Consider the following 70,983-nt stretch of genomic DNA (forward strand, 5'->3'; position numbering starts at 1 on the left):
CTAATGAGTTTGCCGACCACTGGTAGTCAGTCTATATTTACTGATGACCTACTCTGTGTCCAGCTAGATGCTTTGGGGACAGACAACTTAATGGTACACTCAAGAAGCCAGCAGTTTTGTGGAATTCAGGTCTGTGTGAAATGCATTTAGAGCAGGGCTCAAGGGGCAATGGTCAGTCATCGACACCTTGCGTTGTAGATATCTGTGCATTATCCTGGGGAGAGGGTCCCAGCTTGGAACAGGAGTCCCTGGTTGTATTAGCAATCCCCGCTCTGGGCTGGAAGTAGGATCTGAATGTGCTGAGGACCTGCTGCTGCAGGACTGAGGAACTGAGGTCAAGGGTGCTCACACCCTAGCTGGGGTTTCACTGCCCTCCCTCTGTCCCCGCAGTGTGACTAAGCCTTCTCCTCCTCAAACCCCGTTTCCCTCACCTTCTGCTTCTGGGAGCTGGACTGAGAGCTGCCATCAGGGAAAGGTCCCTGCATGCAGATGGCTTCTTTGAACAAATTATTTAGGAGCTGTTGCCAGGAAGCCATAGGGACTCACGGGTCCCACTGATGGGGAGAGAGTGGTTTTCCATCTGTTCACTCAAAAACTCATTTCCGCCCAAATGAGGGTATTTAATCAGATGGCTTTTCCCCTCTGTCTCTGCTGCTTCCAAATCCCAGACCTTCTTCGTCCTAATAGAACTGGAGAAGAGGATCCTGGAAATGGGAAAAAACTCTCTGAGCATAAAACTTTCTCTCCATAGGGCCTAGAGGGTCGGATCACCTGTCCAAGACAAAGGACCCATTCTGTGGCGTATTTGTCTGTTCTCTGGGCCCACGTGGCCTGCTGACTCCTGGGTGCTCTCTCAGTCGGGGAGTCTTCTTAGTCAAAGGGGTCAGAAGACAGCTGGCAGGATCCCCTGGGGACGGCAATGCCCCCAAGTCCACCTTCTGCTTTCCTGCCAGCAACCTGAGGAGAGGGCTAGAGGCAGGCTTCCTCCACCCCACATGCACGAGAGCCCCCAGAAGGACCCCCACAGTGTCTGGGAAGCCTCTCTTCCTTCTCAGAGAGCCGCAGAGGCCTGAGCCCACCTTCTTGAGCGAAGGGGCCATTTGTTCTCTGGAAACCAGGCTCTGGGGTAACACTTTTTGAATATTTACTGTGGGCCAGACCCTGTGCCAGGTGCTGACAGATAGGAGAGGGACAGGATCCCTATATAAGAGCAGCTCACCCCAGAGCTGGGGAAGCACAAAAGGAAGTAGATAATTAATGCATATAAGTTATTAGGGTTATGATGATGGCTGCACAGGGATGGAGGGAGGGGCTTCTAATAGAGGCACAAAGGGTAAGACTGAAAAACTAGATTATTTCCAGTTCTTTGTTTACCTACAGGTTCTCAATCCCTAAAAATGGCATCCACTGTGCATTCAAATCACAGAATCTCTCCTCTCCTTTCTCTCCTTCGCTCTCCAGAAGCAGTCCTCTTGCCTCCCCTGAGAATATTGTGCCAAGGTTCATGGCCAAATCCAATGGGAACACCAATAATGTAACACAGCGGACGCTGCCTTCTTCCTGAAAGGCGTTCCTGCCTTGGCCTCCAGGAATCCACACACAACTTCTCAGGTCCTTCTGCAGGTTTCTCTGCCTCGGCCAGGCCTCTGAGTGCTGGAGCAGCTCAGGGCTCTGTCCCAGGCACTCTTCTTTGTCTACACTCTCTCCCTATGTGGTCTCACCTGGTCACTGTTTTTGAATAATACCTATGTTTGATATCCCCCTAACAACCCATCTCAGGCCTGACCTCTCCCCTGAGCGATAGGCTTGGATATCTAACAGCCTTCTCGACCTCCCGCTTGGAGGTTATATGTTCTGCCTCAACTTCCAATATCCAAAGTAGAATCCTTAGTTTTCTTCTACTGGAAGCTTGACCCATTCTTCTGCATTTTTGAAAAATGGTACCACCTTTTAGCCAGCTGTTCAAGTTAAAAATTTTAGAGTCATCCTTGAACCCTCCCTTTCTCTACTTCTCCATCCCATCTTCAAGTCCTGTCTGTTTTACCTCCAAATATATCTCAAATCCTCCAGGTCCTTCCATTTTTAGTGCTACCACACTGGTCCTCCATCATCTCTCACCTGGATGACTCTAACAGCCTCCTAACTGATTTCCTAGTTTCTAGTAACCTATCCTCCACAGTGAAGCCAAAGCAATCTTTTAAAAACATAGTTGGAACTTAAAAGAGCAATTCCGTTTCTGATAGCATCAAAAAGAATAAAATAATTAGGAATTGACTTAACCAAGATTCTATGCAAGACTTGTACACTGGAAAGTATAAAACATTGTTGGAAGACGTTGAAGAAGACAAATAAAAAAAATTCTGTGTTCATGGATTGGAAGACCTATTAAGATGTCAATACTACATAAAGTGAGATATAATATCAATGTAATGCCTATAAAATCACATGTTTTGTTTTGTTTTTGTAGAAAGAGAAAGTCCATCCTAAAACTCAAGAGATCCAGAATAGCCAAAACAATCTTGCAAAAGGAGAACATGATAGGAAGACTCACACTTCTTGATTTCAAAATTAACTACAAAGCTATAGCAATCAAAACACTGTGGCACTGATATAAAGACTGGCATATATCAGACCAATAGACCAATAGAATAAAGAGCCCTTAAATAAACCCTTGCATATATGGTCAAGTGATTTTCAACAAAAGTGCCAAGATAATCCAATGAGGGAAAGGACAGTCTTTCCAACAAATGATGTTGGGAAAACTGTATGTTGCATCCTTACCTTACACCATATGCAAAAATTAACTCAAAATGGACCAAAGACCTAAGTGTAAGAGCTAAAATTATAGAATGCTTAGAAGAAAACATAGGAGAAAATCTTCATGACAAATTGGATTTGGCAATGATTTCTTACATATGACACCAAAGGGAACAAAAGAAAAAATAGACAAATTGGACTTCATCAAAATTAAAATTTTCTATTCATCAAAGGACACTATCAATAGAGTAAAAAGTCAACCCAGAGAATGCAAGAAACAAGTTGTAAATCATACATTTTATGAGGGATTAGTAGCCAGAATATATAAAGAACTCCTAAAATTCAACAAAAAAGCAAACAAGCCAATACAAAAATGGGCAAAGGATTTGAATATTTATGTATTTATTCAAAGAAGATATATAAATGGCTGATAAGCACATGAAAAGATGCTTAACCTCACTAGTCATTAGGGAACAAAATGAAAGCAAAACCCCAATGAGACATCACTTCAAATAAATGGCTATAATCAAAAACAAAAATAGCAACTGTTGATGAGGATGTGGAGAAATTGGAACGCTTGTACAATGCAGGTAGAAATGTAAATGGTGCAGCCACTCTGAAAAACAGTATGGCAGGTTCCTCAAAAAAATTAAAAATAGAATTACCATGTGATCCAGAAATTCCTCTTCTGGGTATATACCCAAAAGAATTGAAAGCAGGGACTTGAACACCCACATTCATAGTAGCATGATTCACAACAGCTTTGAAGGTGGAAGCAATCCACTGTTTGTTGATAAATAAATGGATAAATGAAATGTAGTATATACACAATGTAATATTAGTCAACCTTAAAAATGAAGAAAATTGTGACACATACTACAACATGGATGAACCTTGAAAGCATTTTAAGTGAAATAAGCCAGAAAATCACAAAAGGACAAACTGTACGATTCCGTTTATATGAAGTACTAGAAGAGTAAAGTTCATGGTGACAGAAAGGCAAACAGTGGTTACCAGGGCTGGGGGAGAGGGAAAATGAAGAGTTGGCATTTAATGGATAGTTTCAGTGTCGAAACGTGCAAAGAATCCTGGAGATTTGTTGCGTAAATGAATGTACTTAATGCCACTGAACTTAAGGCACACTTAAATATTATTAAAATGTATATTTTCACCCATTCCTCTCCGTCAACTAAAACCCTCCAGTAGCTTCTCATTGTTTTAAGAATAATCTAAAATTCTTACCACAACCTACAGGGCCTGGTATTGTCTGGCTCCCAGATGGCTCCCAGAGGAATTTTCTCCACTCTCCACTCTAGTCACACAAATCTCTGTAGCACTTACCCCAAATTCTCTTCCCCAGCCTCGCCATCCTCCAAGTTTCAGTGAGAGCTCCATGGGCTCTCCCACTGATGGCAAACTTGGGGACAAACCAGCTGGCTGGGGTGAACATGAAGCTGTCTTGGACCCTGTGTGGTAGGTCTGTGGAAGAATGAGTGTGTGTGTGTGTGTGTGTGTGTGTGTGTGTGTGTGTGTAGGGGGTTGTCCCACACTCCCACTGACCCACCACTTATTCTCTGAACTACCTGCATCCGGCGCTGGCCAAGGGACCCCATGGGATGAACGTCTTTCCTTTGTCACCAGGCAGGGATGGCCAAGATGGCCCCATATGACTTCATTTGACTTCCCTGGATAAGACATTGGGCCCATCCCTCATTCCATGGCTCGCTCTCTTGGCTTTGGAGAAATTCTGAGCACAATATTCCGGGCAGCGCCTCTCAGAGCATGACATTGAATTACGGTTTCAGGCACAGAGGTATTTTCCTCTGTGTGAGAATCCCTGTCCCTTCTCTTCTTTCCTGACATGGGTGTGGCTGGGTGCCCATGGCTGTTGTGGGCCCCTCTCTTACCCCCCCCCCAGGAGCATGTAAATAAGTTATGGTCTAGGGTTGTGCAAGCAGAGCCCAGGCTGGCTTGGGCTTCTCAGGAGGGGTGGGGTTTTCAAGTCCTTTCTGCCTACCCTGCACTCATGTCCTACTTGCCGGGGGCTGCCTGGGCTCTTCCTCAATGGACCCTGTGTGGTGGGGCAGAAGGGCAGGCAGGGTAAGAGTATAGAGTCCGGGCTCACGTAGGTCTGGACTGCCTTTCAGCTCTTCCTATTCTGTGACTGGGCAAACTGCTTTCTCTCTTTAAGCTTCCATTTCCACAGCAGTAAAATGAAGGTGCTGTAGCACTCAGCCACTTCACAGGACTACTGTCAGGAATAGAAAGGATCATGCATTTAGGTTCATAGCCCGACACAACAGCTGTCCTCTGCTCCCATACTTGAGCTGGCCTGTTGGTTGGCCAAGGAGGCCAGGTGTAGACAGCCCCTGCCTCCTGTGTGGGGAAGGCCCACCCCAGCCTAGAAGATCTGTGGAACCAGTGCTGAGGGTCCTTGCAGTCCTCTCTACTCCCCAGAGGCTGGTAGCTCCAGAGTGACAGCAGAGAGAGAAGGGACCAATCAGAGCCCTTTCTCCTGGTTGGGGCTCAGCAGGCAGGGCTCTGACAGATTGGGGGCTCAGGGCAGGCACACACCTCCCTCCTGCAATTATCCATCCCCAGAAGCAGCCAGTGGCTGACCCCTTAACCCCAGGAATCCATCTCCAGGTGGCAGCACCTAATACTGAGTCTCCAGAGAAAACACGGGGGTGGGGGGTGTGTGCTGTTCAGGACCCCCAAATGAGAACTTGATCCTCTTTGGCCGGGAAAAGGCAGGGCAGTGGCAGTCACGGGAGGTCTCTCCAGGGAGAGCTGAGAGAATAAAGTGTAGCCCTCTTGTTGGGGAGGCTGTGTGGGGCCAGGGCAGAGGTCGAAGCAACAGATGAAGGGGATTTTTAGGGAATCCTGTGATTTTTATTTTAAATGTTATTCCTGGGGTTCTGATGTTTTTATAAAGTCCAGGTGTGTGCATTTTGGAAGCTTAAAGTGAGATAGAGCGGAGCACACTGGCCTGGCCAGGTGAGCAGGCAGAGCTGTGGGAGAGTGAGGGAGCAGGCGCGCTCAGAAGACGGAACCTCACCTCCCAGGACACCCTCTCCTGAGCCCTCCTCCCCCAAGCCCAACCACTTACCGGGTTAGCTCCTTCAGCTCCTCTCATCTCACTCTGGGAGCTCCTGTGTTTCACCCCCCACCCTCACTCCCTCAGACTTATTATCTGCGCAGAGCCACGGCTGTCCCTCTGAGCCCACGTGGATACGCAGGTGGTAGCGCTGTTAGCTGAAGAAGGATTCCCTATCTGTGGAATGAATGGATGCCTTGATTGGATGACAGGTAATGTCTGTAAGGGAGGGTTGTCTGCTCCGCCCTCCTGTTCCCAGCATAGGACTGACCAGCAGAGGCGCTGCGGACAGCACCATCCTTGGGTCGGGGGGTCCATTAAGTGAAATGAGCTCCGCCTGCTGGCCGAGTGAAGTGTAGGCGGGCAGACTGCCTTTTTTTTTTTTTTTTTTTTTTTTTTTAAGAAAGTGGGCTGCCTTTGGGAAAAGACACAAAAAAGGCTGTCAGCCGCCCTGATTCTGAGCAGTCTCAGCACGATGAGAGCAAGGACACCTAAGGCTGTGCCAAGCATGTAAGTATCTTTTTCATCCTCACGATGGACCTATGAAGTAGATGTGACGGTCATTTCCGTTACAGATGAGGAAACAGAGGCACTAAGAGGTGAAGTGATGGACCTCAGGCCACACCAGCCTCTCGGTGCCAGTAACGTTTTAAGATGGACAACACAGCCCTAATCGGTTTGGCTCAGTGGATAGAGCATCAGCCTGAGGACTGAAGGGTCCCAGGTTCGATTCCGGTCAAGGGCATGTACCTTGGTTGTGGGCACATCCCCAGTGGGGGGCATGCAGGAGGCAGCTGATCAATCTCATCGATGTTTCTAACTCTCTATCCCTCTCACTTCCTCTCTGTAAAAAAATCAATAAAATATATTTTAAAGAAAAGATGGACAACACAGAAGGCTCAGGGAAGGGGACTGGAATGTTATTGGCACCGAGTGTCTGACCTGGAAAACCTGATCTTGCTTGCTTGTCTAATGGCGGCCTCAGGGAGTCAGGAGGCTTGGGTTCCAGTCCCCGCTGGACCATTTTCTGTGTTCCCAATGGCCTCCCTCTCCTGAGCCTCAGTCACCTCATCTCCATGCAGGCAACCATTTCACAGGGTCACACCGCTGTCAGGAAACACAGACGCTTCAGGCCAATGAGAGAAGTGCTGGTAAAATGACAGGAAACTCAAGGGCTGGTGGAAACTGATATGAACACAAGTTCAACAGAGACTGAGGTTCAAACCCCAGACCATCCTCGGTTCAGGGCTCCGTGCTGCGATGCTCCTGGGTGCATTGTCGGTGTGAAGGTGCATCACAGCCCCGAGGCACAGAGCCCTCCCGGGTGAACACCCAGCCAGCACAGTCCCCATCCACACAGGCATGTGTCTTTGGTTTTATTATTACAAACACACCCTGGCTCTGCCAAACCTGGGAAATCCTGGGCTCTGCGTGCTCTGCCCACCCTCTCTGATCTACCTGGACGGGGCCACACGGGAGTGTCCAAGCCACATGTAGACTCGAGACATGTTTGACAGAGCAGTTCAACTCATAGCTTATAATGACGCCATTCCTCCAGCTGTGAAAGAGCTTTACAGAAACCGTGCCAGGACTCCCCCTTGAGGCTGGGTTGCTTGATGCATGTTTTGGGAGCTCCACAAACTTCGGGCCCCTTTTCCGGAGCAGTGGGCAAAGGCAGGAAATTCCACGTTTGGGACAGGTCCTTTCTGGGGATGAACGTCAGGCAGTGACATCCAGGTCTCTCCATGTAGCGGGTTAACAGCCATGTGCAGAGAGAACAAAAATTGAAACGACATCTCTCTCCCTCCTCCCCCAACCCACCCAAGGCTCAGATCTCATTATGGTGCGGCCCATGTACATTGAAGTGTGATATTTGGTTTCAAAAACAATCAGTCTCTTTGGCAAACTGAGAGAAATTGGCAAGGAGCTGCATTCTTCCCGTGGTCCTTCGCATTAATGCTTCATCCTCTCTAATAACCGCTGGTAGACAGGGGCTGAAAGAGAGAAGTTTGAAAGGTGAGAAGGATGTGAACTTCCCCATGTCTGTCTAGCAGTGGTTCTCAACCTTCTGGCCCTTTAAATACAGTTCCTCATGTTGTGACCCAACCATAAAATTATTTTTGTTGCTACTTTATTATAACTGTCATGTTGCTACTGTTATGAATCGTAATGTAAATATCTGATATGCAGGATGGTCTTAGGTGACCCCTGTGAAAGGGTAGTTTGACCCCCAAAGGGGTCGCGACCCACAGGTTGAGAAACACTGGTCTAGGGCTTCTGCCATACTCTCCTGCACACAGCAGGTGCTCCGTGGTGTGTGACACCTCCTGTCTTACTGAGGTTCTGAACTGGGATTTTCTACATCTCTCAGCTTGGACCACGTCCTCACCACAGGCTCCTGCCAAGCCCCTGTGCAATATCTCCAGGCTCCTAAAGCCAAACATTTACATCAGCCCTAAAAGGTGGGCATTCTTATTATCTCCATCTTATAGAGAAGGGAATTGAGTGTTCTGTGTCTGACCCCGAGGGCCAGGCTTGCTCTATTGCCCCATAGAAAGCAGATGGTAGGTATGGCCTGCTTGGGGGTAAGGCCCAAGCAAGTCAATGGGATCTCCAAACCCAGACGAGACTTACCTAGTTTCACAGAGGTGTGGGCAGCCTGAAAAAAAACACACAAAAAACACAAGGTGTCAGGGTTTCTAGTGAAGGATATACCTGCACCTGCTCACGGCAGTGGCTTCACTCATTGCCACCCCTGCTCAGAACAAGTGCTGGGGATGAGGACGAGGAAGGGGGACGTGGACTGCGGGGCCCTGGGAGCTCCTCAGTTGGCCTCAGCAGTCCTAAGTGATGTGCAAACTCCTGCCAAGTGGAGCCTGAGGTGAACCTTCCTCAGCTGGGCTTCCACCGAGACCACAGCCTAAAGCTTGGGGAGCTGGGGCTGCACAGGGGGTGGTGCTCAGGAGTAGGAGCTCAGGGCCAAGGCTCCTTCCTGAGGGGCACTAGCACCTTCTTCCAGAAGGAAAGTGACACATTCCAGCAGCAGGCCTCTGGGTTAAGGACTACTTGCTGCAGACTCCTCTCTTGAGATGCAAAACCTGTTAGGTAACCCACATTCCCAAGGAGCTTCACCTGACCTGAAGTAGCAAAGCAACCTGAGCAGGGCTCCAAGCCCCCTGGGCAAGGTTGGAAGCAGGATGAGGAGGAGCACAGCAAGAGTCAGAGAGGTCCAGAGAGGGGGTGGGGCTAAGGCAAGGAAGGGAGACTCCACACACAGAGCTGGTCCTGTATCCAGAACCCAAACCACAGTCCAGGAAGCCCCAGGATCACCGGAGAGGGGCCATGTCATGGAAAACAGAAGAGTCACTAAAAGGGCCAGGCTCAGGGCAGGCCAGGCCGCCATCAGGTAAATCCTTGGAGAGATGGATCCTGGAGCTGTCTGTTCTCACCAGCAGTGGCCCCCGGACAGAGGCTCAGAGGCCTCGGTGTGAAGGCCTAGGCTTTTGCCCATAATGGAAGCAGGGGCTGCCTGGGTTCTTTCCCCTAAACTCCACATAGGCCAGAGCGAAGGATGTCCCAATGAGAGAGGGAAAAGTTTCTAGAGAGCCCTGGGGGAGCAGCCACGGGAGAGAGGGGATCTGGAGAGCCCCTCCATGGTCCCAAGAAGAAGACCAAGGCTGCTCAGACCAGGGGCAAACCTAGCAGACATCTTACCCTGGAAAATGCTGACGCCTGTTTGAAAATTTCAAGTGCAGAGTCTGCAAGTTCGTCCCCTCGTTCCTGAGGTCTGTTGGCTGGGGATGAAAGAAAAGGCAGCTTTGGTGAGAGAAACTATTAGCATGTCATTCCTAACAGCCATGACTGAGGGGCACTGTTGGGCTCTCTGGCTCACATTTTCTAATGAATTTTCCCCTTATAACTTTCATAAGGCATGACAGAATTTGGTTGTGGGGAGAGAGCACAGAGAAAGGTGAATGCACAAGTGAGGACGGAGGCTGGGCTCAAGTTCAGCTTTGCTGGAGGTAAAAAGAGCTGCCATGGGGCGCGAAGCTGCAAGAACCACGCTCATAGCATCTATCTGCCTGTAACAAACAACTGGGCTGTGTCTGAATGGGCTAAGACAGCCAGGCAATTCAGCAAAGAGAAGTCTGTCCTTGTGTTACTTGGTATAACGTCATGGAAACAACAGTTCTAATTAGCTTTCAATTAGCCACAGTGATGCGCTCATGAAGACTCACTTTGCATGTGGCACCTTATTCCTATATTTGCTTAGGAGAGTTTTTCTATCATATCTATTGAACACCAACTGCTAGAGAAGGGCCCAGCCACAAACTGAGTGAGAATGAGGCCTTACCTGGAGGCTGCAGGACACTGGAGATGGCATAGACCACGCCATTGGTGGCCATGATGTCAGCTTCAGCAACAGGCTCCTTGTTGACGCTCACTACATTATTTTTCTGGGAGAAAAAGAGGCACCAGTTGTTGAACGTAGAGCATACTTATCTCATTCATTCAGCAAATGTTTACTGAGCACTTCTAGATGCCAGATCCTGTGCTAAGTGTTGGGGACACTCTGGTGAAAGGAACAGTCCCTGCCGGCTACAGACCTTTGGTCTGGTGGAGTCATTCCAATCCCTTGTGTGACTCAGCACGTTATAATTTACAAAATGCTCTTCTGTGTTCCCACTTCTCCCTCACGGCAGTGTATGGGGAGGAGGCAGATTTTATTGCCTCACTTAACAGAAGAGGAAAATGAGACTCGAGACAGGCCAAGAGCCTCCTTTAAGCTCAGTTGGTGGGATGGATGGGCACAGAAGCTAGGCCTCCCGTTCTGGGTAAAAGGGCGCTTTCCACTCCTCCCTGATGCCCTACTTAGGATTTTCTCACAGGAAGCGCACCAGGATAAATCTATCTTTGGCTTTCCTGAGCGACCCACATATCAGACCCAAGGGGTCAAAGGGGGAACTGAAGCCTGTGACAGGCAGGACCTGACACCCAAATCTAAGAGCTGAGAGAGTCTCAGGTGACTGGCATAAGTCAAACAAGTCATCCCTGCCTCCCTACATGCCTTCCCATGCTCTGGAGGGAAACCGATGAGCAAAGGGATGGCTGGAGGTCAGGAGAGAGCAGGGAGCAGAGGCTGAGCCAGCTGCACACTGGAAGAGTGGTCCCTCCACAGGGGCTCAGTGGCAGCTCCAAAGTGGAATGTTTATCAACGTGCAGAACAAGGGAAGGCCCACAGATCAAGCATCAGAAGAAAAGCCTTCTGGAATGGTCTGGCTCATGGCACAAATCAGTGAACCCTGGATTTCGGGGAAGGCGCGGGTTGGAGATCCATCTCTCAAGACATAAAAGTAATTGCCTATCATCTCCTTAAGGGAAGGAAGATCTCAGACCCTCTCCCAGATGCCAATCAGAAGCCTTATTCACCTGCAAATGTGGAAGCTCTTGTTCATGCCTAACCACAGTCTCACTTGATTTCCCTTAAGACCCTTTTCTATTTTCTTTTGACAAAATGTACACAGAGGTTCAAGATATATCTTAAAGATGGTGTGTGTGTCTCATGCCATTCCAGGGTGAGATGTGCCTGGAACCCTGGTGGAGGGCACAGCTAGCTTTTCGATTTTCAGACACACTCACTGAGCTGACTTCCAGCTTGTCGCCCTGGAGGGACTTCAGCCGCACCAGGGCCTCGACGCCTCCGCTAACCAGGATTTCATCACCAATGTGGTATTTCAGGATGCTGGCAAGCTCCTTGGCGTTGCCTGCAGGTTTGTGGGAAAGAAAACAGAGTTAATCCCAAGGTTTGGTAATTGGTGAGGTGAAGAAAGGGGCAGAGGAGAAGATACAAACGGCCACTCCTGAGATGGAGAACTCCTGCCTGGCTAATGAACACTCACTGAACACCTCTGTGTGCTCAGCCCACTGTCCCACCACTAGTGATCAGGGAACAAGACATGTCTGTGGCCAGGCATCTCCCTGGCAGTCGGTGGGCTCCTGGGTTAAAGCACATGCTGTCTTGCTGCTGAGAAGGAGTTAATCCATACTCCTCTGTGAGCATGACTCATGTTCCCATGAGCTAAATATTTGCTTGGAAAGCCAGGGACCTTTCCAGCACCGGCATCTGGGACATTTCATCATCAGCGTGGCTCCCGATGGCTATAACACAGTAGTGAAATATTTACACATTCTGCTCTCAGAACGCATATTCTGAGATGGCTATTTCCTGAAGGGAGAACTTAAAAGAGTCAACAGCTGCAATCTGGAGGAGCTGTGGAGCCGATGAGGTCAGGGCCAAGGGGGGATTCCCGACACAGCATCTCTCCTCCTCACGCCCCAGCATTCCTTCCAGCCCACATCAGCTTCTCCACCAACTGGGGAAGCAAGATTGCTCATAAAGGTGCACAGGCATTTCCCCAAATTAAGTGTGGGAGGCAATTCTTCAAGCTGCCAGCTGCTCTCTCATCTCTATCAAGGCTGCCACTGATGCTCACATTACCAGCCAAATGGGTGGATTTCCCCAGGGCTTATGGATGGTTATTTCCAGCATCTTGGAACTGAGAACGGAGAAAGTTTTAAAGCATTTTGGAGAGTTAGCTCGGTTATCGACACATCCACATCAGTGCCGTGCGATGGAGCCACCGGTACCAACTGATTTCCAAACATAGACAGCTGGCATGAGCTTCCCTTCCAAGGAGACACTGCCAGCCCCCGAGGTGCAGGGTCCTAACACCCGGATTCACTGCTAACACCTGGCTGGCCCTCCATCCCCCAGGAGTGCTGGGGTCCAGTCCTGCCCATGGGCCTGAGGGAGGGCGTGTTTGGGAAGCTTTGCCCTCGCCCCTCCTCTGCCCCCACACAGCTGAAAATGAGCCAGAAGCCGAGCAGGCTCAGGCCACCGGGGAATACTTCATTCTTGCTGGACAGAGAGAAGGTGGAAGGTTTATGTTCAGAATGCACTTCTCCCCTCTTCTCAGGAATATACGTCAGCATCAGAGACACAGACATTCGTTTAGCAATAAAGAAAATTAAACAGGACACAAATTCAGCTCACAGCTGCCTGCAACCTGAATTTCCTATTCTATTCCAGAGCAGGAAGGGAGGTGTGGACTATGTGGGCCTGAAGGTTTGGCCAAGGTCCTTCCTCCGCAGGCCCACTTCTCTGTTATGGGTGGAAGTGTCTCTTACGGGCATGCAACGCAACACTGCCACCCTGTCCTACTTCCCCACCATCATAGCCATTACTGTATGCCCAACATGTGGGGAATACCTCACTTAATCCTCACAACAAGGAACTCTTACCTCCCTCATTTTTCTAATGGGAAAACTGAGGCTCAGAGAGGTTAAGCAACTTGCCAGAGGTCACCCAGCTAGTAAATACTAGAGTCAGGATTTGAACTTGCTTTTAGGTAGTCTGGGAGCCCAAGCTCTTGACCACTAACTAGGTTTCTCCTCAAACATCCTCAGTTACACATTTCTTAGGGCTGTGAGTAGCTCCTCAGTCAAGCTTTCATCCCGTGGGAGGTGTGATGCAGTTAAAAGGCTTCATTATCACTTTTCTCACAGGTCCCAAGGGGGAGGCCATGTCTTGATGACTGGCCTGGTAGTTACCCACCCTGCAGTCCTTTCTGCTCTTCTCTGCCTTGTTTGGTGCCCGGAAAACTGACTGCTATGAAATGTGTCTTCTGGGCTCCCTCCTTCCCCCTCCTGTAACCAGCTGACAGGAGGCCTGGCAACAGTGGGCGTGGGGGGTGTGGCCTGAGGCACGTAGTGGTTCTGACAGCAGCTATACTGTGACTCTGGCCACTGTCCTGTGTCCCTCATACAGCTCTCCTGTCCTGCCCGCCCCCTACCCCCAAGCCTGCCATGGTTGTTAGTCCCTGGGTGTCATCACCCTTCGCTAGATCCTTAATCCTGTCCACAATTCTGCCAATAGCCTCTCATTAAATTTCTTTGAGTCAAACCCTTCGTAACGTGCCAACTCTTTCTTGCTGGGACCCTGACTGATACAGCTACTTTAGAAAAGCCGATCAATGTACATAAGTTGGTCTTTACCCAAGAGTTTGTTCAGTTCTTCTGGCGGCATGGCTTGGAAGGCTTCATCGGTGGGAGCAAAGACTGTGTAGACCCCTTCCCGGTTGAGCATCTCCGTCAGCCCTGCAGACTGGATGGCAGCTACCAGCATCCTGAGGACACACGCACAGAACCCGTCACTTTCCCACATATACCCCGCCACTGCGGGCAGGTGGAGCCCGGAGCAGTGGGATTCACCCTCTACCCCTTACAAAAAAGGGACGATTCAGTCTGTCTCTTCTCTCCTGAATGCTAAGCTCAGTTCAATGGCCAGAGTCAAAGGCCAGAGCGGGAAGGAGGGAGAGGCCAGTCACATGGCTGACCACTGACCCAGAGACTGGCTGAGCCATTGGACCCTGGGGATGTGATTCTGGGGAGGGTGCCCAGGCTCTGTGCAGGCGGCTGAACTCAGTGACAGGAAACATTCACTGTCACAGCACCTAGTGGTGAGTGAGGAAGTCAGAAATGGAGAGAACCGGCAAGAAGAGTGGCAAAGGGAGCCTTAGAAGGAGTGGCAATAAGTCTGCAATGCAGGTGGTAGATACCACACAGAGGGAGACTCACATACATTCAAAACCAGGTGCTCAGCTCACTTGGGACTTTAGATTGAGAACACCATGTCTTCCTTGCACTTTAATAATAAAAAATGCGGTCCCTCCCTGTCCTCCATGGATGACAGGTTACACTCCCTTTTTCTCAACTTAGGCTTTCAAGGTCACCCTGATCTTTTCCACATCCCAAGCCTGAACGGTCACACCAGCGTGTCACTAATGTTCATTGACCCCCAGAGGGTGTGTGTGTGTGGGGGGGGGGGGGCGGTGGAGGTGGGGAGCTTGACAAATTGCAGCCGTCCAGAGTCTCCCCCAGCATAACCACTTGGCAGAAGCCCCGCCTGGGATGGGGCTGGTTACCTGAAGCGATTGTCCCCCTTCAGGACGTCCATGACGGTCCCCATTGGGGGGGTCAGCACCCGGTCCATGGTGAACAGGGTCCCGTACCTTCCCCTCTTGTCGTGGGCAGCGATACAGCTGTTCTCGATGCACAGGCTCTGTGCAAAGGGGACAGAGAGAGGGCAGGTTATCCCCCAATGACTTGTGCTGATGGCCTCATTCACAAACATCAGTGAATATATATTGGGGTGGGTTTTCAAGGCTAGGATAAAATGATGTATTTTCTCCAGGAAAGAAAAACATAAAATGGTGTTCCTTAGGGAAAGAGGGCCATAGATGCTCCAATGAAGTTACACAGAGGCCCTGTAATGAGAATATCATGTTAATTGAGGTCCATCAACAATGATCAAATAAATAGGTCGAGTCTACTGATTTATTTATTGAACAGATGTCAATAATCTTTGGTCCAAAGGTGCTTGCTGGTCTCCAGCAAGAGCTGTGCTGTGTTGTGCTTCCTGCCTGCTAGTCCAGGGTAACAGTTGGGTTTGAAGAGAGAGAAGAGATAGGAGAAGAGAGAAGAGAACCTTTGGACCAAGGAGGGCTGTGCCTCAGTCCAGGTGGCTTCTCTTCACATAAGCTAAGAAGGAGTCAGACCTCCATCCTTCCACCCTTTGTTCATTCATCTGAGTTCAAGGTGTACTCTGCTTCCCTAGCCAGGTCAGACAGGTGTGTGGCTTATTCCCAAAGGCCTCCAGAAAAAGAGATTCTACTCCTTCTGCAAAATCTCACTTGACCCTTGATATTAGATATGTTTTGCAGAAATTCCTTCCTTCCTTATCAGAAGCCAGTTCACAGCAAGCTCCTAGTTATTGAGAACTTTTTTGTTTTGTAAATACTAATACAGCTTCTTTTTTTTTTTTTAGAGCTGAGACAAAGGAGGACCCAGAACTTACGTTACGATAAACAAAAACTCTCAGTTTTTTGCCGCCCAGAGTTTCCAGGGTCTGTCCGTGGTACAGATACTTGGAGGCCAGCTGATCTTTAACCATGTGGTTCCGAAGCAAGATCTTCATTCGGGCATCAACACGGGGGCTTCCATCTGTAAGAGGAGGCACGGTCAGGGCCAGGGCTAGGCCCAGAAAGGAAGGGCAGAGAGACAAATGTGGCGGAGAGCCTGGCTGTCCTTGACTTTGGAAATGGAGATTGAGAAATCATGTGAGGCTGCAATATTCCTTAACAACTTGCACCTTCTGGGAATTACAAAAACACAAGAAAATCCAGATAACTGAGGGGGTTGGAGTTCTGCCCGAAGAGGGAGGGGAATGCACGGACACAACTTGGCCCCCGTCTCCACCTTCCCTGAGGCCAGGACTCAGCTGTCTCCTCACTGACTGCCCGACTAGCACATTGGCATTGATCCTGTCAATAAAAAGGCCGGGGAGTGCTCTGCTCCCCAGAGAGATGCAAACTCTTGAATTCCGAGGACCAGAGCCCCAAATGCATTCTCTGCTCTGCCAAAGGAAACAGCAGAGGCTCTGAAGTTCCTGGTGAAGTCACATCTGCTTTCGGTTGAGCTGGGCGGGAGCGCTCACGCTCCACAGGGTGCTGTAAATCAGGGAGGTGACAGCGGTGGGGCAGCTGCCCCCAGTGACACCCCCACAGGTATGCCTTCCTTACATTACCTTTGAAGACAGAATTCAGGGGGGCCAGGAGAGTCAGCTGCTCATTTCCAGAGAGGTGGGTGCTGAGGCCCGCTTGTTTAAAAAGGTCAATGGCGATGGAAACATCGGACTCTGCAGCCAACTCCAACAGTGTCTTGGCTACAAGGAAGGAGAAAGTGGGTTCAAAAGTTAAAAGTGCTGTTTTCATTTATCATTCGTTCACCCCAGAGCATGACATCCATCAGCAGGAATGTCACCCTGTGAGTCAACAACGCCTCTAAATGCTGCTGGGGCAGTGCAGGCTCGTGTCATCAGGGGACGGTCACCCAGAAAATCTCACTGGTCGGGGAAGTGAGGTGAAGTTCAGAGGGGCAGAGGTCTGCAACTGTCCCACCTTTGGGCAGGGCACTAACTCGAGGGACATAGGAGTCATTGTCTGTTCTGAACAGCAGATAATGCCAATGACCACACCCATGGAAAGAGTTTTCTGCTGGTTTGGTTTTTCCTCTGAAAATTCTTCACTCATGCGTAGTAGCCCTCCCTGAAATTCCAGAATGGGGCTAAGATGCTGCATGAAACCCAAGCCAAAGTCCATTCGGTCATTTCTCCTGGGGTCACTGACCCTGGGGTGCTTGGGCACTACTGAGAAAGCCATTGCCCTCTGGGCCAACCAGATCTTCTGAAAGGCTCCTGTGGCTGAGTCGCTCCCTCCCCAGACTTCAATGGCTCACCACTACCTCCAAGGTAACGTCTGGACTCCCAGGCCTGCAGCTCAGGCTCTCCATAATGTGGCCGCAACCTACCAGGTGCCCAGGCCTTTTCTCCTGAGAGGCTGTGAGCTGGGTACAGGTAGGGAATCGGCCCCAAAGATTCCCAAATTCCCCCTGATCTGCCACCATGGACAGCAGAGGGGACAGTGGGCCTGGTGGGACCAAGGCCCACAGAGGCCTGCTTACCTGAATCTGGGATGAGCAGCTCATCGATGTAGTGGATCACACCATTGGTGGCCAGGATGTCTTTGTTGGAGATGATGGCCTTCCCGTTGATGGTGAGCATGTCCCCACTGCAGCCCACGTCCAGTGTTGTGCCCTGCAGGGTCTCCACGGACAGCCCCGCAACAATGGCTTCAGCACACATGGCTGACTTCATGATATGGTTGTTCAGCAGGTCTGGGGGCAAACAACACAGGAGGGTCAGGGCCACCCCAGGTGACCTCAGGGGCCAGCTAACAGTCTTCCCAGAGCTGTGAGGATTCTGTTCTCTCAGATGCCAACCTTCAGACAAGGCTGGGGCACTGCATGGCCCGGATCTTCCTCTCCTGCCTGCTGTCCCTTTAAAACTAGCCGGGGCTCTGTGGTCAGACTGCCTGAATTTGAATCCCAGCCCGGCCACTTACCAGCTGTGGGGCCGGGCAAGTCATTTAGCCTTTTAGAGTCTCAACTTCCTCAGCCTTAGCACAGCACTCAGCTCCTAGGGCTGGTGTATGGAGGACGTGGAGCTCTGAACGTGAGGCACCCAGCATAGTGCCTGACAGAGCAAATGCCCAACACATGTTAGTGATTCGCTTATTCACACTTGAACTTCTGGGTAAATTCTCATATTAGTATCTGAACTTCAGGGTAAATTCTCGTTGATCATGTGGGCCTTTAACTCTCTCTGAGTCTGGCCTGGACCCCAGCTCTGCCTCCCTCCTAAGTTAGTACCCGAACTTCAAGGATAGGGGAAAACTCAAATGAGTTTACACTTGGACTTTTTACCTTCTGACTTTAATAAAAATGTAAAACGTGGTCGAAAGGTGGAAACTGTAGTCAATGTGGTTATGCATGATTTGTACATTTTATTTGCTGTTGTACATTTTACTCAAAGGTCTACTACTTGTCCAAGTGCTGCCTTAGGGACCAGACCTGGGCTGGTGCAGACGAGGGGGATGCAGCCAGCCCCAGCCAGGCAGAGCAGGTTCTGGGACAGCCGCTCACCAAAGTTGCCAAGGCCCTTTGTCTTACGTTCCCACCGCAGAGGCAAGTTTCAGTTTGTCCTGAGTGTGGGAACCAAAACCGCGCTGTCATGGTCAGGAGGAAGCTCTGAGGCCTGCAGAGCCATGAGGGCCTGCAAAACCAGGGCTGACCCAATTCAGCCGGCTGGGGATAGAAACGATGGCAAGACCGCTATGGGAATGAGGCCTTGGGGATTTAGCTTCTCAGGGACCTGCCAGGGCCACTCGCGGGGCGAGCAGAGCCAGTCTCCAAATGGGGCACACCAGCCTGGGGCTGCTTCTCGCCTGTCTGCCAACCCACTAATAACAATAGGACACCGTGGGCCTTCCAGCTGCCAGTCAAACCCCTACAGAGGGCTCTTGCTTCGAGCAAGCGGGTTACCGCGTTGGGAAAGGCAGATGTGCATACAGTAAATATTAGGGGTGTTTCTTCCTCACTTTATGCTGAGATGCATCCACACCTCACCTCCTCCAGGAAGCCTTCCAGACCCCCGAGGCTGCATGTGCCCACCCATGTCTTGCTCTCATGGTGAGTATCTCTGTGACTGTGACCTTTTTAAAGCCTGTCATCCCCACTGGGTTTAAACTTCCTTGAAGGTAAAGGCTATATCGTGGTCACTTTTGTGGCCCAAATCCTGGCTCAGGCCAGACACATAAAGGCAGCACAACATCTGGACACAGTAGATCCCCATCTGTGCTTTCAGCAGTGTGCCCGTTCCTGTCTGTCCCTGCATGGCTTCAAGGAGAACCTTCTGCATTTATAGGTTGTCGGAAATGCATCAGACATTGTATATAGTACATTTCAAAGGTGGGTTTGAATAGATTCAAAAGAAATGAAGTTATCCCTGGATTATATCTGGGAGGAATAAGTGTGCCTGGGATACACAGGGGACTGGAGGCCTACTCCCCTTTGCAGGGGCCTCAGGGATCACCAGGCAGCAGCTCAGTGGTCTTGGAGCTGAAGGGGGCACAGAGCCTGGCCTCCCCTCCTAATCTCCTCACATGCTTGTTCCTTCCCTCTCCTCCAGCAATAATTAATACACCCCCTAACATAGAGCTCACAGAGAAGGTGAGGAAGGAGCTGGCAATGAAGAGTCAAGAGTCAACTGTTACTGGTTTTTAACTATCATTCTCAATTATCTATGACCCCCCTGGCCAGACATAGGAAGAGTTCAAGGGTCAGCATGATGAGTCCATGTCAAGGATGCCAGGACCTGCCACCCCCTCTCAATATCACCAAGTTGCTGCCCACCTGGCAGCCTTGTTCTGACTTTGATTATTTGAGCCTTTAACTTTCCCTGAGTCTGGCCTGGACCTCCAACTCTGCCCCTCTCCTCAGCTCAACTGCATCCCTAGGCAAAGGCTGCCAGATTCCATATGTGCCCCTCTGGCCAGGGCTCTGCTCCGGCCTCTGCAGAGATAGGGCTGGTTGGGAACAATGAGACAGGATGGCAGACGGCATGTCCCTCTTGGATGAGAGCAGGCCTTGGGCTCAGTATGGCTGCTCCCATGAGGTGACAACATGAACTGAGGGTGCTCACCTCTCAGGGCCTCTGGGTCACCCAGGATCCGGTTCAAGGTCGCAGCAGGAATCTTCTCGAAGGCCTCATTGGTGGGGGCCAAGAGTGTGAACTGGCCATCACCTTCGAGCAGGGTGTTGAGCCCCGATGCAGCCACTGCAGCCTGTGGGGAAGGGAGGGAATGGAGAGTTCCTTGAAGTCTCGGGGAATATCTGCAGACCAGAGACACACACAGCCTCACCAGTCCTCCCTCGGAGCCCAAGATGAAAAGGAAGGCCAAACCAAAGCTCACTTCCTACCATGGCCTCGGGGAGCTTGCCCAGCCTGAACCCCAGCCACTCTGGTCATGTCTCAGTTATTTCGTGTGCCTTCTTCCTTCCTACCTCCAGCCTGGGCCCTGCTCTTCCTTCTTTGCTTTCTGTGACTCCTATGCCTTAACTAAAATGCCATTTCTCTAAGTAGTCAATGTGACATCGCCTCCCACCCCATCTCACCCTGCCGCTGCGCCCAATGAGAATGAGTCTGTTACATATACCTGCACAGCTTGCTGTCCTTCTCATGTTTTAATTAAATAGTTATTGGAAATAATTATTGTGTGAGCCCCGTGAGTGTAAGGATCAGATCACCCATTACCTACAGAGCAGCCAGAATGGCTTCCTACCCTCTCAGGATGAAGCTCCTTTGCCAGGTCTGCAAGGCCTTGAAGGAGCTGCCCCTGCTGACCTGGCCACGCCCCCTCGCCTTGTGGTTACCTAGTTGTCTTTACTCTGGCCCCACTGGCCTCCTGCTTGCTTCTGCCCTCCCCTCTGCCCGCTGTGCTTTTGAAGCTGTGTTTTCTTTCCCTCTCTTTTTATGTTTTTATTGATTTGAGAGAGGGAGAGGGAAAGAAACATCAATGTGAGAGAGAAACATCGATTGGCCTCCTCCCGCATGCACCCCAACCAGGGATCAGGGAATTGAGCCTGCAACTTGGGCATGTGACCTGACTGGGAATCAAACCGGTGTCCTTTCAGTGCACGGGATGATGCTCAACCAACTGAGCCACACGGGCCAGGGCTGAACTGCGTTTTGGATAACTGGCCATTCTCATCCTTCAGGCCTCAACTGAAAAGTCACCTCTTCCAGAGAGACCTTTCCTGGCCATCCAGTCCCAACCAGCCTCCTCTGCTCGCCACTTACTGACCACACGCTTCGCACAATCTGTGGAAACCTCGTGTGCTTCTTGTCTGTCTCCCCAGAAAGGCTATACATGTCACTGAGGACAGAAATGTGTGTCTTGCTCACCTCTCTACCCTTGGCACACAGAACAATGCCTCGGAAGTAGCAGGTGCTTAACGAAGTGTGTGTTTGCAGAAGGAAAAATGGGTGTTAGGAAGAAGCAAGGAAGGAATATTTGCCAGACATAAATAGTAAGAGGAGATCACTAGGTGGGGATCAATTAATGTTAATCAAAAGATGTGCCCCTCCCCCGCCCAATGTGCTTCCCACTCGGTGGGAACATCATTCCTGTGCAGACTCCTGACCTCTGAGTGACCCGGAAGGAAAGCAGGGGAATAGCTTAGACAGCAGGGCCCGCAGGGCCCTCCAGAGCCACTTCCTGAGGCCACCCCAGTGCAGCCGGGCCTGGGGTGTTTGTTTGTGTGTGTTGGAGATCTCCAGGGAAGGAGCCACCCCACTCCCACCGCATGTCCGTTGTGGTCAGGAAGTTCTCCTTGAATCAGGGCAAAAACCCTGACGGGGCAGCCTGTGTTCACTTCCTTTGAGCAGCGTTGCCAAGAGGAACGCCTGCTTGCCACTCCAGTTGTAAGACAAATGTCTTCTGGGCAGTGGGGAAGGACAGGATTCCGTGGCCCCTTCCTGCTGGCCTGGGCTCCAAGGAAATATGGGTATGGCTGGAGCAGGGCTCCATGGTGGGGACACATGGTCTAGAAGATCATGCATCCTGACAGGCCATTTATTCTAGACCTACAGGTGGGAACCATCACCTGGAAGGAAGAATCCTCCCCCTCTGGAACCCTGGCAGCTCAGAGGACCCTGTCCTGCTGTGGCCACAAACCACTTGAACTTCCCGGGGGAGTTAAGGAAAGGAAGGCTTTACAAAGGAGAAGACAGGCTGGGGGAACTGACAGCAGGCAGTTATGGTTTCCTGTGGCCAAATTAGGGGATCTAATTAAGGGATTCTCCATGTTCCTGGTGTTTAGCACTTGCTCCATGTCCCTTACATGCCCATGAACATGGAGATGCCCCCGCTCCTCCCACTGCCTCTTGGGGCCCTCTCCCAGGGCAGTCCCTCACCCGAAGGGTCTCGAAGGTGTCCTCGATCTCGATGATCTGCTGGATGTTGTTGCTGATGGTGGAGATGACCCTATCAATGAGGTGCACCACACCGTTGGTTGCATGGTGGTCAGCCTTCAGCAGCCGGGCACAGTTGACGGTCACGATCTGCCCAGAGAAGGAGTGAGGATGAGCAGTTAACACATCAGAGGCACAGTCTCGAAGCCCCAGGCAGGGAAGACACAGCACAGGATGGTGTTCCACAAGCTGTGGAACCAGAGGTCCGGGGAAAAGCAGGTGCAGGAGGCAGAGGGTTACCTGCAGCTACGTCACCCGTGGGACCAAACCTCAGAAACCAGACCCCGCGTGGACCAGGAGTGAGCTCAGTGTGGGCACAAGGCAATCTGTGTAACGGGGATGCCCTACCCCATTGGGATAGTGGTGGATCTTGATGTCCGAGTTCTGGTACATGGAGGTGAGGGCCATGCCGTGTTTCAGCTCGTCTGTCAGGACCCGTCTGTTCACCATGTGGTAGCGAAGGGCGTTGAGCAGCTCGATGTTGACATTGCTCACCAGGGAGTCGAGCACTTCCTAGAAGGTCAGTGTGACAGTTAGGGGGCTGCAGACCCCATGTTCAAGAGATGGGTCATTGCTATCCTGGCAAAGATGCTCTGAAGCCCCAATGACCCAGGCCTCCATTCTGACAAGGACCCCTCTTCAGAGAACACTGAGGTCTGTCTGTCCAATTGGCAGCAACCTGGTGAGGTATATTTTAGCTCAAGTTCCTTGGCTTTGTCTGAGGGTTAAGAGAAAAGTTTCCTGAAATCACTACAGAAGCTTGTCCTTCATGCCCACCAGCCCACCCCTCTGGGGAGTAAGGCAGCCCCAGTAAGAGTCCCCTGGGCAGAGGAGGTTGTCTCACAGCTGATAAGGAAGCCCAGGCCTCGTTGCTGGGGGCAAAGATGGTGAAGCTTCCGGGCCCTTCCATCTCGGGCCTCAGTTTCTCTGTGCGGTCGGTGTACAGCTGAGTGGTGGTCGATCCAACGACTCCCAGCGTCTCGTAAAGGTTGGAGAGTGGTAGGGCTGCAGGGGCAGAGGACAGAGGAGAGATGGGCCTGTGAAGCCACCCCCACCTGACCACACCTTCCCTGTCCATAGAGGATGCACATCTGCAGGAGTGTGTGGGCAGGCCTGCAGCCAGCCTACCGGCGGCGGTGGTGGTGGTGGTGGTGGGGTGGGGGGTTGAAGCTTGTCCCATGCTTCTTAAAATAACCCGGTCAAATGCTTCCCTACTTGAACTCAACCAATTGGTAATTTCTGATCATTTTAACCGCAGCAGAACAAAAGCAAAGCTTTAGTTCACAGACGTTTAGATAATACAGGCAGGAATACTGGTACGCCAGAAATAGATATCCTAATTACAAACTAGTCTGACAGATTTATCTAGTTGTTGGAACTGGTTCCAAGAATGAAAGAATGTTGCAAGTCTTTGAGGTGCTTTGTGTATTTACAAGTAGCTTAGGAGGGCCTTCGCCTCACACAGTGAGCATCATGTTCATTTTACAGGGTGTGAAGCTAAGGCTGGAGGTTGAGCTGCCCTTCTGAGGCCATGCTCCTTTCCCATTCCATATTTCCCACCTGTCCTTCCACTCAGGGCAGGAACGCCCGGGCCCAGACCATGCCAACCACACCTCCCTCGTGATATTGGCACCAACCAAATTGTCCCCTTCCCTTTAAGTCTGTCTCACATTCTCAGCTAATAAAATAGCACATATTTCAAAGCTTAAAAAAAAAATCTCTGTATTATCCCTGGTGTGTATGGAACTAAAAGGAAGGCTCTGATGAAATTCACAGGTGCCACACAGTCCTTGGCCTCATGTAGCCATTCGTGGCACCTTTGTTGACTGTAGGTAGGCCCGCCTGGCCTGCCACTCTCCTCCCTACAGAACTCCGATGGGCCAAGTTTCCACAGAGCGAGGTGGAGGTGACTTGGCGTTCCCAGCCCAGCCGGGGACCATGCCTGTCCCATCTGCTCTCTAGCAGGGCTGGTCAGAAGCGCTGACTGTGTTTAGAATCACTCCCAGCCACAGCCATCAAGGCCAGGAGCCTGAGAAGAGCAAGGACAGGTCAGAACTGGAGTCTGTTCCACCCCCTTGTGGAGGGGGTCAGCTCAAACAGGAAGGAACAGTAGGAAACTCAGTTTCCAGCTTCCACCTTCTGGCCCTCGTGGCACCTAGAGGCCAGAGAGCACATGCCGGGGTGAAGGGGAGGGGGGGGGAGGGGCGCGGCGGAGGGGGGCGGGGTGTGTGGGAAGACCACAGAGCTCATCCCCCTCCGACCCCCACTCAGGCTCTGCTGCCTCCATCTGCACTAATAGGCAAGGCCTGGCTTAATCACCTGCTGGGCAGCCCTTCTCTCCAGGGACCTTTTCATATCCAGGACAGCACTCGTAGCTGATGACTCTGCAAGGAGACACACAAATGCAGTATTAGCAGGGCTTCCCTCCTCCTCACAGGCCAATAGTCCTCTCTCCTGGAAGAATGGCCTCTGCCAACGAGGAAGGGAAATGGCGCGTAAACATCCTGCTTGCGGAGGAATTGTTCACTGTCATGTCTGTGCCTTTCATGAGCAAGGAGCTGGTCACCCCCCCTCAGCTTTGCAGAATATTCCCAACGGCACCATCGCCTAAGGAAATCCACCACCTGGGAATGGTCAGGGGACTGTGGCAGCACATTCAACAGTGGGATTCGGACAACATACCAAGAGCTTATACCTCCATTGTAATTCCTGGGGACCCGGCAGTTCCTGAGAGGCCGCGGGGAGGAGCAGAAAGAGCCCTGACCTCCCCAGGCAGCCCCGCCTCCTCTCTGGGACTCAGTTTCCTCATCTGTGAAACTATGTGTGTTTCATGTGATGGTCGTTGGATTAAATCTCTCATGGCCTTCTAGCTCTCCATTTAATAACCAAAACGATATTGTTCTCAGTTTTTACAATCAAACTTTAAAACTTTAAAAATTATAGAAACAAAGCTCCTGTTATCAAGATGCTTTTAATTTTTTTTTAAAATTAAAAACCAAATTATAATCAAGGAAAACATTTATATGGTTTCAAATGGAAAATATGCAAAGTGTTCCCCACCCACCCTGATCCCTCGACAATCCCATCAACCTTCCAGGAGGCGAGCAATATTGCCAGTTTGCAAGACTCCTTGTATGTGGAGAAACAAGACTGGCAGTATCCAGTTTTAAATGTTGAAATCATTTGGCAGAGAAACTTAAAACTTTCTAACTCGGTCCAGTTCATCTTGGAATATTTGCGTCCTTCCTGAGGTCTGACACAGAGCTTCAGCTAACCCCGTATTCTGGAGAAGCCCCAAGAATTTCAAATATCATTGCAAGGAAGTCGCTGTTCTAAAAGCCTACACCTGAAAGACTTGCTTCACATCAAATCCCCAAGTGCTGCCTACGGCCACCCCTGCACTGGCAGTGTGGGCGCAGCCCCTCCTGGGCAGCCTGGAACTAGAGGCAAATAGCCATGTCCTGCCCCTCCCTTGGGGACAGTAGAGGACTCAGACTGAATTTTCCACAGAACAGCTCACCACTCTCTCAGGGGCTGTTTTATGACATCAGCAGAAGAGAAGCAGGCAGATCGGAAAGAAACAGGGCTTGCAGTGGGGGCGGGAGTTTTCAATGAGCCCATACATTCTGCTCTGATTAATCCACTGGAGTCATCTCAGGGAAGCCCTGGTGAATCATGTTCATCTGTTATCCAAGGAGGTGTTTCAGAGACGGACTGGCTAGGATTCTCGGGCTGCTGGGGAGCTACAGGCGTCATTGGCCAGAAATGCTCCCCACCACCCCCCAGGGTACGGCTGAGGTGACAAGCCATGCACTTTCTTCTTTGTCCTGTTCTCTCCATCTTCCTGCCTTTCTCCTCCCCTTTTCTCTGGCCCTCGTTCCATCCTGTTCCTTTCTAATCTGTCATCCCTATACTTATAAGGCTAACCAGGCTGGTGGTCTCACAACAGCTTGATTGATCCACAATTTTATCTTTAAAACCTAAAGTAAAATTTGATTAATACTCAACCTCTCAAAGACAGTGTGGTGTAATAGAATAAGTACAAGAATTAGAAGACTTGTTGTGTGATCCATCAGTAACTACCGAGATGACACCGAAAGTCCATTCTCTCTCAGTTTCAGTTTCCTGATCTATAAAATGGGATGAAGTTAAACTGGATGATCTCTAAGGTTCCTCACAATTTCACATTCGCAATTCTAGTCAATGGGATTATTTCCAGGGGGAAGAGGAACTCTATTTCAAAGAAGGAGAGTGCCAGCTTCTCCCAGCTAACCCTAGGGAGAGCTCCAAGCCTTGAGCCCACAGGACCAGGGGACACCCATGCATGGGATCCCCAGCTTTCTGTGATAAATACCAGGGTTCTCTTCTAGGGTATGGGGTTAGGGCAGGGGTGGGCAAACTTTTTGACTCGAGGGCCACAATGGGTTCTTAAACTGGACCGGAGGGCCGGAACAAAAGCATGGATGGAGTGTTTGTGTGAACTAATATAAATTCAAAGTAAACATCATTACATAAAAGGGTATGGTTTTTTTTTTTTTTTTAGTTTTATTCATTTCAAACGGGCCGGATCCGGCCCGCGGGCCGTAGTTTGCCCACGGCTGGGTTAGGGTTAGGCCAAGTCCCCCAAAGTTTAGTTCCTTCCAAAAGTGCCTGGGTAACATTCTATGAAGTTGGAAAAGCACAACTGGAGAATGAGTCTTCTTCTTAAAGCCTTCCTTATTTCTAGGACCCTTGTACACACTCCTTGCCTTGGAGCCCAGCCACGTTGGCCCTGGTGAGCCATGTGACTCACCAGTGACTCTTCTTCTAGGGTGTTAGCACCTGAGTTCCATCCCAAAAAACCACAAGAGAGCTCAACAGCTCAGGTGACTTCATCAGGAATTCACTGAGGACAAAAGAAAACCAACTCCCCAGTGTAAACTGGGTCCTGTGGCCAAGTGTGTGTGCGGGTGGGGAAAATGGTGAGAACGACAGGAGATACGGGGCTGGGGAGGAGGGACGGATCTAAGCTGAAAAGTCTCAGCGTGCAGAAGGATAGGTGGAATCAGAATGCTGCAAGGACTCTGAGGCACAAAGGGGTTTCCCAAGATCACAGCTGGGAAGCGGCATCTACGACTCTCCTCAAATTGCATCAAATCCAATTCCTTTCCCAGTGCTCTTGACAATGCACATATTTGGGAGAAAGCCGACTGATTTGGAAAGTTTGACACTGAGAGGACACAGGTTTCTCTCCAATGTGGTCAGAGCTAACCCCTGTCATCACTCACTGTGCCCGTCCAGATGGGCCTTTTGCACCCATGTTCCCCAGCAGCCAGGTGTGGGTGGCACACGACCCCCAGCAGGGGCTCAGTTCCCCAGCTGAAGGCTTTTTCCTGGTTCTCTACCAGGAAGCTTTCTCCTAACCCTCTCACCCTGCTGACCTCTCCCTCCCGGCCCTCCTGCTACCCAGTCTAGCATCCAGGCACTTTCTAGGTGAGCAGGTGTCAGCCGTGCCTCTCGGCCTGAGCCTGGCAGCCCTGTGGGTTGAGATCTGCCACAGCTGGTAGTTTCCCTGCTCCCAGCTGCCCCAACAATACCAGCTCTCCTCAGAACCTGTCTGCTTGGCCCAGAGAAGCAGAGAGCAGCTAGAAACTGGAGACTGAGAAGGACGGTCCATTGAGACAATGTTGACCAAATCTTTCAGGACAAGCAGTCTCTGTTTTCTGCCCTGGAGAGAATACACATGCTGTGGGGAGAAGGGGCTGGGGGCACCCTCAGGGGCCTGGGCCTGATGCCATCTCTCTAGGATAAAGGCAGCAAAGGATGGAGACCACAGGGAGCCCCCATCATCTACGTCTCCCTAGTTCATAGGCTTCTCTGTGTAGAGAGGACCAATTTGTTGGTCTTTGAATTGAACCTCATCAGCAAAAGCTGTTCTAATTAAAGGCTCCTTGCTCTCCTTGGTCTGACACAGTACAATAAGTAAAAACCTTAGGTCAGAAAAGGCAGCAGACACTAATTTTTTTGTTCCAGCTTCCCTGGTCAGAAAAACAATTTGAGGAAGAAAGTGAGGGAAGGTGTCTGATTTAAAAGGGCAATTGGGGAGGGCAAAAAGGTCCAAGGTCTAAGAACAGAGATGCTCTGTTAGGGAGGCTCTCCTTCAGCCCCCTCCAAAATGTTTACTATGATTGGATTAAGAAAGAATTATTCGTGTTTCTCTCCCTAAATAATCTTCCAAAAAGTTAATGCAATAAGTTAAAACAATCACTCTCTCCCAAGTATGCTTCATGCCTTTGGCTGTCTGCCGTGGCTGTAAATTCCCTAGAGATGAAGAGCCCCTGGATGTAGGTGGAGCAAGGAACGGAGCCTGAGAGCCGGTTTCCTGTGACAGAAGGTAAACCATTCAGTGTGTCATGATTTCCAAGAGGAATCGCAGAGCAAACACAGACCAACATTGTCTAGACATCCAACATGCCCTGCAGCCGGGCTGCCTGGAGTGGTGCACTTCGGCACTGCTGGCCTGGGAAACTCAGCTGAGCTTTCTTGAGCCTCCCAGAAGAAAATAAAAATGTTGAGCCCGCTGGTGAAAAAGGGCTTGTTTTAACCTACGGTCCATCCCCAAAGACCTCTCACCACTACTCCATTCACCAGGGTGTAGCTTGGTTAGTGACGAGACTGTCTTCAGAAAATGTAGCTGTTTTCTTGTGGGAATCTGTGTATTTTGTGAGGCCATTTTGGGGGCTCCTGGATGCTGAGCATGTCTCCTCAGTTCCCATGCCCTTCATCATCTCATCAGGGATGTTGGGGAGGTCCCTTGTAGCAGGGGATCAGAATGATACCAGACTGGGGGTGAGCAACTAGGAGAAGGTTGGTGACTCTGGGCCAAATGGCCTCTGCTGAGCCTGAGAAGGCCTTCTCTCTGGGGCCCAAAGTCACAAGTTTTGGGGCTGTAGAGAGAAATCTGGGGCAGTTCACCCAGGCCCTTTAGGGCTGCTCACCCTCGGATCACTGACATTCACCACTAGCTTTAATTCTCCCTGGGGCAGGGAAGTAGAGCAGCAGACCTCCCCACTTACTAGCAGGTGACTTTGAACAGGTTCCTTAGGCTTTCTGAGCCTCAATCTCCCTATACTGATCCGATAGGGCAATTGTGAGAACTGAATGAGCTTACATAGGAAAGTCTCTTAACAGAGGCTTGATATTTACTAAGTGCTCAGTTGTTGAGCTTCTTCTAAAAAACTCCAGGTATACACTTTAAAACTGAAGTTAGATTAATAACTTCATTGAAAGTAATGTCCTATATGAGACCACTGATGAAATCACATTGTAATAAATCTCTCATAACACATCTATGTGGCTCAATAGATAGGGCCTGAATTAGTTTTTCATTGTTGCTGTAACAAATCATCACAATTTTAGTAGCTTATAAAAATACAAATTTATTATCTTACAGCTCTGGATGTTAAAGTCAGAAATCGGCTAAGCTTATGAGGCTAAAATCAAAGGCTGCATTCCTTCTAGAGCAGCGGTTCTCAACCTTCCTAATGCCGCGACCCTTTAATACAGTTCCTCATATTGTGGTGACCCCCAACCATAAAATTATTTTCGTTGCTACTTCATAACTGTAATTTTGCTACTGTTATGAATCGTAATGTAAATATCTGATATGCAGGATATATTTTCATTGTTACAAAATGAACATAATTAAAGCATAGTGATTAATCACAAAAACAATATGTAATTATATATGTGTTTTCCGATGGTCTTAGGCGACCCCTGTGAAAGGGTCGTTCGACCCCCAAAGAGGTCGTGACCCAGAGGTTGAGAACCGCTGTTCTAGAGGCTCTAGGGAAGAATCCACTCCTTATCTTTTCCAGCTTCTGGAGGCTACATGCATTTCTTGGCTTGTGGCCACATCACTCCAACTTCAGTTTTCATTATCACATGTCCTTCTCTGACTCTGACCCTCCTGCCTCCCTCTTGTAAGGACCCTTACATTGGACTCATCTGATAATCCTGGATAATCTCTCCGTCTCGAGACCCTTAGCTTAATCATATCTGCAAAGTTTCTTTTTCCTTATAAGGGAACATGTCCACAGGTTCAGAGATTAGGACATCTGTAGGGGGTCATTATTCTGCCCACCACAGGGCCGGCCATTCCCCAGATGGTACATGGATTCACAAAAATACTCAACAGAACAAAATTCCATGTGAGCTAAGCTGCCTCCTAGGAGTTTGCAGAATGGTATAGGACCTCTAGGAAGCCCTGCCAAACAGAGGTGTCTGGTGTACGACAACCCCTGGTGTTGGGTGTACAACAAATCTCAGCTATTTTGGAGCAGATTTCCCATGGGTCTCAGCTGGCTGGACAGGGAATATGAATTGGGGAAGGAGGTGCTGGTGTGTGTCTGGGGACAGCCTGGCTTCCCTAGATAGCTTCTCAGCATCTTTTTCTTTTTCATCCTGTGACCAAGGTTGTGGGATACAGGAAAGGGAGACCAAGGAGGGCTCTTCTTCAACTTCACTGTAACGTCTCTGTCTGCCCCATCAGAATGAGAGCTACTGGAAACAGCCCTGCTGGCTGATGAAAGCGCAACCACACACTGGCTGGCTTTGTAAGAGACACATTTCTAAGTTTAATGCAGCGCTGAAGAAGCATTAATATTTCAGCCCCTGGGCAAAGCACTGCTTGCTACTAGAGAAAGGGAAGTGTCCTGCCAGCTCATCTTGGCTCTGGAGGAGGGCTTTTGTGCTCGTGAGATGTGTTGCTTGTGAAACAACTTCAAGACTTTTGGAACGGACAGCTGCCGCTCCAACCTGCCAGCTCCTGCTGGCCTCCCGGTGTCACGGTTATGATGTCTGAGCTCCTGCAATGACTAGTACAGTCTCATGATGTCAGCTCTGACTTGGCTGCTAACTAGGCCTCCCTCTCGCCGGGGTTTGCACAAAGGAGTCCTGTCGAGAGACAGGGAGGCTTCCTGACCACAATTTCCTGCACCACCGCTCAAGCTGCTGCATGTAAAAATTTTATGGTTGCCGATCAGACTGGAGCCTAAAATCAGAGTGGGATGCCGTCTCCCTCATAACTCTCTTTGTCTGGTTAGTTATTGTATTACTCTGGTGCTCTTTAGAGTCTGAAATAAAAGCTAACTTAAATTTCCAAGTAATAAAATCCACTCAAGTTCCTAAATAGAGGCCCACTAGTAACTGCTTCCTGTAATAAAACCCATATGCTGGCTTGACAAATAGCACCAAAGGCTCTGGTTCTTCTCTTTTAGGAAATGCAGAAAAGGTATTGTCTGGGAATGATGTCATGTCCTTGAGAGGCGTGCTAAGTGTGGCCAGTGCCCTCCCTCCCTCCACGGAGGTGGCTCCAGGTTCCCCGGGTCTCTGTGTGACACTACCAAGTCTTCACAAACTCCCCTTACCCTCCCCTCCAACCCCTGTGCTTGGTGTCACTTGTCTGCTTTCAAGTTCAAGTTCTCCTTGGTCTTGGGCCTCTGGGTGACCTGGGCTGTCTCCTTCCCTATAACACTTTACACCCTTTCACCCCAATATACACTTCTGGCTTCAGCCTCCTCCCTGGGGTCCTGCTGAGAAAGTTCCCACTGCCCAAATTTGCCCCCCACTGAGACAGGCCTCTGTCCAACCACCCTCATACTCCCCATTTACCAGTCCTCACCCACATCAATGTGCTTAGGGACCCATTTCACCAGGATGACATCAACTCCAGCCAGCACAGCTCTCTCCCCTTCCCTTCCTGACCACCCCTGGCACTAAATTCCTGGGGATCACATGGCAGCTCTGGCCTGGGCCTCGGTCCTGGGCACACCAGCGAACGGTAAGGCTGATCTTTCTCAGCTCTCTTGGGAACAACGGAGATATTTCAACTGCTTCCCCTGTTCTTCCCTGGGTTCTCTGGACCTCTCCCAACTCAGCTCCACCTTCCTGACGAGCACACAGTGTTCCAGGAAGGGACCCTCTTGCCCCAGATCATCAAGTTTTATATCAACTCATGTTGTTCTATCCCCATTCCCTCTTTTGAAGCTGCCTGGAGCAATGGCCACACTGAAAAGTCAAAAGTGCATATTGTCCCGTCTGGTTTTGTAGGGCCAGGCTGATGGCTGGGCCTGGCACTGGGCTCTGCTTGACTCCACTGTATACCTTGTTTTCTGCACCCACACCCTACCCACCTATTCCCTTTCCCAGCGCCTGGGATGCCCTGCCCTCACTGCTGTGAGGTAACTGCACCATCACATGGCCACACTCAAAGCCTAACCTGCCCAGAGGGGGAGATTGGGTCACCAGGACACTGGCCAGCACACCACTGTGCCGCCTGTGCCTGTCCTGGCACACAGATGGAGAAGGACGCAGGTACAGGGCCAGGAAGCCAAGGCAACTCACCATCAACAGCAGTGTCAGCCTGGGAACTGCTGGGGAACATTATCAGTCTGCTCTTAACTGTTCAGGCAAATGCCTCAGCACAGGGCCCCCTGAAATACCAGGGCCGATGCCGCCCTGCTGCCAGCTTGACATCATATTCCCATTTTTAGGGAAACTGGTACTGACACAAAGGTAGAGCTCTTTGAAACCCAGACTCTGACATGCAGAAGAGCTGTTTGCTTGGTACAGATGCTCTGGCCACCTTCCAAGAAGCAATTATATGGGGCTTGGCTTGGAGTTGAGTAATTAACTGTTTATTTAAGCAGATAAGTACGCACATGGGAAAAATCAGAATACTAAAGGTTTTCTTTTTTTAAACTTGAGCACCATGAAAGGATGTGTGGTCCATAATTTGCATAATCTCTTTTGTCCATAGCTGAAGAATTATCCCTGGGTGTTTGCTCACTGAACCCCAAAGGTGTGTTCTCGTAGCTCACTCAACCCTCAGCTTTGAAGCTGGGCTTGGTCAGGTGGGAGCCCGCTGTCCCGGATCTGCCCTTGACAGGCTGCCAGGGGGCTGATGGCTTCTCCCCAGCTCTGCCGTGGTCCCTAACACCCTGGATTCATACTAGGATGGACTAACATAATAAGGATCACAGTTGGGATATTCATTTCCATTTTAAAGGAAGAGCATTTTCCCTTCCTTCAGTTGGTTATGAAACTGAAGGAGATATCTGCTCAAAGCAATGTCACAAACAATACTTAAAAAAAAACCCACCATGGGAAGGTGTTCAAGAGAGCAGCTTAGAGTCTCATAGTCCTTCTCTTATGCAGACAAGAGGAGGGTCAGGCCCTCCCAAGTGGCTCAGGAGGTTTCACACAGCACATCTTCCTGTCTGCAGGAGAGAGCCAGCTTTGAGATCTGTTGACAGTTGGAGCCAACACAGATTAGGTTTCCACGAAATTCTGTTAGAACATGCACGCCGCCCCGTTCCCACCAGGCAGCAGGTGGCTGGGTGCATTCGCCTCCCTGCATGCTGACAGAGGCACCAACAAGCCCCGCTGTAACCACATGGGTCCACACCCCACTGGCACTCTCGCTTCTGTTTGTGTGGCCTAGATTTGCAAGTTCTAAGGGTAATAAGAATAGCAGGGAGCCTCTCACATGCATTATTCCATTCAATCCTCCTATAATCCCATAAGGTCTTCCTATTGTTATTTCCATTTCACAGACGAGGTAACTGAGGGCTCCAAGGTAAAGCAACTTGCCCAGGGAAGCGGCAAAGCCAGGGTTTGAATTAGGGAGTCTGAGCCTATATTCTTAAAATGCTATGCTGACTCATAATTGCACATTTCTAGGCTCTTTAAGTCTTTCTGGGGTGTTTACCTCAGAGCAGGAGTGGTACATAAATCCACCACAGGCTGGTGGCTTCTCCATAACGATAATATTTGTATCATTGAGTGAGGATTAAAAAACACACGCACACACATACATGCTTCTTGTAATCTCAGATCAGCCCTGAAAAATGTATCCAAGTCTTGTCAGGAGCCTTAAAAATGCAAAACAAAACTGGCCGGCTTACTAAAACCGCCACTCCCAAGCACACGGCTCCCTGACACGTTTGCACATGCATCTTCCAGGCTCCCTCGGCAGCCTGCCCTTTCAGAAGGCTGGCAGACACAAAGCCCAGCCTCCTTGGTGGTTGGTGGTCTTGGGAGGTTACAGATACTCACGTTGATTTGCCACAGATTTTCCTCTGGTACCACTGCTTGCAGTTGGTGAAGTACTTTTTGTTGGTGCCGATGAGCTTCTGCACAGCACACACGTTGGGGCTGCAAAGAAAGCAGCAGCGTTAGCAAGACGGTCAGCGTGTCCACCCCGCCTCCATGTCCTTCCCACCCAGTGGGCCCTCCTGGCTCATGTGAACATCCCAGATGTGGAGCAGATGCAGTCATTTCAGTCTTGGTACCGGACGGTGGCTTGGGGCAGACGTTGATCCCCCTGACCTGGATTTCCGTCAGCTTCCTAGAAGTTTCCCTCCAAATTAAAAATTGCCATAGCACCCTAACCAGTTTGGCTCGGTGGATAGAGCATCGGCCTGCGGACTGAAGGGTCCCAGGTTCGATTCCGGTCAAGGGCATGTACCTTGGTTGCGGGCACATCCCCAGTAGGAGATGTGCAAAAGGCAGCTGATCGATGTTTCTCTCTCATCGATGTTTCTAACTCTCTGTCCCTCTCCCTTCCTCTCTGTAAAAAAATCAATAAAATATATTTTAAAAAAAAATTGCCATAGTGTATCATGCATGGACATAACTTCCTCGTGTAAGTATCTTTCTTTGACACGGACATTTGGCAAATGGAAGTAAAAGCATCTTACATGTTTTCAGATGGCATGTTACCAATTGAGATAAGTGGCTAAGTAAAAGCTGTGTGTTTGCTAAGTAAATAAAGCAACTTCCTGAGAGGCCCCCCAGCCTTTCTCTGCATCTCCACCCACACTGACCTGTGCTCTCACCTGTCATCCCAGTGCACCGGGCGCCCTGGTCCGGGTCCCTGTGCCTCCCAGGCAGCTCCACACACATACTCTGCGTCCCCAGGCCAGCTGCCTGGTTCCCAAACACAACCTAGCCAAGTGCCACCCTGGAAACTAGAGGGCACAGCTGGCTGCTGTCAGGACCTTGGCAAGAGACGCTCCCCCACTGAACTCTGTCATTCATACTTGGGCCCCAGCTCCAGTCTCACTTCCCCCAGAAAGCCTGCTGCCGGCGTCCCAGGTGACACTCTTCTACCGCTGACCTGGGACACAGCCCTTGTTTGACCCTGGGCACCAAGCAGAACCCTAGAACTGAGCAGCATGTGTATGTCTCCTTTCTTCAACTACCTTCCAAACAACCTTAAGGGCAGGAGCTCGGCCTCATTCTTTCTTTCATGATCTAGAGCAGTGGGTCTCAACCTTCTGGCCCTTCAAATACAGTTCCTCATGTTGTGACCCAACCATGAAATTATTTTCGTTGCTACTTCATAACTGTAATGTTGCTACTGTTATGAATCGTAATGTAAATATCTGATATGCAGGATGGTCTTAGGCGACCCCTGTGAAAGGGTCGTTCGACCGCCAAAGGGTTGAGAACCGCTGGTCTAGATGGAGCCTAGGGCCAGGCCAGGGTGAAAGGGCAGTTTGGAATGAACTTGAATGAACAGAATGAAAATACAGTGGAACCTTGTTTCTTGAACTTAATTTGTTCCGGAAGGTTGTTTGTGAAGCGATTTGTTCAAAAACAGAATTATTTTTTCCCATCAGAAATAATGTAAATGGAATTAATCCGTTCCAGACCTTCAAATGATTCCCTGTTTTAACCTTTCTATAGACATGTCGAATGTACTGTTTAATTTATTGAACCACCCCCTACTAGCCTTAAAGAAATTTTTCTGCCTCAGAAATGCTATAACTGATTTTCATTTATCCAAGCAACAAGTTTTTCTACGGATTCCATTGCCTGTGATTGTTGTTTTGTGAGCACTTTCACACCCTTAGCAACATTAGCACTCCTGATGGCCTCTTTATGTTTTAAAATTGTGCTAACCATCCATTTCACCAGCAACAAAAGCATTCTCTCCTTTGTTTGTGCCTGAGAGACACTTTTTGTCATGCTGATGTATCAGCAATGAAAGGGCTGTCAGGTGGAAAACTGAAGTTTTGGTGGACAACAGAGGCATTTTTTGTCTGTGAACAACTTGGTGGAGAACAGAATTGTTCGAGATGGGAAGCACCCAAGAACCAGGTTTGACTGTACTGCTCCCAGGGCCATCCAGTTCAGAAGGATCCCCGGAAACCCTGAGGAAAAGTCATGAGCAAATGGGGTTCTGCTGAGAAGCCTTCTTTCCCAGAGCAATGGGGTTCTGGTTTTGTGTATTTTATTCTAGCATCTCAAGTCCTGACCCAAACCATGCGCAGGCCATGTGGTAGCAGGGCCTTCATGAGGCTCCTGGGCAAAGAGGCAGATGTGGTGACCACTGGGAGGGGGGTCTTCCTGCGCTGGAGGCAGGCAGTTCATCTGGCTGAATCACAAGTCAGAGGAAAGCCAAGCAAAGAGGCTGCGGGCCTTCCCATAACCTCTGTGTGCACAGAAGGTCGGGTATCATTCTTTCATATCAATTCCCCTGTTACTTTAAAATGCAATCGATCGGCATCATTGGACGTGCATGGTATTTTTTAGGAAGGCATTGCTGAGAACATGGTCAGTTCTCAGATACCCACTGCCGGTTATTGGGCCACAGGGCAGGCTGGCCCTTTATTTCTCTACCCAGGTGGCTGTCACCTCGTGTTTAGGCTGTGGTTCAGGAGGCAAAGGTGAGTAAGCCAAGGAGGCACAGTGAATATTACTGAGTCGCTGTAAGACCCCGAGGGCCAGAGAAGGTAAGGCTGGACAGAAAACCACAGGCTTGCAGGGAGGAGAGCCCATGTCCCCTTAGGCCTAGTTTTTGGCCAAATGCCCGCAGCTCCCAGAGGATTCTAACAAGAAGCCACCTTGCTTCTGCTTGCTGTCTAGGACTCACAGGTTACAGCATTCCCCAAATAACCCCTAGAGAGTTCCTGCTGGCCACACTCCAGCGCTAGGTGTACCAAACTCAGAAGTTCTTCTATCTGACCAAGCAGGAAACAATTACTGTCGAATTCCCTGCAACTTTCTGTAGGCGTTTGGCAAATCTTCACTGAGTCTCCTGTGGATGTGGCTCTAACATTCCTCTGAGTGAGTTTCCACCGCTGCTGCCTTCTGAGACAGGAGCAGAGGCTGGGGGTTGCTGTGACACCATCCTCCCCGCACATCAGGGTGAGAGGGGTGGGCTGTGCACACGGGAAATTGATGCTGAAGTTTACCCAAAATGGGCAAGCCATTTCTGGACCTTCAGCCTCAAGTACAGCAGCTCTGCTGTGTTCAACTTGGACTTGAAAATCCAGTGCTTCAGGAAATTCAGTCCAGTTTTGGTTGGTGATATTTGGAAGTATGATTGCATTTTTACTTCTCTTTCAGAAATTTTCCCTTCCCTATAGCAACACAGACACAGCTGGGGGTAAAGAGACCACGTCATAGTCACTGCTCTCCCAACAGCTTTCTGTGTTTGGACTAAGTCATTCCACCTCCCTAAGCTGCAGTTTCTCCATCTGTAAAATGGGCACACGAACAGCAGGTGTAATTTTGGTGATGGTAGCACAGGGCAGTACACCAGCAAGGCACCCTCGTTATTTTTTTCTTTCACATCTTGGAGCACACTGTAGTTCCTTAAGGCAGCAAAGAGATTTTTCTTCCCCTTTCACCAGTGTTCACTTTGAATAAAGGTTATCCATTTTACACAGGCAAACAGCCCTGTGGTATTTCCAGGGACAGTTAGATTACAGTAAAGACAAGTGCGCCTGCAAGCATTTTGTCACAGTACCTGCCTGTGCATCCAGACTTTACTGGGGGCGGGGGTGTTCATGTGCCTTCTTAGACCATTCTGCCCATCACAGATCACTACAGGCCTTTCCAACTGCACGGCAAGAAGCTAATCAAGAGGATTAGCCTGGCCCTGGCTGGGTGGCATAGTTAGTTGGAGCACTGTCCCATACACTGAAAGGTGGCGGGTACGATTCCCAGTCAGGGCACTTACCCAAGTTGTGGGTTCAGTCCCCATCACAGCATATGTGGGAGGCAACCTGATCAATCAATGTTTCTCTCTCCCCCCCCCCCTTCCCTCCCTTTCATTCTCTCTAAAAATCAATGGGGAAAAAAAATCCTGGATGAGAATTAACCAAAAACAACAACAAAACAAAACAAACAAACAAACAACCCCAGAATCAGCCTGCAGGGGTATTGGGGGTGGGGAGGTGAAGAGGAAGTTCCTCTAATATCTGAAATTCATAATAAAGAGCATTTGCATTAAAAAAATACCCTGTTTTCTGGCTGGTTAGTGTCTCTTCTGTACTCTTAAGGGAAGGTTTGCTGTGCAGATGGTTCTTGGTGGAGTTCTATCAACACCTTTGGGGAAGTTTCGCTGTGATGTGCACAGACACCATTCTAGGTGACAGTGCCCCAGGGTCTATTATAGGGGTCTTCTCCTTAGTGGCTAAGACACAGAGGAGCACAAACCTCCCAGGCAGATACCATAGCACCCTTCATTAGCAAGGAAGGCAGAGGGACAAAGGTGAGCTGGGCAGAGACAATGAAAATGCCAGTTGCTCACATTTTGACTTTTATGGCTTACATCCCCCTCATCTTTCTGACATGTCCCCTCATCCTTTTGTACCAGACTAAGTGAAAGGTGCTTCTGCCTCTTCCAGAAAGACCCCAGGCCACCCTGGTGCTCTCCTCTTTCTGCAAGGGTATTGCATCTGTGGCCTGGCCTGGCTTGATTTCACTCAGCAGAGTGGCCAGGCTCACTCCCAGCAGCCTCCCTCCCTGTAGCCCCGGGTGCCTGAAAGGCCAAGTAAGTGCCTAAGGCCACAGGCAGAGGTAACTAGGAAGCGACACCCAGCCCAGAGCAGCCCTGGGTGGGAGCCAAGGCTTTGAAAAGTCCGATGAAGTCAACTCTAATTTCCCCCAGCAGTGAGTTTTGATCTGACTACAGATTCCCCTGGCACTTCACATGGTGGTCTGGTCACTACCTGGGTGCGGATGGCTAGACCCAGAGCCATTTGGGCCACTACACAATGACTCTATCCACACATAGTTTTGCCTAGCTGTGAAAAAGGAGTTGGTGCAGCCAGGCAGGCTGGAAGGTGTGGCAAAGCCCCGCAGTGAGTGAGCTAGATGGCCTCGTTTGGGAATATTGCCCACCTCTGCCTGGGTTTGCCAAGGCCTTTACCAGGTCAGACCCTCTACCCTCTTCAAACAATGTCTTCTTATGTTAGCTGTGCCCCTAAGGAACATGTGCAATGACAATGTTCCAAATTTGCAAACTTGGCTATTATTTAAAGAGAGTTTCCAACCTGGCTCTAGTGTACACTGCAGGACCATGGGAAGTGGTGGCCCCCTCTGGACTCAGTTTCCCCATCTGTACAATGTGTGTCAGGCCATGGAATTCTCCTGCTCACCTCGCAGGCAAGGAGATGCCACACTGCCTCTACTGCCCTGGCTGTGCCCAGAGAGCGCTGTCAGATGCCAGGTGAGCAGGAACCTGGGGGGCGTGGATGCTACCAGCCTGTGTGGCCCCAGTGTCACCTGTGGAGGTGCTGGCCAAGGTCCCGACTGGACGGGAATAAGTGTACTGTTGGGTACACGCTTTGCCCTGGCCAACTTCCCACGATGATTCTGGGCACAGCTGCCAACCCCGCTTTCCTCCTGTTCGCTGGGAGCAGAAGCTAAAAGCCGGGTTGGGCGTCTCATGCTCTTGCCTGAGTCTGGGGTCGCTGGTCAGCTCTTCCACCCACTTCCTCCGCTGGGCTTTCCCTCTACGGTCCCCTCCCTCTCCCCACTTCATGCAGGGCTGGTCCCTCAGAGGGAGCGCCCCACGCAAATGGCTTTGTCCCCGCGTCCCCAGCCCGTCCCGCCACCCCAGCGGGCGGCCGGCTTACCCGTGCTGCCGACCCCGGAGCCGGCTGTGCTGCAGCACCAGCTGGTAGGGCGACTTGGCGGGGCCTGCCTGCGTGGCGGCGGGACCCAGGGCCAGCGCCAGGGCGAGGGGCAGCAGACACAGGAGGAGCGCCATGGAGCTAGAGGAGTGCTGGCCCGGGTGGTGAGAGCGCCTCCGCCCCGTCCCGCTAATAAGCGGGCGGCGAGGGGCGGGAGGCCTGGCGGGTGGGTGGAGGCGGGAACCCCGGTGCCTCCCCGCCCCGCCCCCTGCCCGCGGGCCAGGGCTGTGAGGCTCCGCTCACTTTCCGGGCCGGCCAGCCCTCCCTCCCTCCCTCCCTCCACCCCCACCCCCCAACCTGCTAACTGGCACCCAGGCTACAGGTCTTGGGAGAAGCTGGAGTGAGGGGTAGCTGTGCTCCAGGCTCTCCGCACACCCCCCTCCCTTCTGGAGCCCGCAGGACCTGACCTCAAAGGGCCTTCATGGTCTTGAGGCTACAAAACATTGCCCCAAGTGGGGAGAGAGGCCATACTGAGCCCCACAAAACGCCCAGCAGACTAGCCTCTGCATTCCAAGAGCACCCCTCTCTCCCAGGCTTGCTAATTGAAAGACAGATAAGGAATGAAGCCCAAAGAATGTGGGGCAGGTTTTGCTAGACTCTAAGCTGGTGTTGGAAGGCCCAGAGAAGGGTGGGGTCCGTCACCTTGGTGCATTCATTCTCTTTCAATAAATATGTGTGTGCACTGTGGCCAGATGGATGCTGCAAAGATCTCTGCCCTGGAGGAGCGCAGAGCAAGTAAACAAATTGTCACAGGGAGAGAGGATTCGCCCAAGCACTGATTAATCACCCACCAGGCAGTTACCTGGCTCTGCTAGCCTGGGGGAGACAAAAAGGGATGAGTGGACGGGGTCCACGCTCTTTCTGAAAAAGTTCAGTCTGGAGATCTGCAGGACACCCAACCAGGTGCCCTGGAGCGGGGCAGCGTGGGTCTTGGGAGCCTAGAGGAGGCCCCAGGCCTTGACACCTTCTCTTAGGCCTGAAGGGTCAGGAGCTTACCAAGCAAAATGAGGCATGCATAAAATGAGGCTTGCATTCAGGGAACTCAAGTCGTGGGTTTGGCTAAAGCAGGGAGGGGGGCGGGGGTAGAGTCAAGGGTAGAGGGAAGCCGTGTTGCAGGGCTGAGACCCAAGCTAAGAGTCCTGCATGTGATGGAAAAGCGGGCAAGTGACACCATCAGTGTCAGGAGCAGGCCAGAAGAGGATCAGCTAAAATAAAATAAGGCAAGACTGGAGGCAGGAAGGCCAGTGACTAGGAGGGGACCATGTGAGAGCTTGACCTGTGGCAATGAAGGTGGGCATGAGGAGAAGTGACAAACCTGAGGGGTGTCTAGGGGTAACAAACTCAGCAGAACTTGGAGGCTGCACATAGGGTATGGGGGAGAAGGAGGAGTCAAGGGTGCCTAAGGTGCTATTGGCATGGGCATCTTGGTAGGTGGTGGTACCATTTTTACTAAGGGACAGAACGGGTGCAGTCTGTCAGGAGAGGGTAAGTGGTTTGGACATGCTGAGTTTGAGGTGCTTCTGATTCATCGAGGTGGAGTATCCCGTGGGCAGCGGAATATATATAAGGATCTGGAGCTCCAGCCAGAGATCTAGAGTGAAGACTCGGATGGAGGAGTGTCTTTGGCCTGTAAGAAGCCGACACTGTGGGAGTGGATACATTCTTTGGGGTGGGCATGTGGAGCAAGAGGTGAGTGATGACAGTTGATGGAGGAGGTATGGCAGCGAGCAGTCACCGAGGAAGTGAAGGAGTGCTGACAGGAGAGCAGGAGGAAATGGGGAGTGTGGGGCCTGGAGAAGGGAGCTGTTAGCAGCAATGCTGCACACAAGCCTGTCCGAAGAGCATCCGCTGTGCCTCCGATGAGAGGCAATGGGGAGTTGGCTGCGGAGAGCAGGTGGGCAGAAGCCAGATTATGGGGCCATGAGAGACAGCAAGTGTAGAGTATAGATGAGTCTTTCAAGATGTCTGTCTGAGAAGGGAAGGGGAGAGTCAGGGTGGAAACTAGGGCAAGATAGAACCAACAGAGGCTTGGACATGTTAGGATGCTGAGGGAAAGGAGCTGGACAAAACCATGGGAAAGAGAGAGGGGTAATCAGAGTGGGGGAGGGAGGGAAGCAGGAGATGAGCATGGGGGCTGGTGGAGGGACAGGGGATTGAGGGAGTAAAAGCCACTGAGGGCCCGACTTGAGGGATGGTGGAAGGAGTGGAGAGGAGGGAACAGTTTCCAGGGAGAGTTCAGTGGTAGGCTTGGCTAGACTTGGAAACCTTGTGGGCATGGAGGGTAAGGGAGAAGGGTGAGTCAGAGACAGCCTATGAAGACTGGATGCATGTTGGGCACTGGTGAAGGTCCACATTGGGCTGCTTGCTGGGTGGGAGGCATGACTGCAGGTGTGTTCACATCATGCCTGATGGCACCCTGCATTTCCAGGAGGTCATGTCCAGGAGGAAGCTACCTTCAAAGGTCTGGAGTTCAGGGGAGGTATGAGGACTGGAGATGCAGATTTGAGTCACCACACTAGCAGGTGGTGGCTAAAGCCACAGATTGGACAAACTCCCTTGAGAGCATGTGTTAGAAATGAGGAGAAAGAGCACGGGGAAGAGGAGGAGATGGCAGGTAAGAGCCCCGGGAGCACCCATCTGGAGAGGTTGAGGGAAGGCAGAGAGGGAATCCTGAAGGGACAGAGGTCCTGGGAGATCCAGAGTGGCCACAGGAGAGGAGAATGTCAGAGAGCCACCATCATCACCAGGTGGGGCAGAGAGTTCCAGCTGTACCCTCTCACTGAGTGGTTCCTAGGCTATGGTTGTCACTCAGGAATCCAAAGACCACAGGCTACAGAAAGTTTTCTGTAACGTTCTGATTCCAGGTTATATTGTCTGTATTGAAGACTAGGTGTTCTGGGATGGTTTTGACCTTGGAGAGAGCTGGATCTTTTTCTGGTGTCCTCCCTGTCTCCCCTTCTGCCTGCAGGAGCCAGTCCCAGTGCTGTCCTCTCTCCACATTGGGTAAAATGTTCCCTTTGTCTGTCTCTCTGTCCAGATAGGGCTCATTCTGCTGGCTGGTGAGGACTTCAGTCTGGAATTCCAGGACTTTCCTGAAAATCACTCCCTGAGAGAGGGGAATGCCTCTTCTGCTGCATTAGGTCTAGGTTTGGGCCCCTGGGACTTAGGTCCACTTTATCTAAGAATCCTTTTTTTCATTGTGATCTTATTATCATTTTCTTTTTTTCCTGAAGCCTCAAAGAGAAAATCTAGAGTACAGGATAGGAAGCACTAGTCTGATGATTTCCACATCAACAAATCCTATCTGCTGACTTTTGCTCCGTCGGTGATCATGCAAGAGAGAGGTGTCTTTGGCAATGACCCTACTCAGTAAGTCGATATGGATGAACCCTCGGTCAGGAGTTGGGAAGGCTGCATTGGGCGGGCTGAGGTCTGAGTGCACAGCAGCTTCCTTGGATTGGCATCCAAGTCTAAGCTGCTGTAAAACAGCCCCTTTATAAAGTTGGGGTGGTCCTAACCCGAAGGGCATGGTAAGAAATGATAAGAAGTTTCAGAGAAGGAAATGCACCGAGAGGGGAGGAAGTAGCCTTTGGCAACTTTGCTTGATGGTTTAGGGTCATGGGTCTGCCCGCAGGGGTCCAGCCTTGCCTGAGCAATGGCACTGATCTAACAAAGCTATTGAGTGAAGGCTCTGAGGCAGGCATCCTGAGTTGAAATCCCAGTCTGGCTACTTACAAACTGTGTGGCCTTGAGCAAGTTGCTCAACTCCTCTGAGCCTCAGCTGCTACTTACCTCATAGAGATGATAATAAAACCTACCTCAAAGGGCTCTACGATACATTACATGATATAATTCCAGCAAAGCAGCTAACGAATATGAGTTGTTACTGCTCCCCAGTAATTGTTTTACAGAATAGAGGTCACGGAAAAGATATGAAAATTTAGCAACAATAGAAGGAATTATCTGAAAAGAACCATTTAATTGGTTGAAAGCAAAACATTTTTCTGTTCCAACATGAGACATAGGACATTGGGAAGGCTCACGAATATGCAAAGTAGGCCTGGAAGTTCCCCCGCTGGAGCACTGGCTGTGTTCCAGTTTTAGGAAGATGCCCTTTGTGTGTAGGGCCTGGGAGCCCTTCCCGGTCCAGCTCTTCCTCTAGCATTATTTATAGGCTTTGGGGCAAGTCAGGTAATCTCGCTGTAAAACTTCACTCATCTGTAAAATTAACATTCCATGACTTGAGTTTTTCCATGAGCTCAGAAAACAGACTACACTAATACTTCATTTACTGTTTAGATGTAAAAAAAAAGTTCCACCTCCATGCCCCAACACGACCCCCTCTCCAAAACCATACAATGCAGATCCCTGTGAATGTGAATGTGTTCTCCTACCAGAGATTGCTGCTGTGGGGGTGTTGTTGTTTTTTAAATCCCCACCCAAGGATATATTTTTATTGATTTGAGAGAGAGAAGAAAGGAGAGAGAAACATTGATGTGAGAGAGAAACATTGATCGCTTGCCTCCCGTTTGCGCCCCCGAAAGGGGAATGAACCCACAACCTTTTGGTACACTGGACGATGCTCCAACCAACCGAGCAGGAGCCAGGGCTTTGGGGGTGTTTCTGTTGCACAGGGCAAGATGCGGCGGAGGAAGGAGCAGGTCCTCCATCCCCAGGTGACTGGAGCCAACCAGGCTGAGCACCGCTCTCTACAAGACCTTTCATTTGGGAAGGATTTTCTTTCCATTTTAGACAAACTGAAGAGAAAGAGATGCTTGTTTGGAACAGTAATTACTGGACTTTTTCTGGCACTTTATAAAAATGACTACTTTCACATTCTGTGGCTCATTCAAGATCACCAAAAACAGTTAGTTGTTGCTGTTGTTGTTGTTTTAAATAAGTGGAGCTTGACAACAGGCCTTAGACATCAAGATGAATTAGTAGCTCCAACAAGTCCCTCACAGAGGACGCTAAGAAAGAAACTGGTCTGTGTCTGTCAGGGGGAGAGCTGGCATTTGCAGCCTGGCTGACTCCGTGCCTTCTTTTTGTCATCCTCTCCTGTGTTCCTGGTGATGTCGGGCATCAGTTAGAGGGATGGCACAGTCAAAATAACTCCCAGAGGGCACTCGGCCTTCCTAACCTGCCCCCTGTAATGAATTAGAAAGCTCTTAAATTCAGTTCCCTAAGACTTGCTAGGAAGAAAGAAGGGTTGGTTTGGGCAGGATGGCCAATTTAAAAGAGCACATGAATCAAATTTGGGGGAAATGTTCCATTCTTTATACAACACACAGCACTTAGAGCAGTACTTTCCACATAGCAAGTATTTATCCACCTAACAAACACATGCAAGAAACATCCCAGCTTATCAAAATTAAGAGGTGACTGTAGTGCCATTTAGGGAATTCGGCTTTGGTTTTCCAAAGATTCGCCACTCAAAATGTGATCTGCAAAACAGCAGCTTTGGCACCTCCAACCCCACCCCAACCCTGGGCACTGCAGCAGACTCTCATTTTAACAAGATCACCAGGTCAGTTGTGTGCATGTACAAGGCTGAGAGCACAGGCCTACAGCTAAAGCTCAGAGGAGTTTCAACTAGGATTCAATTTATGTAAAACTTTTCAAGAAATATAACCATCGACAAAAAAAGATTTAAATACACCTGAAAATGTGTGCCAGTGAAATGACCGCGTTGGAAATCTCTGCTCACCCACCCAGTCGTTGGGCATTCACTATCTTCCACACATGAATGGGAGAAGGAAATTGTGGTCAGGCTGGGTCACCTTCAATTCTTCTCCCCTTTCAAAGCCTGCAAAGGGGGCCTGGGTGACCCACAGGTTTGTAACAGCAAGAACCTAAATCCTGCATCTTCAGGCTCCACAACTGATGAGGACAAGACAGCTGTCACCGCTCTAACATGGCAGTAAGTCCCCATTGTTTACTCTCCTTAATGACTTGCTGTTTTCACAACTTCTCCAAATGCTGGCTTTCATAATCAGGGCTTGCCAAATGCTGCTACGTGTTGGCTGGGACCCAAATTTATTTTCCAGGGAAACTGACTCTTCACAGGAGAGTTGCATTGATTTGGCTCAGATCAAACATCTTGAAAGAGAAGAATCCAGAGGCGATGTGGAGGTTGCTTCAGTTGCCTGACCTCCAACGCTTTTGTGGAGTGATGCCCACAGTGGGGAACTTACCAATGATTGTTGGTTTGAGAAGCAAACTTACTCACACCTTTCCTCTGCTTTCCTCAAGTTTTCTTGCAAAGGCCTCTGAGAAAGAGACAACACCCAGAGGCAAGGCATTCCGAAGTCCAGTAATCCCCAGGACTCATTTGTTCAGCTCTTCTCTGCTTCTTTATTCTCGCCAGTGGCACCGCCCAAGGTTGGAAACCAGTGCAGCCAGTTTTGCCCCTCTCCCCTTCCTGCCCCACCCCTTCAATCAGTCACCAAGACCCAGTAGTGCCCTTTCCAAATCTCTCCTAGATGTTTCTACCCCCCCCCCCCACTACCTACCTTCTCAGCCCTCAGCCAGTCTCCTTGACATCACCTCCCACCCCCACCCTCACCCCAGCCATCCATCTTTCCCCACACCGCCTGTCTTATCTGCCACAAACATCGCTTCTACCAAAACACTGCTCTCCTAGGACATTCCCAATGGCTTCTATTGTTTATCAGAGAAAATCCAGGCTGCTCTTCCCGTTTGGATTTAATAAACAACTTTTTCCCACTAGTTAAAAAAAGGAATAATACACGCACATTATTCAAAGCTTGGAAAACACAGAAAAGGTTAGATAAGAGGATAAAAATTACCCATCCATAATTCCTATATCAAAAGTTACTTCCCACGAATTGTCCTATTGTAGCTGGCCTCTCAGTCCTCCACAGAACCCCTCCCTTTGACCCCGTGTCAGCCCTGGCTCCTGTAGGGCTGTGCCTTGTCACTCTCCCACACCAGCCCACACAGCCCCACCTTTGCTTTCGCTGTACAGGGCATTTCTCCTTGTCTCTACTCACATGTATAATACTCTCCCTTCAAGACCAGCGTTGTTACTGAGATGCTGTGTGTACTCAGGTAAGTCCCTTAACCCTTTTGGGCTGCTGGGTTTTTTTTTCAGCTGGTCTCCCTTCCATAGTTTTCCATGGAAGGCTCTCCTTTTTGATGTCTAACACTTCTAGCCTTTAGCCCTGGGGTCTGTCATCGCAGTCTTCACCTGTGCTTCTTTTATAATCCCCTTGATAACTCAGCATGAGCCCAGTTAACATGTAGGGATCCATTAATTGACTGGCTGGCTGTATTTTGAAAGGTCTGGCCTAAACCCCTTCTGGTCCAATTCCCACTTGTTCTAATGGATCGGTCCTGGGTAGGCAGTGACGCACTGCTTTAGGTGGCTGCTCCCCCACACACCTTGGATTGGCCTGTGGCCCGCTGGGTCAGGCAGAGGCTCTGAAGTGCCTCAAGGAACGCTGGCCCTGGATCCCCTCTCAGCTTCCCTGGCTGGGCGTTCAGTCCCAGCAGGAAGAAGCCGGCTCCTCCAACATCGCATCCTGATTCTCTGACTGTCCCCCCTGCTACGGGAAAAGAAAGCCCCCACTTCCTCAGCTACAGGGCTGTGCTGGCACAGAGAGCAGAAAAGGGGTGGGAGGCTGAGCTACCTTTCTGAGTGACAGCAGCCATTCTAAGAGCCATGGTAAATGTGCCTAAGAAGTGCTCTTATGCTGATCATGCCCTTCCTCACCCACAATCCCCCTGGACATTTGAATCCATGGGACAGAAGGCCATTTGTGCTGCCTGAAGTGCTTGTGCCATTGTTATCAGCAAGACTTGTCTTCTTGAAGGAGAGATTTCAGTCAAGAGACAAAGTGCAGCAAAGCAAGCACGAATGTATTGGCTGCAGCAAAAACACACGTAGGACAGTGAAACAAGGAAGGGCTTGGCACAGAAGAAGCAACAGGATCCCTACCCAGACTTCCCTGGACCCTTCACTACCCTCTGCCCCACCCAGCAGTCAGGCTCTGGGCCCAACCAAGAGGACAGGGCTCCAGGGCACACCTGTCAACATCAGTTAGATGCCCCCTCCCCCCCCCCTCCCGCCCAGCCTTTCTAAATGAGCATTTTCTTCCTGAAGCTTATCTTCCATCCAAGGGTCTCCTGCTTATTCACCAGGTCATGAATGGGGTACATGCTGTGATAAGAGGAGGAATATAAAGGGACTGGATTGCTGCTTGTAACAGCAAAGCAGGGATGAGCCTCTGAGGGTCCCTGGCTGAGGCTGTGTCTGGGAAATGCTATGAACTGGAGAATGACCCGGGGAAGCAGTCAGAAGAGGGAAGCAGATGCGTGCATGCATGTGTCCAGGCAGAATACTAGCCTATTAAAGAATAATCATAGCTTACCAACGGCAGGGGCTACCCTAAGTACTTTCCAGGCCTTAAGTGATTTCATCCTTAAGATAATCCTATGGGTCGGGTATTGTTATTTTTTTCTATTTTACAGATGAGGAAGCAAGGCCCGGTGAGGTGAAGGAACTTGCCAAAGTGGTGCCGAAGCTGGTAAGCAGAAGAGTCAGCACTTGCACGGAGGCAGCCGGGCTCCCAGCACCTGCCCTGCTTATTCCACTGAACTGTCCCCTCTCCTGAGCGGTGTAGCTGCACATGTTCTGAGAGCTCTGGAACCTTCTCTCCCTTGCCCAGATGTTCATTGAGCAGCCCCCTGCAAGTCCCCAGTGGCTCTCTGTGAAGGAGGCAGCCTGGGTGAGAGAAATGCTGGCACCAGCCACTCCCCTCCTCCACATACACACACACACACACACACACACACACACACACACACACACACACTCAGGGGAACTGAGTTGCCTGAAGCACTGTTTTCTGTCACTATGAGTCAGTGTTCCATTGAGTGGATCAGCTAGAATTATTTAGCTGGGGGCCACTCCGAGCCTATGACAAGAGTGCCCCCTGTAGACTGCTGGTGAGTTCAGGGAGCCATGCTCCCCAAGCTCAGGGAGGGGTTCACAGCCAAGTGTCCCTGCTGCCCCTGTAGCCCTGACTTTCAGCCTCTTCCAAGCCATCTCCTTGTAGCGTCCTCCTCTGATAAAGTCTCTAGCGTTAGAGTTAAATGCCACACAGCTAGTACGGGCAAGAGGGGAATTGCTTCTGGAATTTCTGGGGAGCACACTACTGGGTTTTCCCTGGGGTCTGGGTAGACACCAGAGGGAGCCTGCAGCACTGACCTTGGGGCTCCAGGTGGCCTGGACTGCCCAAAGGGAACATTCCCTAGCTGCACCCCAGTTTACCATGACGTGTCCTCTAGGCTCCAGTTGAGAATGTATGGTCTTTGTCCATGTGAGATTAGTATAGTAAACATCCTGGGGCAGGCGCTGGCAAGACCCCACCCTCCATCTTAATTATCTAGCCCTTCTCTGCAGCCATCTGCACCTCAACCATGACCTCTCTGCGACTCTTGGTTGGCAAGATGGAGCACTTTCTCTCCTGGAATACTTCACATTGGGGATGGACGAATATATACTAAGCCACCATTATTTCTCTTAATGCACCATAATAGTACAGCAGTCCCTCTTAGTCCCCAGGGATACATTCCAAGACCCCCAGTGGATGCCTGAAACCATGGATAGTACCAAATTCTGAATATGCTGCTTTTTCCTATACATACCTACAATGAAGTTTAACTTATAAATTAGGCACAGTAAGAGATTAACAACAATCCTATATAATAAAAGGCTAATATGCAAATTGTCCCCATGGGTGGGAGTTTGACTGACCGGTAGTTAGACATGTGCTGACCATCAGGGGGCAGCACAGAACATGGCGGGTGTCAGCAACACGGCGCTGGCAGTGGGCGGCAGTGGAGGTGCTGCCGGCCCCAATGGGCCCCGACGAGAGTGGGACCATGGTGGGATGGTGGAGCAGGTGAGTGGGCGGCACCAGGCCAAGGCAGGTGCGAGTGGGGGCCCCGATTGCCCCGCTGGTCACCCCACAGATAGGCCCTAATCGCTGGCCAGGCCTAGGGACCCTACCCGTGCACAAATTTCATGCACTGGGCCTCTAGTAACTAATAATAAAATAGAACAATTATAACTATATACTATAAGTTATGTTAATGTGATCTTTCTCACTCTCAGAATATCTTACTGTAGTGTGCTCACTCTTCTTATGATAATGCGAGATGATAAAATGCCTATTTAGTTGAAAACTTTCACCTTTTCACATAACGAAAGCACTTTCTGGCTTCTCTTTGGCATATCCTAATTGCCAGCCTCCCCACTCTTATGCTTTGGGGCCTTTATGAAGCAAAATAAGGATGACTTGAACACAGGCACTGTGAGACAGCTGCTAAGTGGCGGCTGTGGGTACTGTATACAAGGTGGACAAGCTGGTTACGGTGATTCACGACGTACTAGGGACGAAGCAGAATGGCATGAGATGCCATAACACTGCTCAAAATAGTGCACAATTTAAAATGTAAGAATTATTTATTTCTGGCCTGGGAGGTGTGGCTCAGTGGTTGAGCATCAACCTATGAACCAGGAGGTCACAGTTTGGGCACACGCCTGGGTTGTGGGCTTGATCCAGTGTGGGGCGTGCAGGAGGCAGCCGAGCAATGATTCTCTCTCATCATTGATGTTTCTATCTCTCTCTCCCTCTCACTTCCTCTTTGAAATTAATAAAAATATTTTTTAAAAGAATTACTTATTTCTGGAATTTTCCATTGAATATTTTCAGACCGAGGTTGACTGTGGGTAATGGAAAATGCAGAAAGTGAGACCATGGATAAGGAATGGACTACCGTACGTTAAATAATAAGTGAAAGGTAATTATTTTTTGCTTGGCACAGCCCCACATGTGACAACATTTTGGCAAGGCACATTAAAAAAACACAAAACCCTTTCTTTTATTCTTGTTTAATTACTCATCAAACATTATCGGTACCTGAGAATTCCTCAAACTAATAGCATGTCACCTTAGTTAACATTTAATACAACAAAATCCCAGGGCAACAAAAGTATTAAAACAACCCAAGGGATCGGTATAAAAGATTTTCCTATATTACTGAGCATATTTCTGAAGTTACAGTTGAACTAGCGTTTGAGTTGATCCTATTGCTTGCTCTATATCATTTTAAAAAATACTGGACAACCGGCTTGCTCCAGGGACTGGTTCTGGCCTGACTGTACAAACACTGAACTCATGCGCTGAGCCCGGCTGTGGGCTGCAGGCTGCGGTTCTAGAGATGAGTCAGTTCTTCTCTGGCTCCGAGACAGTCAGGTGGGGGAACCAGGCACATATACAATGAAATAAGTGCCTAATACAGGGTTCTATGCAAAAGGAACTCCACAGGGAAGTACCCACCCACACAGTGGGGGCAGGGGTAGGGCGGAGAGAGAGAGGCAGGGGGTCGGGATTCTTCCCAGAAGAGGTGATTCATCATCTGGTTGAGAGGGAAGCCAAGTCAGCAAGGTAGACTGCAACTCATCAAACCAGAAGCCGGAGACAGACAGCCGGGCTGGGTTTCTGGTTCTCGTTAGTGCTTTACACAGTCCCCGAGACACAAGAGCCCGGAAGAATTGCTCTCTGTGTATCCATTCTCAATGGCCAAGGAAAATGCCATTCTGGTGATGCTATTTAGGATCAATCTTTATCCCCCTCCCTCCAGTGTACAGAAATCTACTAAACATCCTAAGGTTGGATTTATGGTCTTTCTCAAAAATAGACCCAAGTTCATTCCGTGGGCACTCTCCAAACTCCAACACCAGTAAGCCCTGGAGCGGGCCTGGGGCCTGCGCACTCTATTTCAACAGCGACTCAGGACACAATGTTCTGGTGCCACGCAAACACGGTTCAGGTCCTTCCAAGCTTTCTAGGTGCTGACAGTTTAGAGGAGGAAACGAGGAGCAACAAGTGTGTGTGTGTGTGTGTGTGTGTGTGTGTGTACAGCAGACGATATCTGTGTGTCCAAATCCAATAAGCGCAAGTCCTATGGAGCCCCTGAGGGACGGGGCAGAGCGCTGCCAAGTTGGGAGGGGCGCGAGGCTCGAGGCAGCGCTTGTAAAGGCTTGGCTTGGTGATTAAAGTCCAACACAATATGCAACTTCAAAAACATGTTTGTTTAGATACAAAGTTCATCCAAGACCCCATAAATAAGACCTTGGCCCTGTTTCATAGAGTTTTGTGACAGCCGTGGCCTCTTTTTAATGTTGGCTCCTATAACTTCCACTGGGGACCGGAGCTGATCACTCCAAGCCAGTAAATTAATAAATAAAGCAGCAGAAAGGAAGACTGCAGGGTCACGAGGCCCGGGCTTTCATGCCTCTTCTTTCTTTATAACTGTTTCCAGATGTGGGGGGTTGGCACAGTGTCAGCTCGGTGACAATAACGAACGAAAGTCCTTCCTCCCCAGAGAACAGCAGGCAGCTACCGGTCCCAGCAGAACTGCCTGTTTGTGTTTTCGTTTCCGAGGACTCACTTGGCTGGAAGCACGGCCCTTGTCAAGTGTTTACCTGGCAGAGGCCATGGGATTGATTACAGCCAAACGCAAGCATCTCAGTGCAGGTGTCTCCTGAGAGAGGCTGGGGAGAAGTGCATACTTCTACAGTAGCCTAGAGAAGAGAGAAAGATGGCGCTGGATTTGGGGTCTAACATCCCATCGCCAAGGCAATGGTACACATATGGTCATTAGTCTGGGAACCTGTCCTCACAGGAGAGGTGAGAAATGGGTAGTTCCTGACTTCAGGGTGCTTACAATCTGAGCTGAGTGCACAGCGTGAAACCAAACCAGACAAGGACTGGGGCCAGATGAGCTTTGCCGGGAAGCCATTCTGAAAACACTTACATGAAAGGACTCATGAAGGACAGAGGTGCTCTTAGAATGGCAGGCCCTGGCATGGCGCAAGTGCCAGTCCCCTGTGGGGAATTGCACTCTGCAGCTCAGACCTTGGCCACTGTGCCAGTCAATTTGTAGTGGCCCAAGGCCTCCATTCTGCTTCGGTGCTCATGATTCCTGGGAAAGTCTCCCTCATCTGCAGATTTTTATTTGCTGGCCAGTGTGCTCATCACAACCACAGGGAAAATCAGCTCTGAATTGTTAGAACTGGAAATACATTAATTAGTTTGACCTAAGTGTCAGACTGATAGGGAGTGGTGGTTCCACTGACTACCTTGGAGTCAACCAAAGAATGAATGTCATTGCTTTCTAGAACACAAGCAGCACTTACGTGTGGATTTCCAGGAAAATCTTGCAACTGGAAATGCTCCAGAGGAGCCCAGAAAATATTTGCTTTCATGCCTCAAAAGATATATCTGATCTCAGTGAGTTTTGACTTGTCAGTGGCCAGAACTTGTTCCCCTGAGTCATTTGCAGGAATTAATTTTGCGAACATGAACAGAAAGCCCCGAAGGGTGTGAAGGAGAGCTTGTGGTTGGCCAGGGCCACTTTGGGGAAGCAAGAAAAGCTGAGTCTGTTTGCTGGCGACGAGGCCTGCCGTGTCAGGGATAGAGCGAGAGAGTAAAGGGACAGTCCTGTTCTCCCGTCCCTGCTGCTGATGCTGTGCTCTTCCCTGGTCTCGGATGGGAAAGGTGGGCCGAGACAAGCTATGCGTTCCATTCATACCGCAGACCCATAGCTCCAGCCCCAGGACACTGGGTGTGCATACCACTTGCAGGTGAAATGCTCCTACATAACCCTGCTTTTGGAACATGCATGGAAATATATTTCAGAGCATGGCTTCCTAGGGCTTCATGTCTCAGGGGCCAACGATGGGGTTCTGTAGCCCCTTTCCTGGCTAGACGGGTTCCATGCAGTGCTGCCCAGACCCGGGGACCTATGAGACGAGCCCCAAAGGAGTTCTAGGAGTCTCCTTTTCTAGTAAGTTCAACACGCAGGGAGCACATACTAAAGTGTCAGCTGTGGCTGTGGAAGATTCTTTGTTTTCCAGAAGCACACCATCGTCTGGAGACCACCCAATGACACGAACTTAAGAGTGGGAAACCTTCATCTCGGTGGCCAAGCTTACGAAGTCTTTTCTGCTTTCAGGACCCAGCGCGCTCTTTTTCATCTCCAGGCCCACGTGGGCTGGCTTCCACTTGGCCACTTGATTTTAGCTCAGACAGCGCTTTCTCCAGGAAGCCTTCCCTTCCCAATGCCCTTTCTCCAGGCTTGCACTGGCCTCTATCTTTCTACTGCTGGGGCATCGGTCTGGTTGTAACTGTCTGGTGACATCTAGACTGCACGTTGGGGAGGGCAGGGGTAATGCCTGCCTCATTTACTCCGCTATTCCCAGTATTCATTCATTCATTGATGCATTAACTTATTGATGGAGCACCTGGTATGAGCCAGTCAGATGGTCAAAGAAGAGAACGTCATTGCGAGGCTTTATTACTGGTGTGTGTGTTTGGGGGAGGAGGGGTGTTGCAGGAGGTGCACCGTGAGTCTTTGAAGGAGTTTGAAAAGGGAAGACAGTAGGGGGCAGGGATCCTCGCTGCATCATGCCATCACCCCTAGAAGACGTCTGGGCTTTCATGGGAATAAATCTGGGAATCATTAATAAGTGGGAAGGTTGCTCACATTCAAGGAGCTCCTACCACAAGCCAAGATGGCTTTCCAGATGCCAAGCACGTTGACAACGTCTGCCCTTCACCCCGAGCTGGCTGCAGGCCAGGACACTTCTTGGGCTCTCTCATTTGATCTTTGGACAACCCTGGGGGCAGAGATGGCTGTCCCTGTTTTTACAGATGAGGGACTGAACCTCAGAAAGGGTGGGATTGGGTGAAGACTGCATAATCTCCAAGCTAAATTTTAAAGTTGATATTTAAAGATTTTCATCATATGTTTACATAACTGCCAAAGATGCCAGAGTACTGTATTTTGAATATGTACATTACATTATATTTTTTCAAAAGATTAGAACAGTAGATTTAGTTCATGCAATTTACAGAAAATGTCTATGTATCAACTCTACCCCTTACCAGCCATTTGACCTATGGCAGCTACTTAACTGCTTATATGTCAATGTTGTCTCTAAATTAGAAAGGCTAATAGTAGCTACTTATGAGGCTGCTGGGAAGATTACATGAGCTGATTCACATAAAGTGTTTAGAATAGGGACTAGTCCATACTGCCATATATGTGTTTGCTGTTGTTATTTTTATGTGATTGTGAAGCCAGTCTTCATTGTCAACATTAGCTAAAGCAAACATACTTTTGGTCAGAAAAGTAAGATTTTCTTTTTTAATTCAAATAAATATATTACTCCCTGCCCCCTGACAACCTTCTCTCTCATGAATTTTAATTCTAGTGAAGACAGGTAAGGCCCTGTGCCCCATAAACCAAGTGGAACACCTTCCCTGCTTCTTTCTTGGGTCTCAGGAGCCTGCCTTTTCCAGCTCCTGTCCGTTGTTAGGAATCCCGGGATTCTGTGTCCTGGCACTGTGCCCCGGGGTAAGCCAGATGAGAGGCAAATCTTGCGTTTGCAAAACTGAGCAGGAGCTGGGAAGGGGAGGTGGGTCAGGCAAGCCAGCATCAAGGAGGAGCCTCTCAGGCAGACGTGCTGCAGAAGAGCACATGTGTGAAAGCTGAGAAGATGGATTCTGGTGAAAATGATGCATGTCCACACCCCTTGCAAAGTCTTTCTGTAGCCCGAGGGGTGTGTGTACTTAGTTTATAGTTCCCATTTGTCAGTGACCACTAGTGTATGAGGCAGCCCTCTCTTAGCTGGGGCGCAGCATCCCAAAGCACATCAGATGAAAGAGTCAAAGGTTTGCTGGATTTTTCCTCCTTAGAAAGGTCAGATTGCAGGCAGGTGCTCCGCTGACATGCCATGGCCAAGTCCTATAGGCCCTTGTTATTCAAAGAATGGTCCATGGACCAGAATGCCTGGCAAGGCCGCTAGATCAGGCCCCACCCACTGAGTCAGAATCTGCTACAAACCGGGGGTTCTGAACGTTGGCAGCACCTTGGAATCTCTGATCAAGGGCAGCTTTTCACAAATCCTGATGCTCAGGCCACATGTCAGAGCAATGAAACCAGAACCCTGGTCCTGTGGTTGTCCAAGCAACAGTTTTAAGGTCCCAGTGATTCCCGTGTATGGCCAATGCTGATGGATGCAGGTGCAGGCCCTCCGCCCCCACTCCCATGGCATGCTCCTCTCTTCACCTGAGCTACTAGGGTGGGCACAGCCCTTTCCCACCCTAAGCCAGACCCCACAACTTGGTCCTGACTCCTCTTCCTAGCCTTTTCTCCAAATGCTCCCCCATCCACATGTCCTGGCACACAAGAGCTGCACACACACACACACACACACACACACACACACACACACACACACAGCTGCCCTGCTTCTTGTCCAGGCAGAAGGCTGGCCCAGGAAATGCCTGAAAAACTGCAGGGCTGAAGACCATCTCTGCTACTCCTGGGAGTTGTCTGGCACACCAATTTGTCTTATGAAATTAAAGCTATTTTAAATTACTCCTCTAAGGGGAGTGGGCAAAGCCCACATTAGGCAATTTTCTTTGGTTTCCACAGCATAAAATTTGCCTGGAAATAACCAGCTTTCTATCATGTGTAGTAATGTTAACACAGAACTTCAAATGAGGGCCCCTCCCTTCTAAATAATAGTCTTACTCTTTGGTGGCACAAGATAAGTCTGTGACCGCAGCCAGCAGACCCCTGACCGCCACGCTTCAAAGGAAACCTTCTCCAATCGCGCGTTCCAGCTCGCTCTGGCAGCCGAGCCTGACCTCAGTTCAAACCCACCATAAAGGCTCTTTTAACGCAGAGGCATGCACTGGGGTTTGGGCCTGGGTTCCTCTGCTTTCCCTTCATGCTATGGAAATCATTTACTGATTTGCTTGTATTAAATTCAGGCATATTTCATGTCTAGCCACAGGATAGAGGAGGGGGACTCCCCTCACCATCACTGCCACCCATGGGCCTTCCTCCCCAGGGATCCGGACTCCCAGCTGTGGTACTTTAGTGCGGGCGGCCTTCCACACCTTCACCTCCTGCCCTTGCTGGGCATCCCCATTTTTTTTTTAAATATATTTTTATTGCTTTCAGAGAGGAAGGAGAGGGAGAGAGAGATAGAAACATCAATGATAAGAGAGAATCATTGATGGGCCGCCTCTTGCACATCCCACACTGGGGGTCGAGCCCGAAACCTGGGCATGTGCCCTGACTGTTGGGATTGGGATGGGTTGCAGAAGCTGCTGGGAGGTGTCCCAAGGAGATCTTTAAGGCCATACGGCCACCTATGGCACTTGGCGGAGGAGGAGCACTGCAGAGAGGGGAGGGATGAGAAGGACTTGGGAGGCTGCTTCTACCCTGGGACTGTGACGCATGCCGCCCGCCTCTGCAACATAAGATTTGCCTATATCTCCACAAATGCTCCCAGCACACTGTGCAACTTCCACTCTAGGCGAGGCCTCCCTCTCACACAGGAACTTCATCCAGAGCAGAAAAAGCTGAGGGTTCTGGGCCAAACACCAAGAAACTTTGGTGTGCACATGGCTGTATGATTCATCTCTCCAGAGATAACATAGTTGTCAAAGATCTAAAGTCTGAACCACCCCGAGTTTCCAAACCTTCTTTCAGAAAATGCCACCTCAACGGCACTCAGGAATTTACACTTTTAGTTCAACATTTCTGATGAGACCTGCAACTTTTCTATTTATCAGGAAAGGCATGAATTAGCCACTTATAGTAAGAGGAAATGGCTTACCAACTATCAGCGTTAATTCTCGAGATTCCGTTTAATTACACAATACTCTACTTCCTCTTCCTCAGTTAACATGAATAAGCAATTGTCTGAAATATGAAATATACAAACCACAGCAAAGACTAACAAATCCGAAACTGTGTATGTGTGCTCTTTGTGTACCGAGCAAAGCAGATGGCATCGTCGAAAGAAAAGACTGAAGAAGGGAGACAGTCCTTCCCCTCCCCGAGTTCCAGGAGCGTCTCGGAAACCATTTTTGGAGTTTATTTCTAAACCACAGGCCGATAACAACAAAGAGCTTTTAAGTCTTTGGCTACAGCCATCCAGAGTAAATCACTCCCTTATTAACCTAGAGAGTAACGATCAAGTCAAAGATGCTCTCTTGTTCCTTAGCCCGCGTCTGTTTCAAATGCCTGCCTCCACATTCCACGTTGCCACATGTGCGAACACTTAGACGTTGGAATACGTTCCCTGTTACAGCTGTCACTGTGCATTGCTTCTCAACTCAAAAAGAGATTTAAAAGATGATCAGATAGAAAATACTTCCAAGCTGAGAACAAATCCTCTTATTGTGACTCCAACTACTTTCTGTCTCTATCACAAGGTTAGATTAAGTAATCCCTTGGCCGTGTTCCCAAACACCCAGACATATTTTATGTGAAGAGTGAGTCACGGCGGCACCGCTTTCAGGCTTCGGACCGACTCCTTGGAGTGAAACAAACGGTCGTCCTAGGTTATTGGTGATGATGGATTGGGAGCGAGGCATTGTCCAAGTGAAGGAAAACAAAATAGGAAAATGTTGCCTTGCCAACCTGAAATAAAAAGAGCTAATCGTCTTGTGTGAGTTGTGTCAACTAAGACGTATGGGATCGTGGCAGAGCCTGGAGAGACGGACGTTCAAGGTGAGCTCTGTCATGAATGAAATATTTAGGCTCCAGAGTCAGGTGTGAACTTCTAAGAGTTTCATGGAAAAAGATAATTGCTGCCTTTCCTCCATCCAGTGCTGTTTTCCGTGGGGCAGAGTTTTAGGATGGCAATTTCAAAAGAGAGTGAAGTCAGTTATTTCCTAAAATGTTGGTGTTAATCCAAACACTATTTAACGTATGCATGAGGGGACAAACATGATGAATGGATTTGGTACCTAGAGCCTTTGCCTTGTCAGATCCCCATCCGAGGAGAATTTCATTTCTGCCAGACCACTCATGAGAATTTTTGTGGTTTTTGAATCAAGATATCAGACAGAGGGGAAAAGAACCCCAGACGCAGCGGGGAAAAGGAGAAAACTAGGAAGTCTTCCATGTCTGACTCAGTGCTGTCCAATACTGAGCTACAGATATAATTGAAAATTTCCTAGTAGCCATATTAACAAAGTAAAAAGAAATAGGTAAAATTAATCTTAAATATATTTAACCCAATACATTATCATTTCAACATGTAATCCATACAGAAATTATTAGTTTAGCCCCAGCTGGTGTGGCTCAGTTGACTGAGCACCGTCCTGTGCACCAGGAGGTCACCTGTTGGATTCACATTCTCAGGATTTTCAGGCTCGATCCCCAGTAGGGGGCGTGCAGGAGGTAGCCAAACAATGTTTCTCTCTCATCGATGTTTATCTCTCTCTCTGAAATCAATAAAAAAATATTTTTTAAAAATTGTTAGTTTATCTTTTTTTTAACCAAGCCTTCAAAATCCAGTGTGTATTTTACACTTAAAGCAGGTCTCAATTCACTAGCCACACTGTGGGTGCTTAACAGCCACATGTGACTGGTGGCTACCATAGTGGACAGTACATCTAGATAATAAATTACTGGGGAGAAGTAAAAATGAAGAAAAGCCCTAGAGGCTTAGGTTTAGGAGTTTGGGCAAGGATGAGATTTTTGAAGAGACGTGCTGGAGCAGCTGTGAACTGTCAGGTAAATGTACAGAATTGCTGTGGAGCATGTACTTAGATCCATCCATTTCAGAACTATCAAAGAGTAAAAATAAAATATTTGAGTTTTGAAATTAATTTGGGTAGATGGACTATGTTTCCTGAAACTGGACCACTTGATCCTGGCTTTATAAGGGTTACAAATGCAACCTGGATGGAGGAAAAGTAGACTAAAATGTGAGGTAGAAAGTATGATTGTGGGCAGAGGCCAGAGCTATACTATTACCTAGATTTATATGAGGAATGCTTGTCCCTTGTCTGGCATGGGTCACAACCAACCCAGGAGGGCCGAAGTTAGCACATAAATCAAATACAGGAGAGTATATCAATTGGAATGGTCTGTGGGTATTACGGAACAACTAGAGGCCCAGTGCACAAAATTCACGTGGGGGGGGGGGGACAAGAAAGGGGGTCCCTCAGCCTTCACCCTCTAGCAATCCAGGACCACTGGCTCCTAATAGCCCCTAATCACTCACCTGCCTGCCTGATCACCCCTAACCACTCTGCTTGCCTGCCTGATCACCACTAACTGCTCACTTGCCTGCCTGATATCCCCTAACCACTCTGCCTAGGCCCCTGCCACTGCAGCTTCGTCCAGAAAGATGTCCGGAATGACGTCCAGAAGGTTGTTAGGCTGTCCAGTCTAATTAGCGTATTACTCTTTCATTAGTATAAATGGCCTTAAAACCCTTGGAGGAGAAGGGCATGGCCACATGACTCAGAGCCTGACCTGTGGTGTAGTGTGGGCTGGTTACCTGGGTGCAGCAGCACAAAACAGGATAAAGGATGCCTGCCACCAACTTGCACCACAGGACAGGAGACACTGACATTCAGACCTTCATAGGCAGCTCAAGCCCAAGGCTCAGGGCAGCCCAGAGCTCTGAACTCACCTATGTCAGATGGGAGTAAAAATCTTGCCAAATCAGCATGTCAGCACCATTTTGGTGGCCCAATCTTGTGAGATCCTGTGAAAAAAAAAATATGCTGCCCTGTGAGAGTGCTCTACTCTTCCTGGAACTGGGACCTGTCATGGATGCCGGGATAATCCCATGGATGTGGGTCCTGAAGTTCCTTCGAGCATCTGGTCAACCCGGCATCGGGGAAAGGGAGTACCCCAGAAGGAAGAAATGAGAGCCAGAGTTCATACAGATGGAATTAGTGGCTTCAGCTGGTCCCAGACATCAGATGGAACTTGGAAAATTTCAAGAAAGTAACTCCAAAGCATGGAGTGCCCGAGGCAAGGACGGAGACCCGCTTTGTGAGTCTAAGGCCGTGTGGGAAGGGACCTCTCCGAGAGTGAAAGAGAATAAAGTCGATATAAAGAGAGAAACAGAGTAGGGGAAACCAAGTGAGGGACACAGTTCTGACACGAAGTCCTTGAGACCAGTTCAAGCCCTGCAATGATCAGCTTTGGCAGTCAGGAAATTCTCTTTCTGACATTAGCTAGTTTGCCTGGGGTCTCTGCCACCTGCAACTCAAAGGGCCCTGGCCAATGCCAAACTGTTCAGTGCCTTCAAGATCAAAGTCATAGTTTCCATCATCTCAGGAGCCATTCCCTCCTTCCCAGTCCTAACACCATGTCCCGGCATAGTGTTGTCTGAACACGTCCCGGAGGTGCTGAGCAAGCAAGGTTGTAACAAAAGTGCAGCAAAAGTATATCCCTTCCTGGAAAAGCACTTGAGTGTGTGAAGGGTCATCCCCATAGCAGGATGAGAGCCTGGATTTATAATGAGGTCTTTTCAAAATGCTTCCATCAAGAGATTGTCCCACCCTCCTCCACCCAGCTCAAAGCAGCTTCGTGGCTTCACGATGCGTTTGGAGTCCTGTGTGATCTGGTCCCAGCCAACCTGCATCTTCAATCTCATGCCATCTACTCCCCACTCCCACTCTGTGCTCTTCAGCCTTTCTAGATTTCTTCCCGTTTCTTTAACGTGCCAAGTTTAGTTCTGTCTGAGGGCCTTTGCAACAGCTGTCTCCTCCACCTAGAATACTCTTTCCTCTCTCTCACTTCTTTTTGTCTCAGATCTCACTTTAAAGGAGACAGGTCTTCCCAGAGCCCAATCACTCTCTATCATCCTATTTTCATTCCTTTAACAATAACTGCTATTTGATTTGTTTTATTGGTTGTTTATTATCTGTCTCCCATTATATTTAAACTCCTTGAGAGTAGGAATCTTATTTGTCTCGTTCACTGCCATATCCCCAGTATCTAAAAGAATACCTGGCACATAGTAGATGCTCAGCAAATATTTATGAATTACACCACCTGATGCACACAGGCTGTTTTGGTTGACAGATGTAGAGTGTCTTCTGGGGAATGTCATCCTTTCAGCTCTTTGGCTAAGCCTAGAGATGACTTATTTATTTGGCTTAACAGACCACTGTTGAGAGCGTACTCTGCATAGACTCTGTCTGAGGTGATAACTGGACAGGACTCTAAACTTCCAGTGCAGACGGATGGGAGAGACAGACACAGACAATGAAGACAATGTGGTAAGTGCTGTGATTGAGCTGGGGGAACAAAGAAAAGAGCGTGGTCTTTCTGTTGGCACAGACATTCAGGCAGTTAAGTCAGGGGAAGCCACGGAGAAGCATCCTTTGGGATGCGTATCTTTCCCCTCTTGCAACGCCTCACAGATAAGAATTATAGAAGGAATTCTCCCCATTCTTCTCTCTCCCTAAAGTATGGGTATATGTGAAAGGCCCAGGTGTGAGCAGCTTGTCCTGAAGGAAGGGAAAGCTGGACCACCAGGTACTTGGGAGACGGTGATTATTCTGTTTGCATGTCAACAGCCAATTAGGTTACTTACGCCCCTCAAGTGGATTTTGCATTAAATGCATACCTGATTTTGCCAGTGTTTTATAATCTGCTAAAGTAACTAATGGCCCCTCCTATCCTGGCTTAGGGTAAGGTGGTAAGAAATGAAATAGTAGTGGGTGGTGGGGCCTCCTGCCCACTGAGGGCTTGGGAGGACAGCCAGCCAGCAGTGTCCCCAGCCAGCAGTGTCCCCATAGGAGTCCCTGAGTTCTGGCTTCCATCCCACTGCCCCAAGGGGATTCACCCATAAGACCAGCCTCATCAGATAGCAGCATGCTACCCGCTCTTCACCTTGGGCGCTGACTCACCTCCGCCTGCCGCACTCACCCAGACTATGGAATTCAGAATGCAAGAAGAAGACCCACCTGGAGCACCCCAGGCTCCAGGCAGATCCCGAGGTCTTTGCACACCATGATGTGTCAGAAGTTACTCACTGTCCTAAGGATCCTTGTATAAACTTGTAAAGGATCATGGCTCATCATCAGAACGAAGCAACATCCAACTCCTCATGGCTAGACAATGAGTCAGTCATAAAAGGGAGAGCGGACTTCTCACTTTGAAAAGGAAGCCCGAAATCCACTTTCTGCTACATTAAACACACACATACATATGGGCAGGATGATATAAATAGATGAGACCTATGTAAACTGCAAACCCATAATTTATAGGCCATCTTGTCTAAGGAAAACTAGCAGACAAAGAGATGGGGTGAGAGGCTGGAGTTGGGCACCTCTGGGGGGACACAGGGCACCCCCTCACACTGAGGCTGGACAGTGGGAGGTACCTTAGCTTCTGTTTCTTTGGCCCCTAGAGGGATCAGCCCTAAATCAGCTGATCCCTCCTTCCTACAGAACTCCCGCTGAAGAGTCACAGCTGCCAGAAAGGATGATGAATGTTGGAGCTGGAAGCATACTAGAAACTCTCTAGGCCAATCCCCTCATTTGTAAACAAGGCAAGAGAGTCCCAGAAGGGAGCCCTGCCTTGTCAGAGGTCACACAGCAAGACCATGCTGGAGGCAGGCAGAAGCCAGGGCTCCCGAACCCCAGGCCATCGCACTCCCAGGGCGCCCATCATCACACTGTCTGGTACTGTGAGTTATTTTCCATGTGCCTGTCCCAACTCCTAATGAGACGCTAATCTCCATTGCTTACGTACCTACAATGCTTTACTCTTTGTGATCCCCAGTAATCCCTTAATTAGAAGGTTCCTTAGGACCTTAGTCTTAACATGATGCTTGATGAATAGCCTCCAACGGGCTACTCCCAACTTCTCAGGAAAATACCTAAGACAACACTGACAACAGTAAAAGCCTCCTTCTGTGGATAAAAATTAGTATTCAAACAAGTGCCAGGCAAGAAACTGGGTTAAACATGCCATTTTCAGGACCCCTCTCTCTGTGTGCCTGGGAGTCAGCCCCTAAAACCAAGCAGCCTCTCCTCAGGTCCTGGGAGACATGGATGTGGAGGAACTGGGCTCCGCAGCAGCCTGAGGGGTGGGGGTTGGGGGCGGGGGAGCCTTCACAGACATGGTGCTGTAGCCGTAGCCTGCAGAAGGCAGAGCCTGGAGGCAGGCACACTGGGGCACCGTTCTTTCTGCACACTCCATGCCTTTACTGTGTCAGAGAGCTAGCTATCGAGGAGTGCTCCTTAGGAGAAGGATTTCTATTAGCAAATGTTCAGTAAATGAAAACCTGCTGGCCACTAGGAACAAGGCCAGAAAAATTGCACCACAATCTATGCCTCCACGATCGAATGGGCTCTGACAGACACCTCTGATGACAGAGGCAGCAATAAGCATAAGCCTCCCACCTCTCTTCTGAAGATCAATGGCTCTAGGATAGATCTTCCAAGGCTTGAGGATAAGCAGTGGGGGAGAAAACAAGGAAACAATCCTGTGACATCTGAAAAAAAGCACTCAGGTTTGCAGTTAAAAAGTTTTGAATGCAACGAACCCCTCCTGCAATAGGTCCACAAGAAGCGGAGCTGACAGCATAGGACAGGGAATGGGTAATGTGGAGGACAAGCTTGAGACTTAAAGAGGGTGTGGAAAAGGGCAACGCGAGGAAAGTGACGAGGGAGAGAAGACTAGGTGTGTCCTCACTCTCCATCCTGCCACATCCAAGAACTAGTACGCTTGGAGCAAACACAATAATGGACGATATAATTAAAGAAAACGTCACTTGGTATGCAAATGGAAAGGACTCCTAGTATTCTAAGTAAAAATAAATTTAAAGGGGGCTGTGCAGAAGAGTTAGCAAAGCAGGCCCGAAATTGCTATTCGTAGCGAGGTTTGCTTGCTGGTGTCTGGGAAGTTGGCTGGCAAACAGTGCCCTACGCTGATGTAATAAGTAAGGATAAGTAAGAGTGGCTCATGTGCCTGAACTGGTTTTGCAAACACTGTGGTTTCTGCTGAGACCCTGCTTTCCTTCTGGAAGTCTGAAATTTGGGGGGATGCTAGGTAGAATGGCTATATGATCAGACCCCAATAAAAAACTTGAATTCTGAGTCTTTATTGGACACATCCACATATGTGGTCTCAGTTTCCTTGTCAGGGAGAGTGAGCTCTGTTGGCCCCTAAAGAGGAAGGCAGGATAAAGAATCTGGGCTGACCCAGCTGGTGTGGCCCAGTGGTTGAGCATCGGTCCATGAACCAGGAGTTCACGGTTCAATTCTCCATTCCCAGCAAGGGCACATGCCTGGGTTGCAGGCTTGATCCCCAGTAAAGGGCATGCAGGAGGCAGCCGATCGATCTCTCATCACTGATGTTTCTATCTCTCTCTCTCCCTTCCTCTCTCTGAAAAATCAGTAAAAACATATTTAAAAGAAAATCTTTATTGTTGAAAGTATTGCATATGTCCTCCCTTTCCCCTCATTGACTTCTTCTAGCCTGTCCCCTGTACCCTACCCGAGGCCTTCACCACCCTATTGTCTGTGCCCATGGGTTATGCATGTATGCATACAAGTTCTTTGCTTGATCTTTTCCTACCCACCCACTCTCCACCGCTTCCCCTCAGCGATTCCACAGTCTGTTCCATGCTTCTATGTCTCTGGATCTATTTTGTTCATTAGATTCCACATATGAGTGAGATTATGTGATATTTATCTTTCTCTGACAGACTTATTTCGCTTAGCATAATGCTCTCCAGGTCCAGCCATGCTGTTTGCAAATGGTAACAGCTGCGTAAAAAAAAATAAGCAGCCTGGGCTCGTAAGCTCCAGACTCTGGCCGTGCCTTTTTCCTTCTAAGGCAGTTGTGTGTCCTACATTGCTGAAATAAATCTTAGCCCTGATTATACTTAATGCAGAGTTTTGTGAGTCATTTTGGTGAATTTCCAAACATAGCAATGGCCTTGGGGACCCCTGACACAGGGCTTCACTTAAAGCACATTTTAGCAAAATATTTGAATTATAAGAATAATTTACTTGTATAAAAATCAAGGAAATAAAAACAACTTCTTACTAAGAATATAAAAATTGGTTGGCTTCAGGCTTCTTTTGCTACCTTATATGGAGCCGCCTTTGGAGGGTTTTGAAGAGAGAAAATTGGGACTCAATAATTTGTAGCCTTCAGAGTAAAGGCATTAGACAGACATTCTTAGATATGCAAGGACTCAAGAGAGACTAACATTAGTAACTGAGATCATAAAGTTTCAAATGTAAGAATTAGGAATTCACGGTATGCAATTCTTCTTTTATAGAGATCCTAAACTCAAAACCCAGTTGGATTTTTTTTTTGAAGAATTCTGTGACTTTAGGCGTAACCTTTCACTATTTCCCTCAGTTGCTTTTCTGCTTCTAGTTTTATTGCGACCAAGAAATGAATTCCTTTGTGCCACATCTTTCACCCCACAATTTAGAAGAAACCTTCTGCCACAGTTAATGGTCACTTAAATCTATTAGGCAGTGTATTTCTGTTCTTAATGACAGCTAAACATAAAGGATAGCAATGAACCTCAATTTGCGAGAGTTATTGTATTGAGGATTGTTGTGTTGAGTAGGATTCTGAGTCACATTAGAACTCCATGGGAAAGGATAAGGGGATCAGAGAATTATGCTTGGCCTGGGGAAAAAAAATGGAACATGCCATTCATTTGTTACCTTGATCACATACTCAGGATACTGTAGTTTAAACATTAATAAAAAAAATCTTAATTTTGTGTACAAAAGAATAGCTTCATAGAGCATAAAAACAGACCATTTACATTTCAAGAAGCTGCAGTAACGATTTTCTGCATTTAAAACGTTCACATTAGGAAAAAAGTTACTCCCTTTAAGTGATCGTGTGTATATGTGTGAGTGTGTGTATATGTGTATGAGTGTGTGAAAGTCACTAAACCACTCAAATGCAATTACTATCTGTCATCAATGGTACCAAAATAGTTTTTGATTTGGGCCTCTAATCACTCCTTGGTTAACTATGCTTTAAAAAGCAATTATGCACCATGATCTCAACTGTATAAAAGTAATGACTATTGAGACACAGGATGGTGGTTACCAGAAGGTAAGGAGGGTGGGGGAGCATGAAGAGGGTGAAGGAGTTCAAGGATAAGGTGACAGAAGGGGACTAGACTGCAGATGTGAGCACATAATAGGGTACCCAGATGTCGTATTATAAAGTTGTACACCTGCAACTTACATAACGTTGTTAACCAATGTTTATTCCAATAACTTTAATTTAAAAATAACAAATAATAAAAGTAATGCATATTAAAAAGTAATTAAGGGAATCTACCAAAAGTGTTAATCAAGGTTACCTCTAAGGCAGGGGTCCTCAAACTTTTTAAACAGGGGGCCAGTTCACTGTCCCTCAGACCGTTGGAGGGCCGGACTATAGTTTAAAAAAACTAGTCGGCTGCTAAGCAACAAGCAGCGGCGGCAAAAACACCCGGTGGGCCGGATAAATGTTTTCGTCGGGCCGCATGTGGCCCGCGGGCCGTAGTTTGAGGACCTCTGCTCTAAGGTGTAGGTTTTTGAGTGATTTTTCACTTCCTTCTATTATTTATCTTGGCTCTTCTCAGTTTGCATAACCATCAGATCCATTCTCCACTTTTCTCTACCTTGCTCTGTGACCCAGCATCTGTAACTTCTCTGGGCCACATTGCCTGGCTCTCTTGTTCTCTGGCTTCTGGTTGGGCTTGGCCAATGGAGGTATTTGGAAGAAATCAGAGAGAGGAAGGGAAGAGAGGCCAGGAAAATAAAATGTTTGAGTAACACTGGTGCTTTGTGGTATTTCTCAGCAGTATGGTGGGCCCCTCAGGCACATTTGCTGCTCTCCTTCCTGCTTTTGGATATTCTTCCCCAGGTATATGAGTAAATTACATCAGCTCTAAAGCTTGCACTCATCAGAATCGACCCCAAACTTGTTCTCCTAGAGCAGTGGTTCTCAACCTGTGGGTCGCGACCCCTATGGCAGTCGAACGACCCTTTCACAGGGGTCGCCTAAGACCAGGGGTCCTCAAACTTTTTAAACAGGGGGCCAGTTCACTGTCCCTCAGACCGTTGGAGGGCCGGACTATAGTTTAAAAAAACACTATGAACAAATTCCTATGCACACTGCACATATCTTATTTTGAAGTAAAAAAACAAAACAGGAACAAATACAATATTTGTATTTGCATGTGGCCCGCGGGCCGTAATTTGAGGACCCCTGCCTAAGACCATCCTGCATATCAGAGATTTACATTACGATTCATAACAGTAGCAACATTACAGTTATGAAGTAGCAACGAAAATAATTTTATGGTTGGGTCACAACATGAGGAACTGTATTTAAAGGGCCAGAAGGTTGAGAACCACTGTCCTAGAGGATTTCTATTCCTTCCATGATGAAGAAAGTGAGGGTCCGGGACTGAGGACGAAGGCTGAGGTCAGGGTGGCACCCTGGATTCTGAATTCTGCTTAATATATCCTAACTTCAAACACGGGGAGACTGGGTGCAGTTCTATGCTAGAAATGTTTAATGTGATAAAATGCTAGTTTTATACTAAATATGAGGAAAATCAAGCAACTTTTTCTGATATTTAAAGAAAATATTTATGAATCCCATTAATTAGATAATGGTGAAACCTTCCTTACAGGTTTGAGAAATCAGACCAAAAACTGAACATAGCCGAAACCGGTTTGGCTCAGTGGATGGAGTGTCGGCCTCCGGACTGAAAGGTCCCAGGTTCGATTCCGGTCAAGGGCATGTACCTGGGTTGCGGGCACATCCCCAGTAGGAGATGTGCAGGAGGCGGCTGATCGATGTTTCTCTCCCATCGATGTTTCTAACTCTCTATCTCTCTCCCTTCCTCTCTGTATAAAATCAATAAAATATATTTAAAAAAAAAATTGAACATAAATAAATTTCTTTTTTTTATGCTTGTGTTCTGAAATAAAATAACCAAGTTAGTCTACATCTCGGTTTCTCTGTCTATGGGTTTCTCAGTTTTGTTCTCCTGGGCAGGCAGCTGATAGGGTTTTTTCATTTTATTCTCTTTGATCACTGAGTTACCCATTTTGACATCTTGATTTTTAATTTTAACAATAGAATAAAAATATACATTTAATATTCATATTTATATAATATTGGGGAGACAGAAGAAAGTTTGAAAAAATAAAATAGTAAAGGAATAAAGTACAAAGAAAAGGACTAATAGATCAGCTATATAATACAGGTATTTTTAAAACTCTGACAAAAATGCAAAAACATCATAAGATAAAAAGACAAATGACAGATACCTATACACAACACAGGCACCAAAGAATCGATATCCTTAATGTAATAAGCTTGTGCAAATCAATTTTCAAATGAATTACACAACAGAAAACTGGGTAAAGTAAATGAGCAGTAAATTTACAAAAAAAAAATTAAAATGGACAATGAATGAATAAGATAGTTCAGTTTGATCGCTAAAAAATGAGTTAAAAGTTTAAAAAGTTTGTCATAAATTTGAAAAAATCCTTGCCAATTTGACAGACGAAAGGCTATAACACCCAGTGTTGCAAGTATAACTTTTCTTAAAGGCAATTTCTCACATCTTTCAAAACTCTCTCTTTTAAAAAAACTTTCATAAGAGTTTCTTTGAGCCAAACTGAGGACATATGCCAGGGAGCAAGATCTCAAATGCTCCTCAAAACTCTTTCAACTTCACATGCCCATCCACACAGAAATTGCCTTACCGCCGAGTCACAGGAGGTGGGCTTACCGATTTGTACCGAGTGAGCAGGTCAGGATTATAATGGCAAAATTTGGGACAACCCCAAATCAGGGGATTGGTTAAATTGGTGAAGATAAGTCTATGCAATGGAATATATGCAGCTGAAAATCATGTATAGAGGACATTAAACTGAATGGGAAAGAGCTGATCTACCGTTTGGTGAACCACAGGAAACACAAGCTAGCTTGCATTCCACACAGATGTGTGCTGCGAGGTGGTTCTGAGCTGTGGAATCTGGAGTACCCAGCCCGCACTGACCCCTGACCCCACCTCCCTCCCTGAGAAATTCTGGGCAGAGTTCCTGCCCCTTCAAAACTGCAGTGCTTCCATTTGTAAAAATGGTGTTAATAAAAGTACTTCCCTTATAGAGTTATACTATATGCAGTCTGAGATCATGCAGACAATGTATTTAGTACACTGCCTAACCCAGAACTGCACATTAAGTCATTGTTTTTTAAAAACAAGGCTAACAATATTCATGAAAAGTAGCCCAACAGAACCCACTCTGAAACCCTCGGTAGGGAGGCTTTGGCTTCATGAGCTTTTGCTTCTTTTACTCTTCTAGGTTTTCTACATCGAATGTAGATGGCATTTATAATGTTAAAAGACACATACAATAGATATCACTTTACAAGAGGTGGCCAGGAGTCTTGGGAAATAGCTGAAACCCATCTTTCTAGGAAGAAAAGGAAGAAGAAATGGCCAAATGAAGGGAACCACCCCCACACTCTAGGAAACAAGCTCCCAGCCTATGGACTACTCCCCAGCCTGCCAGGCAGCAGGCCCAGGGTCACGGTGCGGCTGTGCGGGGTGCAGGCTGCACACTGGCCCATTGTCTGCCCACGGTCCGCTGTGGTCAATGGGAAGCAGATGGCCACGATTCCCTGAGCGCACTGCACTTCCCTCACACACCTCGGATGCAGGGCCTGCTTTGAGCCCAGCCGCCAGCGAAGCAATCTGCTTTTCATTTTATGGTAGAGAAAAGCCAGAGAGG

General features: G+C 48.9%; 1 protein-coding gene and 1 long non-coding RNA gene across 2 annotated transcripts; one reads left to right on the forward strand and one right to left on the reverse strand.

Annotated features, from left to right (window-relative positions):
• Nucleotides 1-7,207: 7,207 nt before the first annotated feature.
• Nucleotides 7,208-40,439, reverse strand: TGFBI (transforming growth factor beta induced). The gene is made up of 17 exons (XM_036312775.1): nt 40,259-40,439; nt 34,440-34,538; nt 24,663-24,727; nt 23,188-23,348; nt 22,692-22,856; nt 22,287-22,433; nt 20,013-20,154; nt 17,435-17,647; nt 16,500-16,637; nt 15,771-15,916; nt 14,839-14,975; nt 13,910-14,040; nt 11,495-11,619; nt 10,209-10,311; nt 9,569-9,648; nt 8,489-8,513; nt 7,208-7,848 (listed from the first exon to the last, which is right to left on the reverse strand). Exons 1-17 carry the CDS (start codon nt 40,390-40,392, stop codon nt 7,808-7,810), a joined length of 2,052 nt encoding a protein of 683 aa, XP_036168668.1. The 5' UTR covers nt 40,393-40,439; the 3' UTR covers nt 7,208-7,807.
• Nucleotides 40,440-58,721: 18,282 nt separating this feature from the next.
• LOC118659235 lies at nt 58,722-68,995 on the forward strand. The gene is made up of 3 exons (XR_004968475.1): nt 58,722-58,945; nt 62,351-62,466; nt 68,868-68,995. It is a non-coding gene; the product is annotated as an uncharacterized LOC118659235 (long non-coding RNA).
• The last annotated feature ends 1,988 nt before the right edge of the window (nt 68,996-70,983 follow it).

The sequence above is a fragment of the Myotis myotis genome, unplaced genomic scaffold (assembly GCF_014108235.1).
Source record: "Myotis myotis isolate mMyoMyo1 unplaced genomic scaffold, mMyoMyo1.p scaffold_m19_p_6, whole genome shotgun sequence".
Lineage (NCBI taxonomy): Eukaryota > Metazoa > Chordata > Mammalia > Chiroptera > Vespertilionidae > Myotis > Myotis myotis.

What these genes read in the sequence shown, in the direction of transcription:
- TGFBI (XM_036312775.1), bottom strand. Translation starts at nt 40,392, where the DNA reads ATGGCGCTCCTCCTGTGTCTGCTGCCCCTCGCCCTGGCGCTGGCCCTG. An exon ending in ACACCTTCGAGACCCTTCGG is followed by an intron (nt 20,155 to 22,286) that starts GTGAGGGACTGC and finishes CCTTCCCCACAG; the next exon opens with GCTGCAGTGGCTGCATCGGG. An exon ending in AGGCGTCAGCATTTTCCAGG is followed by an intron (nt 8,514 to 9,568) that starts GTAAGATGTCTG and finishes GTTTTTTTTCAG; the next exon opens with GCTGCCCACACCTCTGTGAA.